The sequence below is a fragment of the Tinamus guttatus genome, unplaced genomic scaffold (assembly GCF_059628265.1).
Source record: "Tinamus guttatus ecotype Peru unplaced genomic scaffold, ASM5962826v1 Tinamus_guttatus_pri_ptg000384l, whole genome shotgun sequence".
NCBI lineage: Eukaryota > Metazoa > Chordata > Aves > Tinamiformes > Tinamidae > Tinamus > Tinamus guttatus.
Window position 1 is genome coordinate 1021797 of NW_028288918.1, and position 72089 is coordinate 1093885.

General features: G+C 37.5%; 1 protein-coding gene across 1 annotated transcript; it reads right to left on the bottom strand.

Moving 5' to 3' along the window:
• Nucleotides 1-29926: 29926 nt before the first annotated feature.
• On the bottom strand, nucleotides 29927-47901 carry CXADR (CXADR cell adhesion molecule). Its single transcript, XM_088530637.1, has 7 exons — nucleotides 47816-47901; nucleotides 34336-34505; nucleotides 33518-33722; nucleotides 32961-33116; nucleotides 31097-31219; nucleotides 30703-30841; nucleotides 29927-30330 (listed from the first exon to the last, which is right to left on the bottom strand). Exons 1-7 carry the CDS (start codon nucleotides 47859-47861, stop codon nucleotides 30063-30065), a joined length of 1107 nt encoding a protein of 368 aa, XP_088386763.1. The 5' UTR covers nucleotides 47862-47901; the 3' UTR covers nucleotides 29927-30062.
• Between the last annotated feature and the right edge of the window lie 24188 nt (nucleotides 47902-72089).

A 72089-nucleotide genomic window follows, 5' to 3' on the forward strand; every position in this document is an offset into this window, starting at 1 on the left:
GACCTGTAGTACCCCCTTTTTTTTGGAGAGTTTATTGGATGTTCACATGTGCGTGGGGTTAGTTTGTGTGGATGACTGCATTTTAGTCATGTGTTTGGCTCACTTCTAACAGAAAATATATTGCTATTGTGGCTCTTTAATATGCTGGTTGGTCTGTTTCTACCAAAAAAAAAAAAAAATGAAAAGATGTCGAGTACCTTTCATCCTTCCCAGGAGAAGTATTTAAAAAGAGAACTGAGAAAATCCTAGATCAGGCCTAACAGCACAGCTTTAATTTTTCTATGTGCCATTAGAAATATTTATTTACAGGCCTGTACTTACGTATTTCATAGCAATCCCTGGAGTTATAACATGGAAAGAAATATGCAGTGACAGCCAGTTAAGTGAAAAAAATGAAAAAAAAAATCAGAGAGAAGAGTGTGATACATTCATCCTGTTACTAAATTAACAATAACAATGTTCATATTAGGAAAAAAAAAAAAAGGCATTGCTTTCTTTGAAGTTTTCCATGCATTCCTGCATGCATTCAGCTGACCATGCTGAGGTCAGTCACCTTCATGTACTCTTTTGAGATAGAAGCTGAGGGAGGAATATTGGGTGAAAGAGGAAGGTATCTATCTCACCCATGACCACAAAGACAGGGGATCTGTTGGATCACAGCAAAGGTATGTTTTGCTCACTATCTTCTTTGCTGTAGGCCCAGAAAAGAAGCTGAGGACACTGCACACATGTTGTGACACTTCCCAGAAACAGCTTCACAACTTCTGCCAACTTGCTGTTCTTCCTGAGCCAGTTTGTATCTTTGCCACAAATGATATGAGCCATCAGGCAAAATATAGACCAAGCTCTACCAAGTAGATAAATAAAAAGCAAAGCATATAAAATTACAACCGTTTTACTGAAATTGGTTTTCTACTCAAGATATCCGAAGTGATCAAAAAGGGTATTTCAAATCTAGAAAACCGTGTACTTACTTATACTAAAAATATTTTGCAATTTTGTTATTTGCCAGTCGTTATAGTCCCAGAGCAAGTTTATCTGCACATTTTCACAGCTAAGAAGAAATGTGCAGCATATCTTCCCATTCAGGCAGTTCAAGTCTGAGTGCATTTCCATGCTTCACAGAATGCCCTTCACTCTGATAGTAATACTGGTAGACTAAATTAAAATCAAATAAAAGGGTATCAGATGGGGACCTTCCTAAATTCTAGTCGTGCAGTTAGTACTACAGTTTACCACCAATTTATGTCAATTTTTCCCATTTTATAAACTGTCCAGGTGTAACAGGATCAACTGTGTAATTAAAATAATTTATATTCATGTAGGTATACACATACACCCACTCGGCATTTATATTTCCTATCGGTGCTGTGAGTATTTGACATTTTAATTCATTATTCTCCTCCTAATGCCAGAGGAATAATCCAAAACTTATAAATAAAACTAACAACAAAATAATAAAACCTATACCAATCTTAGCACAGATTGCCATTATGACTCGTAAGAGATGAACGAAGTATCGCTTTTTGTAGACGTCTTTTTAACGCTAGCAAGACAAAAGCTCTCTCTGGTGGTAGCTTTCGGTAATTACATTTTTATTTTTTACCCTTTCCAGCAAGTTTTTCTAGCAGACTAGAATCATAACTCCAGTATGTAGCTAATCCAGAAGTGCATTAATAACAAGATGATAGGAAGTCAAACATATGACATTATCCCATCTACATAGAGCAGTATATACTTGGAGTATAAAAATGTAATGATTTGGAAAATGAAATGAATTGAAAATTAGGCATAAAACAGTATGACTTCAGAAAACACATGTATTGACCTCTATGACTGTTTCACACACGTCATCAACCTCAAAAACTTTCAGGAAGACTAAAAATGGCTTCCAGAAACTACTTAGTGTTTTAATGACTTGTTTATTATTAAAAGTACAATTTCTTATTAAAGTAAAATATATATTAGTCACATTTTTCAATCACAAGAGAAGGCTTAGAGCAGAAAACATGATTACTTTTAAATACAATTTTTATTCATCATTGCTGTGATTTTTCGGAGATCAGTTTAAATTATCAGAAAAAATGTTTGATAGTGTTATTGAATCCTGTAATGACATGTAAAACCACATCTTTTATCTTTTCATGTCATGTAATTATATATATATAACATTCTTTAAAAAAAAAAAAGCAACATCACCACCAACAAAAACTTATCTACAGGATCACAGACATCACAGACACATAATACCAAGAAAACCCCTTTTGTTTCTATGGTACTAGCTAAGCCACAGGCTGTGTTATTTCTTTGGCTACATATATAGTACTTGCTTGTTTGGCAACTATAGCTCAGCTAGGTCTAAACATCACCTGAAAATAATCGTGAGATGAAGTAGGCATGTTATGAGTTTCATTTTCAGTATCCACTGCAAGTTTGTCTTCCAGTCACAGGGAAACATTATGTTGTGTGAACAAAGGATTTTACAGAATTGCCTTATCATTTTACTGACCTGCAGGTACTTTTTGGTGTACACATCTAAGAAACCTGGGTGATGCAGGGGCAAAGTACAATCAAGTAATGTGCAAAGATTTCTGTAATTTCTAATACATTACCATATACATCAGAATTTTATTAAAGTCTTTTTTTTTTTTTTCTGTACAGACAACTGACAGCTGATCAGGAAAATCACCTGTATAATATCAGATGTGACTTCAGTAGAAATATTTATATGTATAAATTAATCCTTTGTTACATAGTGAATTATATATATACCCAGACATCTTGGAATGATTTATAGGGACAATAATAATAATAATAATAACAACACTATTTACTATTACTATATTAAATGATTGCACAAGCCAACTTCCAGATGCATGTAGCAGCTTATGATGTGTTAGAGGACTTTTTTTTTCAGAAAAGAAAATATATTTTATACAAGTTCAGTATCATTTGTCATATACACTTCTACAGGTTGGGAATCTGTTGCAAGAGGAAATCTTGATAAGTATTATTTATAGTTCTGATTTTTTTTCATAAATATTTACTAGCAATGCATTGCAAATACATCTGGACTTGCTCCTAAATCAAACAAGCACCTTGAGTCTAGTATCACAGTACTTGTTTGTGTCAGTCCTTACTAACACGTCTTCAGGGGAATAGTTCTTATATCAAAAAGATGGATTCTAATTATTTCTGAGAAAATTTTCCTGATATTTTTCGGCAGAAGCAAACTAGTGAAGCAAGAAAGAATAGGGAGTTTGCATTACACATATTAGGGAAGGAGGTTGAACCTGTCTGCCCAATGCGACAGGGCTGCCGCAGCTTCATGTCCCCAGCTCCAACCAGTATCAAGGCCAAGCAGGTCTTCGCAGTAGGCACATGCACCAACACTCGTGTACAACATGGACACCTTGCTGGCCACCCAGATCAATAGGGGTGAAAGACAATCATTTCAGCACTTCTACAAACACAAAGAGCACCCAAAGTTTTCACCCTGTTCTTCTCCCTGGTTAATCAGGAGGAAGGTCCATCACTGGGACACACACACACACACACATATATGTGTACTTTTGTGTATTGTGGATCCCTCCTGCAGCTGGTCCTGAACATGCAGCCCATCCAGGAGCCGACCCCAGTTCCTTAACACTAGAGCCACCCTCCTGCTGCAGGCATGGCAGACACACAGTCCTGTGACTCTCATCCCTCCCAGTCATCGGCACTCAAACCTCCACCCACACACACAAGAGCCTCTCACTTGGGGAAATAGTTAGAAAGGAATTTAATAAGAATATAGGAAAGACTGTGGTAGACATGTGGTAATAACACCATAGGACTGGCTCAGGGCATGACCAGACAAGTGTACTGACCAGTCCCATTTACAGGGCAACAGCCTCTTTTTATCCCCATATCCCTTATATTCTCCCATCCTTGCTCCTCCCCAAATGACCTATATCCCTCCCTTTTTCTACCTTTGGTTCACACCTATGGTTCATCCCATAGCAAATCCTGAGCAAACGCAAAAGCTCTTCCCTTGTGTCCCACCCTCGCAGCATGTGAGGAGGCCCAGCTCTGTGGACTCACCGTGCTGAGTTTCACATCTGGCCCGTGGGGCCACCATTCCTTGGACAGAGTCCCGGAGGAGCCGGGCAGGGAGTCCATTCAATCCCTCAGCAGGCAGCATGGGTTCCCGGAGCCCTCTCCTGCGATGGGTCTGTGCCTAGCTGGCCAGAGTGCTGCTCCCGCTCGCCCTCTTGCCCTTGTTTCTCTCTGTGCTTCTTGGTGTGTGCGTGGGGATGAGCTTTTTACTGCCTAAGCTAAAAATATGTATTTATACTGCCTGCCAATGACACCTTATTGTCACAGCTTCGGTGGGTAAAGAGAGTTTCAGCAACAGTTTTGAACAGGAGGAGCAGACACAGTAGCAGTGTGGCTGCTACTTAAAATAATCTCTTATTAAAAAAAAAAAAAAAAAAGACTTCTCTTGCTGATTTAATGCACTTTGTCAAACTTGACCTCATTCCATCTCAGCAATTTGGAGGTGTAAGTCTCCCTGTCTCTTTTCATATTACTTTGTCCGTTGCTGAAAATTGTATCTCACCTAGGACAGTCTGCACTAGGGAAAGAATTGCTTTGCCTGTTTCCAGAATAGCTTTAAAAGCAAGTGGGATCTTGCCTTTTTCTCATTTAGTTTCAGCCTGCTGCAGGGTCCAAAGAAAAGATCTGGGCAAATAGCATGGGGGAGGAAACCTCTGACTGTCAATATTTGGGGATTGAATAAGAAAAAACGGACGGAACTTCATCTGGACTATTTAACAAGCTTGCCGAGGCTTATTTAGGCTTGCCCTGAACACAGGAACAAGGATGCAAATTGGCTTTGAAGCAGTAGGGAAGGAGTGCAGTCACTGCTTACGGGAAGTAGTGTTTAAACTTACTTGAAACTGCTGTAAACTAAAAAAACATAGTTCAGATTACTTCCTACTGCAATTACTGCCACCCCTGAGATTCTGGCCATTCATTTTCAGTTGCTTATATGCATGTGTGTATACACACACACATATAAATACCCCATAATCTGTTTTATTGTCACAGATACAGTCAAAATGCTGTTAATTAGTGCATGAAAATCTACTTGACAAAATCATATTTAAATTAAAAAAAAGAAATCAAGCAATGAATTAGCTCTTGTTGGAGCTGTCTGCTGGATTATACAAAGTGCTTGCTTCACTAGACAACTAATCCGAAGTAATCCTCTTTTGAGATCACAGATTCACCATCTGATCTGCCCTGGGAATGTCTTCCACTGCAAATTATTTCAAAGTGGCAGATTACTTTTTTTTTTTTTTTTTTTTTTTTTTTTGCTTCATGCACTTTCATACACCTTGATCTCCAGAAACTGACAGACAGCACTACCTTTCCACCAGGGCACTGGGAAAAAAACTAAATACATAAGATCCAAATCTTTTTATAAAGTCTCTCACTGGAAATAAATTCTGGCAGTAATATCATATGTCTATATGCTTCTGTGTGTATAATTCTGACAGTTATGCCATCAAATATATATGAAAACTCCCAGCTTGAAATTCCATAATCCTGTGCTACAGTTTCCAATTTCCTCTGCTTCCAATTTCATCAATCATTTCAAGTAATACCTTGGTATAATTTCTCTTCCTATACTCAGACAGTTATAGTTCCTCAAAGAAGGCTGTGATTGAACTGCATCGAATTTTCATACTGGAAATCTGGTTTGAGGCTGTTCTGTTGCAGGATTTTTGCAACAGATCTTTGACATCTCTTTTAATCGATCTGTTGCTCAATTCCTCATTTGTAAAATAAAGAAAACAGTTTGCCCTCTCTTTCTGCTTCCATCATTTGGCAGTCTTTACTATTCACACTATAAAGACTGCATGGCAGGCCTCGTTTCTTACTGTTTGCCTGTAGCATCTAACACAGGAAGGCCACTCTATGGGTTGTGACATTTAGACTCTACTGTACCATACAGTAACTGCATAATTATTTCCTAACGTTAAGATTAGGCATGTTTAATGAATTAGCTAAATTAGTGTATCAAAGAACAGTAATTTTTTATTGGCTTAGTACATTCCTATTCCCTGCCTATATCAAAAAGGATAATATGGCAACTGTGTGTAAATGCATGGATTTTAAAACACTGTGTGTCTATATGCAAACACTACAGTACTTTTTAAAAACTTTTGATACAGGTTCCTTATTTTTTTTAATTTTGATACTTTCAAGATATTGCTCTTTAATTAAATAATTCTACAGATAAAATAGGAGAAAATAATGAATAGTGTGAGATGTTGTAAGATTGAGAGATCTAGCATTTTCTTCATATTTTATGTACCTTTTCATGATCAAGAACACTGAAATGAATCAGTAAATGAGAAAAATTAAGTATGCGGTTAGACCTTCCTCTCTTCAGTTACATAAATTACATTAAAAATAACTAAATCCATAAGATAAATGAGGATAACAAGAATAAAACAGGAGAGACAAAAGGATAGAAATATTCTCAGATTTCAGGAACTTCTTAGTTCACAGCTATATCACTGCTATAAAAGGCACATGGGCACTGGTCCCTGATTGAGTTTTGGATGGTGTACAATAATAACATTAAAAGTAATTACTAATTGGCTTAGCTTTATAAAGCCTGACAGATTTCTTACATTGCTGTATGACAGAGCTGGTAGAACTGAATTTTGGCAAGATGCTGCTAGCTGCACCTCAGTGTCTGCCAAAATATGTTGTAGATTCAATGGACATTCACTACAATAACTGACAGATAGCAACAGCGTCAAAATGCATAGAAACAAAGAAAGATCAACTTCAAATTTCAAGTTCTACTTCTCCTTCAGTGAAACTGATGTTTTCCACAATGCACTCTAATTGGATCTTAGAATTTGATCAACACAGTATTCCACAGGCACCTACAGTACATCTATTGCATGTTTTTTAATGAAGTCACAGTTTTTATTCTTAGCAACATCTTGTTGCCTAAGCAACAGTGATTTAGATTTGCTTTTGTTATTCAATTCCTCTTGATCAAACTAAATGAAAAACAAAAATCAGTATTGAGTTCAGACAAGAATTCTGTGCCTTTCTATTCCCATCTCTCTTTGATTCTAGATCTACTCTATCCATAGCTGTGCCCTGATAGACTTATAAAAGAAATAAAATGGGTACTTGATACAAAAAATTGGCTGTTAAGACAGGTTTACAGGCACATTTCCATTTGCATGGTCTGTAGTTTATGAGAAGGATTCTAACAGTGAAAGCTAAGGAAGATAAAAAAGATAGGATGAGAGAGGCAAGTGGTAAGGCAAAGAGGGGGCAGGATTTCACTCCCGGATAGCTGTTTTCCAGGAGAACCTGCCGTGATAAGAAGTATGCGGGTACAAGGCTGCAGGCCCAACAATAGTCGCACAATAAAGTATGAAATAGGGGCAGGAAGGCCCCGTAAAACACTTGCTCTGTTAAAAGGTTACAGAGTTGCAAATCTGCTAAAGCTTTGAGCAGCAATTTCTACAAGTTGGCTTTCGGTAAATCTTGACCAGTTACTGTCTGTATTAAGTAGCACCAGAATCTGAATATTTATGTGGCTAACAAGTGGTCCTAATTAAGACCACTTTCCATCTGTGACAAATCTAGAGCCATTTGTCATTAATGACATTTGTGTGACCTTCATTTCATAACGAAGTCACATACCTGAAAGGTCACTACACAAGCAAGCACCTGTGCTCTTTATTTAACACCTTCTGCCTGTGAGATGAGCCGGTAGCATAAAAACAGACACCACTCTATATGGTTGCCCATGCATCATATTGCAGGGACAAAATAAGTAAATAAATAAACAAAGGTAGAAACATGGCAAATTTTCAGTAGAGTAGAGCCAAGGCTGAGAAGAGTCATAAATACATTTCACCAAAATTTTCAAGCAGTTTTCGATTGACATTAGCTCTTTTCTGTTATCAGCTTAGACAGGAGTCACACTGACAAACTAGATACAACTGTAGTGGTATCCTCTGAGACACACCATGCTTTGACTTCTTTCTTATTTGTGGTTTTGCTTTGAAAATCTTACTCTTTGGGACTCATATACCAGAACCATGTTGTCATGCCTGCATTGACATGAGAGCTGAAATCCAAATAGAATAACTATTTCAGGAAACATTTTATTTTCAATTGTGTTAGCTCCATGTTTATTTATTGCTATTTTTTAATGAGGAGGGACTTCACATGCAAACTTTCAGAAAGTGTTCATTTAAGTTTAACACAGTGTCCTGTTCACAAATTAGGTACATGTAGTCAAATGAATTATTTTTTCAGAGATTTTCTACTGAGAAATGCTGTAAGACTGATGTTTCATTTCACTTCGATATAGATTAGGTATACACAAAAAGAAAATCAGTCATTCCAAATGCAGAATTTGTTATACATTATGAATTTATACTGAACTTCTAAAAGATATAACAAGTTAAAAAATATATATGCATATATATATATATATATGCATTTCCTATTGTTCTCATTGCATGCTGAAATTAATGGCAATTGTTAGGTTGTGTTAACATTTCTGGGAAGGCATGAATAATACAAAACTTGGGAAAGTCTTTTATTTTGTTAAATATTATACAATATTGAACATTTGCAGATAAAGAAAATACTAATTTGACATCCGGTAGATGCTCTATCAATTTTAAATGTCCAGCTCCACTCTGACATTACGCATCCTTTAAATTATACTAATGCAGCATTATGCGATAAAAATGGAAGAGCACCGCAGTGAGTATGTATTTGTTTTTATATTTGTGTTTTCATAGAAATATGTATTTTAATATATACCCATTTTACATGAAATCAATGAACTGTATATTTGCAGCTAACATTAAAAAAAAATTAAGAACAGCAACTTCAATGAAAATTCTCAGACAAGCCGTCAGAATTGCTAGAGACTTAACTTGATGAAAAGTCCTTAGTTTAATTGCTTTTTATTAACTACATATCTTCTTTGCTCATCCAGCAATTTATTCTCGATTTCTATCATAAGCTTCTCCTTGCTAATTTACTCTTGAAATCCAGCTCTTTTGAATATGCACATTCTCTGTATATGAATCATCTCACAGTGGGACACATCTAATCTAATCCTTACTCTTCTGCATGAAAGAGCAATGCCAAGCAATACATTCAGAACACACAAAGCAAACGCAGCCATCACCAATATCAGTGTACAGGATATAGCTTTTGTTCTTCCATATATTTTTTTGCTCCAGGCAATCCACTGACATACCAAAAGTTTGGTGTTTTAGTGTAATATAGTAAGACACTGATTTGCTTGGGTAAAATGATTTTTATGAATAATAATAGCATTATTCTAGGTCAAATAGCAGTTTTTCTTACTCTTCAACTAAATAAACCAGTGGAGCTCATCCTAAAAATACAGAAAAAAGTGTCTCTGAAAGTTTGTTCTTTCTGTTCAGTATCTTGGTGCTCCATATTGTGTGAGCCACTGGCTACTGAAATGAATAAATAAATAAATGCAAAACAATATGCGAGTTTTCCATTCACCATGCTAGGAACTTTCTGGTGGCTCAATCTACCACCAGAGAGGATTGAAAACCTTCCAGACCAGTCACAGCACCCCTGCTCCACAGACTTGCAATACAGGGAACTCTCTGTACTGCCTTTCCGCCATTTCTGGCACTTCTGCAAGGCTCAAGATCAACAGGCTGGAAGGAAACTGAGATTGTCAGGTCCCAGGGTATGCAAGCATTGCTAAGGAAAAGAGGGCAAAGTCCAAATCCTGGCAGAGGTGTAGGGCCTGTCCACTTTGATTCCATTTTTCCATAGTAAAATTATGTTAGAGAGATCAACCAGAGCATCCAAAATAGCATGCAGGAACTGAACTCCCAAATGACAATCCCCCCCAAAAATCAGCAGTCATGTTCAATTCTTTTTTACTTAGAAGTTTATATATTCTTCAGAGACCATAGTAAAGGCCTTTCACCCTTCCTTCTAATCTCACATTGATTCCATGTGGATGACCACTTTGCCTCGAGTTTATTATTCTTTTGACAAATAATAATAATAATAATAATAATAATTTGATGTAGAGGTGGGCTTTTTACGTGACATCTCTCTGACAGTCAAACACTAGTCATTGAAATACAACCCTGGGAGTTGATAAAATACTATTTTTGCTTTCAGAAAAGAAAAAAAAAATAGTCTTGCAAGAAAAGAATAAAATGCTGAGCAGTAATATAAGGCACCTACTATGTCCTAGGAAAGGAGGAGCCTTGCCAGTGTCCCCCAGCTCCAAGCAGCCTATAACCTAGCTGAAAAGGCCAAGGGCTAGGAACTTCCTAGAAACAAAAAGAACAAGATTTTGATTGGGAAGGAAGTAGGGGAGGAGGAAGTCACCCAGTTCTGTATAAGAGCTCTTAAACCTTATTATTTTGGCCACCGTGACTAAAACCACCAAGGACCAGAGCCATTAGTGCTGCAGTGATTGCATACACTTAGTTTCCATGATAGAGCAATGTGTGCAAATTAAGATTTATTAGGTTTTCCACCTACTTTTCTCTTAGCCTCGTAAGTAGGACTACAGAACCTTTGCAAAGGTTCTGCTTTGAAAAAGGTTCAAAGGTGAGAAAGACAAATGTGAAAGGAACAGTGATGTTTCTGCATGGGCAACACATTCTTGCCTCAGCCTCAAGGATGAAGAGAAATAGCACTGGCAAGCTGGACAATCAAAAGTGGTAAAATGCAACATGATATTGTGTTACCACAGAAGGCAGAGTAATTTCTTTATTTTTCTTTAATCAGCCAAAGCTTCACAGATCCCTTTTAATAATTCTAATTAATGTAATTTACTCTGTTACTGGAGATTCATTTGCAATGAACACAGCACACACAGTGTTTTACAAGCATTTCTACATCTTCAGTGTCACCTGAACGGTCATGTAACCTGTATTATGTTCAAAATAAATTACTGTAAGTTCCTAACATATTACATTTTCCTAGAAACAATAAAAGAGATCTGAGACAATATAAATAAAATGGAACGAAGAACACTAAAAACTCAGATGAAGAACACTAAACACTAGAACACTAAAAAATCTAGCGAGCTGTGCCTGGGTATGTGAATTTAAACAAGCAGCCTTGTTTAACATACTACCACAAGGAAGTAAAAGATACTGTTCTAAATTAATGACTTCCCCTTTTATCTTCGATACATTTCTAGGGTTTGGAGTAAGTAATTCCTCTTTTTCACTTGTATCCATTTATATCTTGGAAATAAAACAGAGAAACACACTGCCAGTATCACATCTACACTGTCTTTGAAGCTAAGGATGATTTGCCTACAAGGATCTGTTTTACAAGATGCCTTGGGGAGAGATTTTAACTTGGAATTACTTCAGTCACTTAAAATAGCTGCATACATCTTTGCAAGCTCATAGTTTCAAACATCAGATTATCAACTGCCACCTCCTTTGAGCATAAAAGTGGCAGCTACTGCCAATGTATTTTGTTCACATTAACTGGAGCAGCATATCCTGAGAACATACATACACTTGCAATGCTTCAAACATGTGGAAGCAGCATAAGCTGCGCATCTTACTGAGACTCAAGGGGCTCTGAGAAGGGTAGGAGGAGGGCTTAATGCTTCCTGAAAACAGCGGGGTCAAAAACTGAGGTGCCTGTAGTTTTCCAGCATTTTCAAATTTGCATGGTAGCTGAGAGAGAATTTGTGCACATGTACATTTTTCTTTAATCACAGAACAGTTGAGGTTGGAAGGCACCTCTCGCCCCTTGTCCAGTCCAAGCCTCTCTTGCAAAAGGCAGAGTCAGTTACAGCAAATTGCCTAAAATCACATCCCATCAGCTTTCAAGTATCTCCAAGGATGGAGATAGACAATCTCTCTGGGCAGCCAGCTCCAGTGTTCAATAAGCCTCTTCCTCCTTCAAAAAAAGAGTCACTTAAGTTGGATTTTCTGTGCTTCTATTTGTGTTCATTTGCCCCTTGTCCTTGGAGACTGAATATCTCTAAGAAGAGTCCACCACTCTTTTTTTTTTCTTTTTAAACTCATCCTCCAGTCAGGTATTTATATATATTGATGAGATTCCCCTCTTCTCCAGGCTAAAGGGTCCCAAGGTCTATTTTCCCACCTCCCCACCACACACTTTTTGATACGGGGCAGCATAGATCTGGCTATACAACTCCAGCTGAGGTCTCACCAAGGAAGAGAAGAACACAGAGTGGGAGGTGAACATGAAGTGGTCCTATTTAGCCCTGTTGTACCTTATTAGCTGTGATTGTCATAACAAATTGACCTGAGTAGGTGCAGTTTGGTACTGTGCTGTACTGTCACTGGAGTTTCAGGACCTTACTGTGCTGCACCTTTCATTTGACATAGCATGAACTTAGCCAGCTGACCATAACGGAAGCCTGGAGGTGGTGCCCACTTGCCATCAGCAATGGCTCCAGCAGCATGTCCTTCTCTCCCAGCATCAGAGGGGACATACACTTTATAATATGCCATGAGGGGTTTTTTGCTTGTCTGTTTGTTTTAAGATATTAATGCAATAATTGTCTCTCTTGAGACAGTTTGTGTCTTTCTTATGGGATTCCTAATGATGTCTGGGACACTGCTGATTCTCTTTGCATCAAGAGTGCATTGCTGGCAAATTGATGTCCCAGAGTCTTTGCCAAAAAACTGCTTTCCAGACAGTACAGGTACGTAAAATTATTCCTCTCCAGATACAGCACTTGGCATTTCCCTTTAGTTGGAGAAGTGGGCCAACAGGAACCTTGTAAAGTTCAACATTTGCCAAATTAATGTTGATTTTCTCTGAGTATCACTCTTTTGTTGTATGCTGGAGTTACACATGAATGTTTTATTCCATTTTATTAATGCTAAGATCTACTTTTCCTAAGAAAACTATAGGCTACCTCCAGTACAAGGCATCCATGCCAACCAACTGACCAAATAGCATTAGAAGGAATATTACAAAGTAGTCGTGTGTGAACTACGAGAGAGAATGGAGACACAATAAAGAAATATCTAGAAATCAAGAAAAATCTGTCACAAGAAAAGCAATGGTTTATATGTTTATCATTTTTTTAGTATTATTTTTATTTTTGTTTTCTATCCATATTTGCATAACAAAGACTGTTAGTCTTAAAGGAATTTAAAAAGAGGCAGAACCACATAAACCAACTTAATTCACTGATTCATTAGAGTAGCACTAAAAATCTTTCATTACACTGCACAAAATGAAATAAGAATAACTTTCAAAAACAAGAATATAATCCAAACCAAATCACAGATTACTGAGCACTAGGTGGAACTTCAATGTTGTGGAAGGGAACAGGGCAGTATTTTCTGAAGTACAACTACTGTTGATTTTGTGCTACAGTATTTTCCAGTAGTTAAAAAGGAAGAGGATTCATCTCAGTCTTAGCAAGGTGAATACCTTAATCCAACCTTGCAATCTAGGCTTCTTCATACCCATAGGAGAGAATTTAAGGCAGAAGTCTATATGAGATGAACTACGCTTTAAATTGGTCACAAGAGTCATGTCTTGCATAAGTCACTGTTTCTTCACTGACTACTGAGAGACACTAATCAACAAGCCTAGATGTTGACATATGCATTGTAGATACTAGAGAAAGATGAAATGGAGTTACGGTTAAGAGCTTGAATTAAGCCTTAAGCTTTTCTTAACACTAAGCAGTGAAATTAACCCAACTGACCAGTACAGTTTTATAACACTTTAAATCAACACAAGAAAAACACGCTTGCACTGTAGTGCCTTGAGCATTTTTAGCACTGATGTTGAAAGAAGTTGTCTTGACTTTCCCTTGTACTTTGATCCTGGTTCCCACTTTCACAATGCCTCCTTCCCCATTCGCCAGCACAAATATTGGTGGCAACTGCCTGGAGACTGAAACGATGAACAGATTAAAACTAAACCCTAAACTATACATAAGTAATTTAAAACTAAATCATGTCTCTGTGTGGCTCACGGCAGCCACACCAAAGCTTGTGCTGACAAAGGACAGGAGGTAGGCCAAGAGGACAGGAATGAAAAGCCAAGATGAAGAAAGTGTGCAGTGTGCTGAACTTCTGCTACTTCAAATGCACATTCAAACATAACCAGGATTAGAGGGGTTTTTTATGTTATGCAAATAAATATGATATAAATTTAGGCATAGTTATGGTTGTAGCCACGTGAAATAGCCATACACTAGCATAACTTATTTCAATTTTGAGCCATTTGCAGCTATATTGTCTTTAGGGTGAAGTTCGAAGCTGAATCAGCCCTAGACCATGGTTAACTATTTGGCTCCTTCCAAATCCAAGACAGTGTGTGAGCCAACATCTAGGCAGTTTGGACTCATGTTAGGAACTTTGGTAACAGACTGCAACCCACCTTTTCCAAAGTGTACATGAAACCTAAAAGTTTACATGACTAGAAAGCTTGGTAAGCACACAGATGACAGCAAATGCAAGAAGAGATAAGCAGAATGCTATTTTCCAGATTTCTAATAGTTTTTGGAAAAACAAAACAGAAGGGTGTGGACAAAAGCACAGTTACCAAGTAAGCACCCGCTTGCACTTTACTGTAAAAAGCAAGTCTTGACAAGAACTTAAGGTATGTGAAATGCACCACTGCTTCTCTTAAATTAGTAATGTTGGCAGGAAAGCCAGGGTATTTTCTCCACCTACTGGCCACACAAGCCACTCCGCATCTAAAATAAAGGGCTGAATATTTCACCCATATCAAAGTAAAAATGACTACTGGTATCTAAAATAAGTAATAGACAGCCACCTCGTCACAATAATCTGATGGCATGATCTCCAAGCATCATTATTGCATCTTCTGAGCATGAACACGATGACAGAAAGCAGAAGATGGAGTTAGACAGAGATTTTGATCTTTTTGTTTTACATCAGACAAATTTCAAACCTTTCTGCTCTTGTTCTCCCACTGTAATATAAAATTAACAACATTACTTGATTATCTCACTGGGACAGATGGACAGATTTATAGATGACTAAATGGTCAATATTCGTTACCTTGTGAAACACTCAGTATTGGTATCTGAAAAGCAGGTAAGAACAGCTGCCCCGTGATCTGAGCTAGCCAAGCAGCTCATGAGACTAGTTTCAACCAGTTGAAACTAGTAGTTACTAGCTTCCTTGAAGAAAAAAGAAATGCAAATTTTCATTTCAAAACTCACGCACACTTACCTTCATTGACAGCAGTTGTTATATACTTGTTCTTAACTTAAAGTATAAACGCATCAAAAGCTAAAATTTTTGTTAATGCATGTCTCTAAGAATACAATTTGGTAAGTCAATCATTGTGCATATTTCCTGAGTTCTTTTACAAAAGTCAGTTTTTAAAAAACACTATAATCCCACATAGTAACTCCAAGTTTCACCTTCTTCCCAAAACATTAGTAATCAAGCACAGAGATGATGGTGTTCACTGTGTGGAAGGGAAGGTAGGGGAACATATTCATCTTAGGCAGTGAACATTGCAACAAGAAAGAAGTTCTGTCTATAAAACAGAAAAGTTTAAAGAACATACACTAAACAGGCAGCTGCTGCTTTTTGACCTGGTAACTTTCATGCTAATCCCAGTGGAATTCTTCCGTGATTAATTTCTTGCCAGTTTTGTTCATAGACAAGTTTAGGCAGCACGAATAAAAGAGAGAGAATGAGGAATGCAGTGTTTGGTTATAAAACAGAGTATTTCTTAAAGGCAAAGTATCTTTTCCGAAATTATGATATTGAAATTAAATTAGATTTGGTATGATTTTAATAGACTTTAGCAACTTAATCCTGTGATGGTTCAAAATTCTCCCTCTTTCCTTTGTCCTTCGAAGACATTTTTGTTTTCCTTAAATAGTCTTATGTACTTCCTTCATGTGCAGTCACAGAACTATGTTAATAGTTATCTAGCTAAAAGGGATCTTTTGGTCAAAAATCCTCCAATTGTCAGTTTATTCTAGAATTAGAATGTGTGCCTCAAAACTAGAAGTAAAAATAATCCAATAAGCAATACAGCTTTTCAACATTCAAGGCAGCAGCTTCATCAATAAATTATAGGGCAGCCTTGTATAGCAGAGCAGGGATTAAGTTTTAAATTAGTGTTTACATATAATGGAAGGAAAAACAAAACCAAACAAAAATGCAGCATACACCCAATGCAGCTCATACACCCAATGTTTCTTAAGAGCACAGCAATGTATATATTTGATAAAAGATTTAAGTTTGCATATCCTTGCCATTAGCTCTTAAAAGCTGGAACATCCATTAGACTACTCTTATGTGGACTGTGATACACAACAATGAACTATCTAAAATGCCTGAGTATCATTAGGATATTAGATTTCCACTGCTTTTCCCTTAGCCATGACTTATATGATAAAGTGATATACTTAGCTCCCATCCAAAAGACTAGCCTATAGTGATCTCAACTCTGCACAGTTGCAGAGATTCATATTTTCATTATGAAATCAATCAAGTCCTCATGGTATAAAGACAATAAAGACCAGTAATGTATAACTGCTCTTCTTTAAAAAAAATGCACTCTTCTTTCCCCAAATCCTGTTAGGGAAGTTCAGAAACAGAAACAATGAGGCTGTGGACAGACACAAATTACTGCAACACCTGTATTAATAGAGTATGCTAAAGCAGTTAAGTGTAAAGTTCAATTAATTTTTATTAAGTGTTATAAAATATATACAGTCTTTAAAACACAGTGCATTTCATCGCAGGTTGTAAGACTTCATTTCCTTCAGGCACATTATTAAAAGCACTACAGCCCTAAATAGAAAACACACTTTCTGCTAAATCAGTTGAACCAAAAATTAGTCATAAAAAACCTGCTCTCTATTTAAGATGACAATCTCTTCAATGTCCCTCTGCTTGAAGCTGTATTTGTATAACCTGAGTTTTGAGTTTGTGTCACTGGGATGGAGGGGATGAGGAGGAGAGCAGGTGATGGTATGTGCTTTTCAAAATAGAGAACTAGTAAGAAAAGTGTTGGTAGTCACATTGTAATTTTTGCATTAAAAATATTCAGAAGAAAAAAATCTGTACTTACTAAACTGAATAGTCTACTTTAGAATCTTCAGTCTAAAGTGAAGTTAAATATAAAAAAGCACTTCATTTCATATGAACTTCAGTTTCACCACACTTGAAATTCATGCAAAAAAATCATGCCTGTTTCTTCATGTTTATACCACTGTTATGTCACCAATCTTGTGTGCGAAGTCATGCTATAAAAAAAAGAGAATATCATTAATCTATATTAACAAGGGGCTACATATTATAACATATGGTAATTAAATTTATGATTCAGATAATCATCCAAATTATGCTCAGATTAGTGTTTATATGAGTGCCTTACATAAAACCCATGAAGTGCTGTGGTAAATAAATTCCACTAATAAATGGAGATAGACATAGATGATTGATAAATCATTTAGAATATGCTTTAATTCCAGCAGAAGTCAACATAGCAGGCTGCTGCTAACAAGTTTAATTTCTAGATGTCTAGTAACAAATAGAAGTTTAAATAGATAGCAAGTTTCCTAGGATTTTCAATCAGGTTATCTTAAAAATCTTGCAGATTTCCCAACATTTATCTACCACCCAGATCTTTCTTTCATCAGTTTCATGCCAGTAACCTATAAAAGCACCCATTTTTTTGTTTACTGCTAAAACACTCAAAGCTTTTGCAAATTTGCAAAGTGGCCCATCTAGATCTGCATAACCTGTTGTTTCACTGTTTCTTGAAAAGTCAGTTCTTCCAGCTTCTTGATTATTTTTGTTGACTTTCTGTGGCTACTAACTTTCTGTTCCAAGATGATGATGATAATAATAATAATCTCCTTATTCCTTATTATTAGAATTTAGGATTCTAATCCTGGCATTCTAAGACAAATTATAACTAAGGTAATTGCTACCATATCATACTGCAAAATATCTTTTTTATGTGCTGTCTGCACTGCAATTTTGATGCCGTCAATATTTATTTTCAAAATATGATATTCTATACAAACAGCTTATTGCAATAAGCCACAAATGTATATGGATATATTGCATTTACTGGAAACATCTAATTTTCTTACTCTTAAGGACTTTAAGTCCTCACAGACCAAAATAGTTATGTAAGTACCAAACATACACATGAACATACATAGTTACTTTGTAAAGACTATTATGGAAAAAACAAACAACCAACAACAACAAAAAACTGATTCAGGCCTCTCATGCAACATCTCACTTTCTCCTACATACTTCTTCATTAAGTGCCACTTTTTTGATTAAAATTGACTTTGTATGAAATCATCCAGTTGCACATGACAGTAAGAGTAATTGAGTACTTTCACAACACCTCATTGCAAACACAATTCAAAGCAGTGCCAAATATTGCTTGGCACTAATCACCACATTTTCCTTTTCTCTATTTACAACAACCAATCTAGCATGAAAAACTGTTATACAGTCTTCTGCTTATTGCTTATGTACTTTGTCTTCATAAATTATTCTTTTAGCAGAATAACTACATTTGGCAGTGCTGCAGTCATATATGATCAAATGGACTGATACTCTGGAAAGAGTTTGGTTAGATTGTACATTAAGGCAAGAAGAGTCCTTTCTGTTTGTATTCCTGTCTTTGCACAGCTAAAAGAGCACAAGTATTTGTGTATTCTTACATCAAACAGATAACTGGTTAATAACTGGATGACATATGTCTTCTAAAAAGAGGAACAGCTTCCATCCCACACAGTTCATTCTAGCCAACTCTATTGGAAAAGTCTGCAGAAACTGACATGCCAAAAATTTATTAATCTATTTTTCCCAAGAATAAGGCAGGCAGGTAAGTACTTCAATCAAAGCTTTCCATCAGCCATGTCCTGTTCACTCCCTTGCAGGAAAAAGCCTGGAGGCAGCATATCCTAGTTATGGGAGGGAAAAAAAAAAAAAAAAAAGTCTGCTATATGGCATATAGGAACCTAGGAACCAACTGGAAAGGGATTATAGATTTTAACCTCCTAGTTGTTTGGGAAAGCAGAAGTTAAACTTAAGAGCTACCAAAGAGGATAGATCATGCTATATCATTTTTTCTTTTTCCAGCTGTCCTGACAGCTTCATATTTTCTTCTATTTCTTCTTCCTTTTTTTTTTCCTCCTCTTCTGCTCTCTCATCGAAGAGAATGTCTTCCTCTCCCACTCCCCGCAACAAACAAATACCAATACTACCATCATACACTGGTTTGTCAAACGAAAATCAGGAGTAAAAATGGGGATTGAAATCTAGCAAATGAAAAAAAATGCTAGTTGCAACTTATAAGTAAGATGCAGTAATTCTTCTCACATAGCAAATATCAATTAATTTCCAAATGAGAAATTCTTCTCTACAGTCAAACAGATACCTGCAGTTAAAACTTTATGCTAGTCTGCATGAACAGACAGCCATCTCAACAAAACACAGTATTTTAAAGTGGCCAATATCTAAACATGAAAGAAATTAATAAAATTGGTTCTCTCCTTACCTATCTCAACCTGGCAATGTAAGTATATACAGCTAAACCTACAATATCAGTCATGATCACAGGAGAAAAGATAAGTGCTCAGCAAATCTTGATTCTGCATTTGAAATTATATAGGATGATTTACCTTGACTTTATCTCAACAATACTTTCCAATAAACTAAGAAGCAAGCAGAAAGGAAAAATGGTGAGAATGGAGCACCAAGTGACCCAGCTGATTAATGGGGAACACTTCAGCTACATTAACTTTTCCTCTTACACACATACATGGAAAAGAGAAGCTGCCTTCCTTGAAGCTGATTCCAAGCAGGAATCTTAGTTGGGTTCTGTGACAAGGCCTCCACAGAAGGGTCTCCCCTTGCACTGACAGTGGGTTTGGGAAGAACTGTCACTCACAGAGATTCTAATGAGATCTGTATTACTATTATTATTAACTTGTCTTGAAATATCCAGGTTGTTCTAGAAGGCTAGAAGAATCAATATTAAGAGGACAGAATTCCAAAAGAGCAGACAGTAGGCAACAGAGACAACCACAAATGGTCTGACCAAGCTAGCTACCATGAGACAGCCAACACTAGTCACTCATCAAAAACAAGTCTTTTCAAAGAGCTAACATCAATACAAGTCTGTATGAGAGAGCTTTACTAAGCAATGCAGATCACACTGGTATCTATGTTAAAAATAACTATGAAAAAAATAATTTCAGGAAAGTGCTATATAGCGATTTAAGCAGGGGAAAACAAAAAAATCCAGTGAAAAGTTCCAATGAAAATTTGGCACACATTAACAATGAGGATATCTAATCCCTAGAAGAAACTATAAAGCAGAAGAGTGGAATCTTCTCTAGCACCTTCAAATTAAGAATAGAAAAGCTTCCACACTACTTATACCAATGATTTTAGGTTTAGGTCTTTAAAGTAGATAAAAGTCAACTTCTACTCTCCCTCAAAATCATTTCTGGTTAGTTTTATGTGCAGATATTTAAAAAGTTGTCTGTGGTACAGAAAGACAAATAAACCTTGTACGGCCAGCTGATAAAAAAAATAGCCAATGACAGATTTAAGAAAGCATGGAAAATACTATTTCCATAAACCCCTAAAAGTCAGCAGAACTATCACATTTATCAGATGTGGAGACATACATTTAAGCAGAAGACGCCAATGGTCCAATACATAAATAAATAAGATCACATGGTTAAATCATGACAGACCTAGGACTTCAATCCTAATCCACTAAATCCTAATCCACCATTTTACTAGCCAGCCTTCCTGTCTTTTAAGAACACTCTGTGTATTGCTTTTGAAATCTTTTATTATTCCTATGCATACATGAACTTCTATTAGCCGGGTAGAACATCTAGAGCCTCCGGGATGTCCTAAGGTCCTTGCATTTTCAGCAGTTTTCCCTCCCACATACAAGCCATAAAGGCAACAGTAAGGTAACTAGTTAATATGGTTAACACACACAGGATGCTGCCAGAGTAAAATTCATGTGTTTAATATAATGACCTAATTTTGATTGTCAGTTGGATACCCCATTCAGAATACTGATTAAAATCCTAGCTCACCCAGGTATAACCAGGGGCAGGGAAATTATGCTAATTCAAGCAACAAATAGGACTGTGAAGCATAAAGGCTTTAACGCTCCTTTCAGTTCTTTTAGCCAGGAATAAAGTATTTCAGCATGTTGCCTGAAATTCCTGAGTGCCGCCCAATTGACGTTCTAAAAAAAATTCATACTGACACCCATTTCTTCTTTAAATAATGCAAGAAAAACAGTTCACATATCAGCAAAATCTTTTAAAAATGCAGTTAATATTTATAACTTGAATGCCTTTCAAGTGTACAAGATCATCAGACCTGTTCATTATTTGTACATATAGGAACAAGAACCTTTCTTGCCTCTAAAAGGATCAGCAGAGACAATTAAGATGTGCTCACAGTTCCTTCAGGGGAGGAAAAGAAAAATCTCAAATGAAAAAGAGTAAGAAACACTGTTAGTGACATAATTCCAGTCTGAGAGAGTCTACTATTTCAGTGACTAAGTTCCAGTTCATATTAGCCAGTAAGATTTGATTTTTTTTTGGTTTGCTTTTTTAAAGAATGTATAAGCTTATACTCACATCAGTGGCTTCACTAAAATTATACTGCTGAATATTTCATGTAGCAGTAGGCTTTGTTAAGGTAATATAGTATTTCTCATCACAAATGCTAAAACCTGTTGAAAAGGATTACATTTATACTTTTGCTGGGCATTTCCTTTACTTACCTCTGTACATTTGATAGCTTTTTGTCAGATGTTATACAGAAAAATAAAATGTTTTAGCTATACAGATTATAATTACAATTAAAAACCGAAATTATTTTATGAATAAGCAATAAGTCACATTTCTCTGGCTTTTGAGATTACTGTTCTTCTTATGTAGAAAACATAAGTTATCGGTAAATCACTGCAAGCATGAATAAAAATAGATGCAATAACCTACTTACAGTGAGAAAAAGATTGAGGCCAAGTGTCAGCCACAAGAGGGCAGTCAGCATTCTCCAGGGAAAAATGTTAATTTATTGTTTTAAATTAAAGCACTTACATTAGCAATAAAATCATTTTTATGGGAGCTGGAGACAGTATGAGGGATAACAGAACTTTTGAAGTGCATTGTTTTACACACGCTGATTTTTCCCCATCCTAAACTGGGACAACAGGGTACGTAGAGATTACACAGGTTACATAAAGGGTCACCCAATACAATAATCAATAAAGTTGAAAGCAAGAGGAAAAAAAGACTCTGAAACTCTTTAGCAATTATATTACATTACAGAATACAAAGATGAAATAAGAAGGCAGTACGCAGTTCATTTGAAGCTGTATCCACTTAACACAATAATTTTCCTTCTATAAGAATATGAAACAGGGAAGAACACATTTAGTTACACAATTTTGTATTTTACAGCTTAGATGAACTGTTTCTGCTGTTGACAGCTATATGATTAGAAGCGACATGAAAGGGCATTCTGTTTATTGTGATAAAAAGTACAGTGCTAGCAGCCACAACATAAGCTTTTTGACATGTTCCACAAACAACCAGCTGTGCCCCAGAGTGGTCATCTTGGTCAAAAGTTAGAAGCAATTCAGGACTTATATTTATATCATCAGCCATATTTTACTTCTGGCATAAGGATATCAGTGTCTCACTTCAGCGACTATACTGGTAAATGGAAAACTTAAGTACTAATTCTGTTGTAATCTCCCACAGTATAATCGGGCATAGTGCAGGGGCTTTGACTTTGGCAGACTAGCAGTTTGTTTGAAACGCCATTCAACTCATGTGACACAACCATTAAGAAAAATTAGACCTGAACACTGAGACTGCAGAAATTAAAGTAGGCAGAAGAACGCCCAGGGTATTACTGCTGCTTTACAAATAAAATACTACCAAGTGATAAGAATTAATGAGATTAAGATTCCTGGATGCGAAAATAGTTTCACCTATAAATTATAGAACAAATCAAATCATTAGCTATTAAAAGATTTTACTTCTCTTGTTTATTTGTAACAGGCCACAATAGACAGGGAGACAGGATCTCAGCTTCTTTTCTATTCCCACAGAATTTAATATGGCATGATTAGAAGCTATTAGAGCAGTGGCATTAGACAATATAACTTCTGCAGTGCTTTCCAACCAAATTTAGTATTCATTTAAGGCACACTGACTAAGTTACTACATAATCCAAATGATCATGCCACCTCTAGACATGTTTGGGTCTAGGACACCGAGGATCTCATGCCAACACAGCTAACCATACAGGGTTTTCTGGAGACTTTACTCTCTTGCAATTCTTACAGTTTCAGACTCTTTACACAGTAGTGTTAGCAATAATATAAACAGAAACATTTTATGTGGAAAATGCTTATTATGTATACTGGTAAGAAATCACCACAAACATTAATGAAAGCCAGAGTTTGAAATAGTTCGATTTCTTGAAGTCAAGCCTTTCTTCTGTTTCTAGAATTCAAGTCCCTCCTCTAAAACAGGCCACAAAAATCTATGTTCCTTTCTACTATTTTTCTCTTCTTATTTTGCAATCTGGTAAAGAATTCCTGCAAAAAGAAGTTCAACATCCTTCAGCTACAACACTAAACTTTTATCCTGCCTGTCTGAAACTTGTAAGAGTCCAGGCTTCTCAAAAGTGGGACAACTGTCAGTGCATTGCAAAGTATTCCGAGCTTCCCAGTGGACATACTGCCTCAAGAGGTTTTTTTCCCTGAAGATAAAATGAAATTACTGAAGGTAAAATGATGTGCTTTCAGATGTTAACATCTATTCCAATATTGCTCTGTTAAAATTATTACATAATCAAGTTGTGTAATCATTTATTATTATTATTATTATTTTGTTACCCCTCTCCCTACAATAATCTAATAACCCTGACAGTACACAAAGCTAATGGGCAACTTAGAAAACTTTTTAAATGTTTTCTGCATAATATGCTAGAAGTGTCCTTTATCTGGTCTATAGTATGAAAAAACAAAACAAAACAAACAAAAAAACAAAACAAAAAAAAATTTATGCCTATGCTGATTAACTAAAAAGACTGATCCAGTTAATAGTTGCTGCTACTGAATTCTATTTACTTTCCTGCTCAGAAAAAACCTAGTCAGTCATAGACAGCTGAAGACTTAAGTCTTCAAAACTCCACACAAGAAAGTCTCACTAAAATTGACTCTCAACAATATGGAAATAAAATCCTGAAGATCCTCGTTTTCAGGAACTTCAAGCTGCAGTCAGACACAGAAGCAAAGTAAGCCTCCTGGCCAATTCTTTGCCACCATGGTTATTTTACAGAAGCAAAAGCTCCCTGAGCAGGCACCATTCTGCAAAAGCAGCTACAGGTATGCAGTCCCTCATGACCTGAACAATCATCTGTAGTCATCCCAGAGCTGCAAGGCAATTTTAAAACAGGCTCAGACTTGAAAATGTAAGCATCATTCACAGGCTGCATCATTCAATTCTTGCTCCTTAATCAGCTGTTTTCTTCACAATTCCTTTTGGTTTCACTCTATGGACTTCTCAGATGAGAAAGCCTCAATGGCTGGCAGTGTTTCCTAGTAATTAGCTAGGAGCGTTACCACAGAGCTTGAATGAACCAAAGCCTCTCCTTGTGACGCAAACATGAACAATAATCTCAAAGCACACAGTAGGTCCAAGATGTTGAAAAGAGAGAGAGAGGGGAGAGAAAGAAAAAACAAAACAAACAGACAAAAATACACACACAGATTTTTAAACATCTTTTAAAACAGACTTATCCAACACATTGCCTAATACATACATAAGGACTAACAAGATTTTGTAGAACTACCTCATGGAAGCATCCTGGAAGAGGGCGTTCTCAACACATGGGAGTGCTGGCTGATGTGCTGCAATTCCCAGAGTGCAGCTGGTGCAAGTTCTGCACCCAGCCCTGCCAACAGATGCACATGGGCTCCCCAGCTTCTCCCCTCCATAGGCATCACCTAAATATCTCCTCTAAACAACAGAGCTGGGGCAGTTGAGACATGAACATTCTATCTGGGGAAACGTTGCCAGCTGAGAAAGGCAAAGACATCTTGAATTTCACATAAAAGGGGTGTGAAAAGGCTTCTCAGAGCCCCACAAATAAGATTACAATCTGAACCTATCTGAACCTTTATTTTTAATAAGTTGCCTTTTGTATTTAGACCCAAATCTGAATTTTAACTTGGAAAAAAAAAAGTTTTTCACTAGCATTCTTGTTTTTTAAGCAGTAAATTTAAATGCTTGTGTGCACACGTATTAAACACAGATTTCCCAAGCATACATGAAGTAATGACTGAAACATCTGACATAGCACAGGTATGCATTACCATATGAAGACATGCATATATTAATCAATCTAAGCTACTTAGATCTCCAACAGCTTAAATATAAATACCTGGCACTAATACCAGCACAGCCTATACCTGGCACTAACAGATTTGTTTTATAAAATTGAGCAACTTTCAAGATGACAATGGAGACATTGAGTTCAGCTTAGAAAAAACTACAAGGACAGTTGGTTTACAACGCCAAGAGGCATAGAATATCCCAAAAGTCAACTTAATATGAACCAAAAAAAGATCAGTCTACAGCATAAACAAGACATTTTAATCCACATGCTTGTTAATACTGCAGATATTGTTATTTTGTTTTTGTTTTAGGCAAAGTCGAGATTCTTGGCCCTGATAAACAATTTTTCTGTTAAAATTCAAATAATCTGAACTTCCTTTCCCGACCTATGTTTAAGGATTTTTAATGCGATTGCCAAGATTCGATTTTAAAGTTGATCAATACCTTTGTGTATCTATAATTAGAAATTTAACAGTAAGTGTCTAAATATGGACTTGAAACACTCAAAGTTTTATTCTCTTTTTCTTCTTAGAAAATAATATAAAAAGCAAGAAATAAAGTGATTAATGCCAGTGTGGTATACACAGCTATGTTTATTAATAAACTTTCAATTACAGAAGGAAGAAACTGAAGCCATACATAAATGCTGCTTTAGAATAAAGACAGACTACTGCTTTCTCTAACATCTTTATTTCAAAAAGTACACAGGTCTGTCACAGAACTACAGCATCGTGAAATTTTGGATATTTTTTCTTTCAAATCCACTCCTATAAACTGTAATAGTTGTATTTGAAAATCCACCCCTCTCCCCACAAAATAAAAAAAGTGAATATAAAATCTCATACTGATTTTCAAACCAATATTTAAGTCCATGCTTTGTGCATGGAAAGTACAACATAGCATTTTGGATTATGGGGAATATTATTGCTGCAATTTGAGTTTGGGTTGTGCCTCAGTGCTAGAGGACTAAAGCCTAAGAGGGTCCCATAAAAGCACCTATGAAACATAGAGAACAATATTTATAGTTTTACGGTGACTCCAGGCTGGAACAGAGATCTACGTGCTCCAGAATACACACATGCTTAAAAAGCCTCTTATTGAAACCAGTAATACACAGCTTTATTAAAAAAAAAGAAAAAAAAACTTTAATGATATTAAAAAGTCTCACTAATGCTGCTATTATGCACTTAGGAAACATACATCTAATATGAATGTAAACTATCACAGTGGATAAAGATGTAGGCATTGTACATTTCTTAATTTTTTAACCCTCTCCAACAAGGCATTTCTGTGCACTACATACTTTAATAAGAAGTATTCATTTTTAGTTAGGGAGGGTTCACATCAACACCTTTAATTATCCATTTCAAAAACTTTATTAAGAGGCTTGTAATGTGTGAACAAATGTTACTTCACCTCTACAATATTACAAGACTAACACTTTATTCACACCATGCTAAAATTAAGGGTTTTCTTCTAAACACAGGAGTCCTCAACAGGCAAGTTTACACTCATAACATTAACTAGTGGTTTCCTCAGTTCATTTGGAATATTTACATAATAGTATCACTTCCCTCCCTTATTTATTTTATAAAATAAGACATTTTAAATGCCACCTTCTAACTGGTATATCAGCTGCCATTACTTCCTAGAAAAAGGTCTCTTAGCAAGGTTATCTAAGACCTGACACTTCAGGCATTGACCCATTTTATCACCTACATAGCTAGGAATCATTTCTAAACTACAGAATCTGCTTTAAGAATCATAATCCAGTGCATAATTTAACATGCTACTCACTAAAGAAATTGCTTCCAAGAGTAGTATTATGGTTTTCATGTTATGGTTTTTCAGTTTTATCCATTCAAAAAGGCATGATGTTAGGAACTTGAGGCAAAGTTGATCCCAAGTCAGAGGTTCTTTATTTCAGATTAGGACTGTGCCAGTTCCTATTTCCTTATTTTCCACGCAATTACATAAATAGACAGACACTGTCAAGGCTGCTAAGCCTAAGAGGGAGGCTCTGAGGGCACATCATGCTGTCCTTCCATTCTGTCCACTTATTTTTGTGCAAGCTGACAGAGCATTAAATGTGTAAACCCTGCTCTGCCTCTGTGATAAGTTTCCATTTTCAAGCACCTTAGCAGTTACCTGGCTGAAAGTAGAGCATCTCAGGCCAAACCAAAAAGCTCATTTCACATGTGGCCACAGATGGATAAAGATCAACCTCAGTAAGTTTGTTACCTGGCTGCTTAGGTCTATAGCTATCTCTTAGTCTGCGATTCAGTTCTAGTTTTGTATATAACCTGCCTTTACGATCTAAATAACCACACTCTTTCAATTAAGGTCTTAGTTTCAAAGTAACAATCAATTCGTATATATTAAACATCAGAAAGCTATCATAACAATTGTATGCAAGAAGATGTCTCCTCATCTACTGTTCTTCATAAACATGTTTGGCACAGTTACTAGACTCTATTAATTACCACACAAGTCAGTCATCCATCTTACTCACAAGTGAACAGTTTTCAGGAATATAAATGCTTAGATCCTATTTAGGAATTGAAGGAGTAACTGACATTTGGAAGTACAGAACAACACAGAGAGCCACTGAGTAACATCCAAAAATTGGCATGAAGTATAAACAGTACATAAGAATAAAGAACTCAGCTCACAGTGTCATGTTTTAAAAACTTGTATCATCATCCAAGCACCTGTCCAGACAGCAAATTTAGGCACCATTAATTTCATAAAATGTGGAGTTACAATCAGGCAAAGTTTATTGAAAGGCACACATGAAAGATAAAAAATATCTGAACTCTTAACAGTATCAGTTTACAATCTAAAAAAGTCCCAAATCGGAAAAGTTTTAAGTCTAGAATACTTAGTAGCCATTCAGGTTTCCAAATTCAGTATGAAAAGTATGATCCCTACATTTGTAGGGCCAGCTAAAAATCGTGCACCTAACTACAGTTAGAAAAACATTTAATAATATGCCAAAGATTTTGTCACAGATCTAAGTAGCTACAAGAAAGCAGACATTGAGTCTAGAAGTTCAGGGCAGTTTTTTCATCTCATACTGTTGGTACATACAAACAAACCTAACATCTTTCAATAGGCTATTCAGACATCTCCTTCATCGACATCAGTGCCACACACTATATTCCTTTAGAGTTTTCAAAATATTTTAAAAGCTATAGCTGAAATAAGTTGAAGGGGCTATTTATCTTTCCACAGGACAGGATACAGAAGCGAGTAGAAAATAAGGAAGGAGAAAGGAAGGAAGAACGGAGGAAGGAAGGAAAAAAATATTTTCAAAATATATAAAAAAACACACACAAAAAAACTACCCTGCATGAAATTTTGAATACACCTTCCTCATGTATATAATATCAGTCATCACAAGATATCTGAAGTTCCCAAGAAAGGTATGAAACCAAGATAATATTCTATTCCTCCTGTAACACCTTCAAGTCTTTGAAAATCAGGAAGAGCTTTTTTGTTGTTGCTGAAGCCATGAAACATGAAGTTCACATCAACAATTCTGGACAACTACTTTTTCTGAAAATCTGGTTGCATGAAACCAATATTAAAGTGAAAGTATCTGTTAATATTTGAAGAGGCAAGGAGAGGCAAGCCTCTAACTTCTTTCAAGTTGAAATGAAGAATGTGTTAGTGTCTTAAGAAAAGGCTAAATACTGCTTGTGTGAATGTGGAAAGATTTCTGAAGTGATGTTAGAGGACATATATCAAATACCGTTAATTCAGCACGTCATTAAAACCCTCATGGAACTTTTATATAATTATCTTTGATTTTAGGACCTGTATTCTTAATGCAATAATTAAATAGAGACTTTAAGTCTTGGATACCATTAGTAACAACTGAACAGGGCTTCTTACACCAGATAACTTAATACTACATTATCTGACATTACTAGAACTAGTTGCTATTACACTAAAATTGAGGTTTCAAAGAGCAACCTCTCCTATCGCACTTCTGTTCACGGAAATTTTCAATTTAGATTCATTAAAGTTAATTGAACCGGTCAAATAAAAAAAGAACTAAGAGTTCAAGTGCGCCAAAGATTATCAAGTTAGAGAACTGCATAAGTATTCAAACTGAATAGGACTCCAAGTCATTCTACGTATTTCAAACAGTTGCAACTTCATCAGAAAATGCCGAAGTTAAAATATATCTGTTTTTCCGATATTGAAGATAAAGCTTCAGGGATTCTGAGGGACTTTAGGACCTACATATGAAATGCTTTTGTTCTTTCTCAAGTGTGTCCGATTGTTTCATATTCCGAACTGCACATTAGCTGATCTTCTCTTCCGCCACCTACCTGTATCCAAATACCTTCAATGTCCAATGTAGGAACCTCAGTGATTTGGATGAATAGTTTGACTGCTATATACTAGTTTGAAAGTAAAAGTGGGAGTTACCGGCTTTTCAAACCAACTTTCTTCAAGGAAAATTGCATGCCGTTTTAAGTGAGGGATGGAACAAGGTAGTTTTTTTTCTTAACACTTATAATGAACATTTAAAAACAGGGCTTAAATTAATAACATCTTATACTATGGACCCATCTTTGCTTTGTGCTGGAATCATCACCGGGACAGCGCCCATTCTACTTAAATTAGGTGCAGCTACCTTTGAAGGTGCAAAGTTTGGATTTTGACCAGGAGCGCGTTCAAAGTCTTCACTTGGGACTTGGCTATATGGAGTTTTGGTATATCCGTCCATATTGGAGGGCGACATTGAACCCAGAGAAGAACGATTACTGCCTATGTAGCTGCGGGCTGTTGAACTGCGACTTTTTGGAGGTGGGACGTCTTCTCTGGAAGAGGGAAAAAAAATAAAAATGTTGGAGAACAACTATATTTCACTCGGTATTACTGTTTGGGTACTTAGCAAAAAAACACCACTTTGTTTCTCCTTATTCTAATACAGTAGCCAGAAAAAAAAGCTCATTCATTATTCTAAATATATTTTTAAAAAATTTAAACAGCTTCAAAAATTTGACTGGAATATTAGATAAACATGACTGACTATAATATTTTAAACAAAAAAGTTCTCAGATCAGCTACTAGTATGTTAACAGACTTTCCAAATTCCCAGAGTCCTCAACCATGAGGTATCTTACTAAAAAGACACACTTAAAAGCTAATTTTCAAACAATACTACTCAGAAACTAAGGATATGTCATTACCTAATATCATGATGTACTTCTTTCTCATATTTCTTCTCTCTGTGTTTCTTACAGCAACAGAAGATGAGAAAAGCCAGTAAAAAGAGACCCAGCAGAGTTCCTATAATAGCTCCAGCAATTATACCAGCTGTATTTATAGCTAGAATAGATAAATTACAATATTGATTGTTAAAAGCAAGCTTGGTACAAATAGCTAATTCTTTACTCTTAACTTCAAAAGCAGCACATTTCCAGGCTAAGGGTAACAGAATCGTAGAGGGATCCCCTCCGCCCGCCATTTGGGGAGTTGAGACAAAGCAGAAACTATCAGAGTTATTCTTTTAGGAGACTAGAGATGTAAAATTTAGTTCTTTAAGATACAAAAGAAAATGACTGTTACATAGCAAACACTTACGAGGGGTGACATTCAGCTCAACAGAACATTCATCCGTGCCAACTCTGTTTGTGGCAACACAACTGTATATACCAGAATAGTCTTGAGAGGCATTTTTCAAGAGAAGCTCCCCTGTATTCTTATCTACAAATAACAAAAAAACAAAGGTTTACCATTTTCCAAAGATAATCTCATGCTTAATATAACATAATTATTAATCTAGCACAAAATCTTAATCAAAAAGCCTATTAAAAGCAATATCCAAATGAAAATACAAGTCTATCATCTTGCAAAATACTATTTTTTGTAAAAGTCTCTTTCATTATTAAAAGCTTGTTCTATGGCATTTGACTTAACATTGAGCTTACATGCAAGTTGCACTATTGGTAAAAAGAAATGAATACTTCAAAGGATACTTCAAATTCTCTCACCCTAACATAATTCTAAAATACAAAATATTAATTGCTCCCTCACAGAAGCTTCCCTTCTATTCACTGTGTCTAAACAGATTCTACACAACCAGCTCAGGTGTAGATACATGAAAAAATCATGCCCGAAATTACAAATGGATCCAATTTAAACACCACATACTGTGCCCAATTAAGTCTAGTCTAACTGACGGTCTAGATGTGAATTAGTGACAGGAAAAAAAAAAATTACTAGAGCTTCTAAAGCCATTTGCAGCTGCCTAGGTAAGGTTTTACTATGTGAATTTCAAATGGTTCACAAACAAATTGCCAGTAACATTGCCATCAGCACTTGAAGGTCAAAGATGTAAGATACTATACTTTCTTCTGCTGGAGAAGCAGGTACTTATTTAATGTGCAAGAGTGACTGTACCAGGTTATACAGCACACGCATGCTGCCTCACTCGCTCTTGTCCAGCATTAATTTAGTCAATGGGTTCTATTTTATCACAAGACAAGCTTAGAAAAGAAAACTATGGAAGAATAGGAGAACACTGTGAGAAAGCACCACCAAAGTCTTATTCTTTCCTGTAGACATCCACTTTGGCTACTCTTAGAGGCACCATACTAGAGTTCTACGTGGCGCTAATGCTGTGCACAACCTAAGTTAAGCATTTATAAGCAGATTTTTAAACTGCTTGACCTGCAAGACATCTCAAGCGTTAGGATTTTCATAACTACAAAGATCCAAAAGACCTGGCACTAAGTACCACCATGCCAGAAGAAAAACAAACAAAAAACTTTTAGAAACTTTTAGAAAACCTAAGCTCACAAATTAAGCTTCTGAAAAGTTCTCACAAGACAATCCAGTACAACCACCACCACAGTTTGGAACCCATTACTCAATTTGTAACATAGACCCATTTTCTGGAATAGCTTAATGAGTAGCAGGGTAAATTCTCTCTCTTCTTTTACCTGTGACAACTTGGGTACAACTCTCTCTGGAGCTCATCTTAAGAACCAACCTCAGTCATCTGCCTCAGAGGTAAAGACATCAGTTCAATCTCTCCTTTAGCTAGTAAAGGCTCAAGTTTTCAATATTCCCTTCCTGAAGGTAGCTCTAACTGGGCTAGAATCTATTCTGACTTTTCCTCCCCACTGTTTGACATGACAGAAAAAGAAAAGCCAGAGATCAGCAAGCAAGGAAGCTGCAATATTCATGCAGGAATGAGCATGATTCCTAACCCTAATGGTAGATTAAAACTTTACGTATTTCTTGTAGTGAATTACTTTTAAGACAAAAACAACAAAATTTTGTATTAAATGTCAGTTATATTACTCAGTGAAAAGGGAGCAGAAATGAAACACATCTTGACTGTTCCATGCTAAACCTAAGCATGAGTCACTCAAGTCACAATGAGCAAAAAATACAAATACAGTCTGAAGCATTTTGAATAGTAAATAAAGTTTGACAATACTCAGCATAGAAGTGACAGGCAGTTCCTGTGCGCCAGCTGCTCTTCTCCAGTTGTAAGATAGAAGAGGGGATCCTTCTTGTGATGCACATTTCAAGATAATGTCATTTCCAATCTCCTGTGATCCTTCAATGGAACATTTAGTCCTTGCTGGCTTTACTAACAAACAAAGTGTTTAATGGATAAGAGTCACAATCAAAATATTTACTGCTCCAACTGGTAAATCTATACAGCTAAAGATGAATTCAAACTTGTGCACCTAACTCTACGTATAGAAAAAGTTTAGTATAGGTCTGGCTTGCATTTCAGAAAGGAAAAACAAACAAACAAAACCACAACAACCACCTCACTTCATTATTTTATTATTCCTTTAATTCTCACCCTTCTCTCCCTTCCCGCTAAAAAGGAATTTCCTCTCCAAGTGACTCAAAAATGGAGCATCACCATGCATTTATAATATATGTCACTGACCAACTGAAATTTTATTTTTATATATCACATCCAGGATGACATGAGTATATAAAAATGACACTAAAAATTTAAGAACACCATTGTCTTACCAAGTACAGTCAATTGTATTTTTTGACTTTGAACACCAGGAGCCTTCTTCACTTTACACTGGTATGTGCCGGTGTCTGATGATTTTAAATTCAGGATATCCAATGAACCATCACCAGATCTGGGATCAGGATTAGTAAATTGCATCCGTCCAGTTGAAGCAGCATAATAATGATTATAAATCCTGTCTACAGCATACATAATTATCTATAAAAACAGAAATATGATTAAAACAAAACCTATCTGGAACGCAAATACTTGAAACAACAATCCTGTTTCTTCACACTCTTGACAGTTTAATCAAAGCATGACATAATCATGTATCTCATTCTACAAAACATCACCACAAACTGCAGTAACGTGCATTCTGAGCAAGCACAGGCCCAAACAGATCAGTACATCAGCATTAATTTCTGACAAAGAAAACTATTCAAAATTGTTTATCAATTTATTGATGAGATTTCCAGAGAAAGAAAAGAAGTTATGTTTAAAAACAAGTCTGTATGAATCAGCTTTCTGTCAGGAAAACAATATGGATACTACAGCACAACTTGTTTTCTATAACTGAAATATTTTTAATTTGAAGGCTCTTCCATAAAGAGGTTAATAGTTGAGAGATTTCTTGACATTTCACACCTAGTGTGTTACTCCAAAGCTTCCACTGTACTTCACATAACTGGTACTTCAAAGCAATTTAAGATCATAAACATTCCATCTTGAAAAGGTGAAAGTAAAAAAAGGCAGAGATCAGTAACAGAGTTCTTGCATTGATCTATTCTAACAGCTGAATTTAAAACATCTCCAAGAATGTTTTACTTACTATTTGTTCCTTCTTTTGATTATCTGCTGGTATCAAGACCCACTCGATATCTAGCGGGCCTTCATCATTTTCCGAGAGTACAAAAGTGCATGGCAGTGTAACCTTCTCTCCTTGAGCTCTCTCAAACATGGATTGGTCAGCTGAAGTTATACTTAAGCTTCTGGTTAAACCTACAAAAACATTCATGTTTTAAAACACTTGACAAGCAACTTTCACAGTAAGTGTTCTATTGTATATCAGTATGTTCTTTGCCAGCCTCCCTGAGACAGTAATTGAATGGGTTAGCCAAAGCCGCAGGTACTTAGAAGCTCTTGACTATTACAGGCACAACAAAAAGCTCAACCTTTTTGAACTTCAGATGTCCACTTAGAAAACCAAGTTTATACTTTTCAAATCTATTACATAAACTTCCTCTACAGAAGTTGCATCTATTTTATCAACACACAAAAAATCCTATACAGTACTATGCTCCTAACACAATGCAAAGTCAATTACTGTTCATTTCCAATCAATCATATCCAACAGGCAGTTGCACCTTTCAAACCATAACATACGTTTTTTGCGATCCAATTCCCACAGAAAGTATGCACACGCATATACATGTGTACATGAATGTAAGTATATACATACACACACATACAGCAGCAACTTATCATCCCTTCCTCCTTGGAAAAATGAGGGCATGAAGCATTTATTAGGTCAGCCAGGGTTGATAGAACTACTGTGAAGTCTTGGGTTATATCCAGTTAAATTAATCTTTCTTGAAGCATATGGACTCTTGTCTACAAGGAGTGGACAGATGAGTCTTTTCCAAAAAAGAGCTTTTAGATTTGGCAGCCCTTTCTGCTTGAACTCCTCTTCCAAAAATTTCTGTCATCCCTCTGAACAGTATATCATGCATATTCAAACAGCTATCCAAACAGTTTATCCAAAGCTTCCAAACAACTGATTTTGCTCAATTCAATTCTTAAAAAAAAAAAAAAAAAAAGCTGTATAGTAAACCAATATAATTTGCAGATTGGCTTAAAAGGTATGAAGAAAAATTTTCCTGTATTTTACAAGCCACACAAGGTTCCCTCCTCAAGTGTATAGACCCAAAGACCATGATCAAGAAATGGAAAGCGGAATATTCCTTTGCTTAGCATCTCTTTCTTAATGGAAATAAAAGTTTGGTATTTGTACATTCACTGTTTTTTTTCCCACCTTGCCGCATGACAGCCTGAGATTTTTCCACAGTCAATGTACATGTGTATGCAAATCCCCATTACAGCTACACAGTCACACAGACATTAGTGCAGATGCCAGGTCACAAGCAGAGCGGCCAATGAGAAAACAGGAAATCTTTTTGGGCATCTGCACAAGCAGTTTCAGATGTGAGGAAATTAAAAATTCATTACAAATAGCACACTTATCTAACTTGCACTTCTGCACCAGTTACTATTTAGATTGTACTTTGTCCCAGTTCTACTGCACTTCTGCAGTAGCTCACACTGCAAAATCGCTCATTTTGCTTAGACTTTTCTCTGCATCAAGTATTTGGGATTTTTCCCAGTGACCTTGAAAGAAAAAGCACCTTTAAAAAGTACTTTTAAAATTCCTTTGAAAAAGAGAGGATTCATGTCACATACTAAATTCCAGACAGAAACCTCTAAGAACATATGAAATTACTACTTAGATATGATTATTTCACTTCCTACTATTCCTGGCATTACTTTTTAAAGCCTCAAATTCTTTCCAGAAAAGGGGCTAGGGGGGAAACACACACTCTCAATCTGAGGTAGATTTTTATACAGCATTTCTTACCAACCCATGCCCATCTTTTAAACATATGTATTATACACATCATACATTGATGTGTATCAAACTGTTCTGAGCATTGCTAAAACAGCTGAGCAACTGATTTACCCGCTATTGTGTTTAATTATTACTACTTCCTGTCTGCAATACTGTGTGACTTGATGTGGCTGATGTTCCCTTCTAAAATGGATTCCTTCATATTTCCAATAATAAATCAGCCATTCTCTACCTCCTAAAAGGTCAAAATTTGAAATATATTACAGTGTAATACTTTGTTTATATGAACAAAACTAATGATTATTCTTAGCCATCAACTCTCTTCCATTAGAGGGTGTTTCATCAGAGGACAGTAACACAAGGTTTAAGTTCATCACTAAATTATATTTTGATTTTCCTAGATGAAGACAATGAGATGTCAAATGCAGTTCACAGATTGAAGATGAAGTAAGTTAAAGCATTGCTTTCATATAAGCTTCAAGTCCATAGGCTGAGAAATCAAAAAATTTAGTTCTGAAGTGACAATTAAGTACTGCAGTGACTGAATCTGTATTTCTACTCTGTAACAGCATCTAATAACAGTTACTTTGGCTTTTAAAGTTCTAAAACAGATGACTACAGAATATACACATACCCAAAAACAGCAACAATTTCAACCAAAAACAAAACAGAGAAATAAGGGCCTGGACAGTTGTTTGTTCTGTCAAAGCTGAAACGTATCAAGATTATTTGATCGTCTCTTGCCTCTTAGATTGATCAACTTGCATGGCAATTAAATGTGATTTCAGAGCAGACTTTATACACACAGTTTTCAAATCCATGTGGCAGAACAGTAAGAAAGCGAGCATTTTGGAGACACAGACCTAGGAAAACAAGCTCTTATAATTCTGCCAATCACAGGGCCATCTGTTTGAAAGGATTTAAAAGTCACATAGGAAGTAACTCAGATTGAAGTTTACAGGGCTCATTGTTTCATATTCTTCAGAGGGAAGAAACATAGTGACCAACAGCTACATACAAAAAAGCAGAATCCAGATAAAGTCAGCATAATAGTCTTAAATGACTTGCCACAAGTTCATTCTATGCAGAAGATTCAGTTACAAAACTTGAAACTCTTGAAACATGAGTAGCACATGTAACTGCATATAAAACATTAGTGCAAAGTGAGAATTGTCCTGAGGTTTGTATGCTTCACCTATCATTTCCATACGCCAAGCTAACAGCACATTATCTGCTGAGAAAGGTACACAAAGGCTGTCCTGAGTCTTCCAACTCGCAGATTTAAGTCTCTACCTTCTCCTTACTGCATGCTTCCCAATAGTTGATTCTTATTATACTGGCATTTTACTTTCTTTCCTACACAAATACATGCACATAGAGCCATTGTCCACTTTGTTTCTTTCCCTCCACAAAACAAACAACAACACAAAAGTAGAAGGTAAGCCACAGTGTCAACATTTAAAGAAAAATACTATCTGAATGACAGGCAGACATCATTAGCACCTGGGCTAAGTGAGGTTGTCAGAGGCAGCTGTGCCTGAGCCAAGCATGAGCACCAGGAGGGAGGGCAGGTAATGGTGGCTGGAGACATCTTCCTGCTGGCGCAGGGCTGCTGCCAAAGCAGATCTGGCCACATGAGGCACGCAGGAAAGGCTGCCAAGCTCCTCTAGCCTTGGACTATTCCCCCTCGTTGCTTGCTCATACACACAACAATACTATTGCCAAGGGAGACACGGAGCAAATCAAGAGCAGCTATAAAACAGAGACAAAACGGAGAAATATGAGACCCCAGAGGGGTTCTTCCATGTCCTACTTGTGACAGGCTTCCATAAAGACATCTTGTAGCCAAACCTGGTGACAGGATTGGTGCTGCCAAGCCTCTCCAGAAGAGCAGGACTGGTAAGCAAGACATGGGATTTACTTGACAAAACAGGCTATGAACCACTTTGTCAACAGGCTTGCCAATTTGGTGACAGGAGAATTAAATGGGGTATACCAGGGGATGGTGGTAGAAATTCTGGATTATCATCATCATAAATTTAAGTCCTTGCATTAAACTTGACAGAAATATTTCTGTCCATTAGGCAGAGCCAGGTTGCAGAAGAGTTTTGTGTTATAAAACACAATCTCTCCTGCTTACTACTGTAATACCACAGGCAAACAATCAGCTGGAAAAACAGAACATATAACAGCAGAAATACACTGGAAGGACAGGAGTGGGGAGATGCACTGTGAAGCCAAGACTGGCTCCAGACTCAGATCAATATCTGAAATGGCAAGCACCGGGGAACACAATTTAGAAAGAAATGTTTCTATAAGGTGTAAGTTGGCTTCAATGTGGTGTGCTTTTTTTTTCCTCTCCCCTCTGTATTTAATGCCATCTTTGATCTTTATGCTACACAATCTTTATTTGCACAAGATTTCAGGCTCTCCAAAACGTATATTGGTGACCAATACCTGTCCATAAAACAAGAAAGGGTAGTATATAAAAGGTTTTCTTCACATAATGAGGCCTTAAGAAGTAAACAGGAACAGAAAGAAGAGATTAAAAATGTCACTTGTAAGAGACCATTTGGCTTAGACTTTCTTTCTAAATATAGCTTCTAGATGTTTGCACAACTGTAATAAAGTTTCTTCTGCTTAACAGACTTCCATCTCAAAAGCCAACTACCCAGCATCAGCACTTTACCTATAAATGTGATGTCAGGAGGAACAAGCTGTACCCATTTCGCTCCAAAATTACCCCAGACAAGTCTTTAACTGGAAAATTTAAACCACTTTTCAGTTATATGAAAGCCTTTCTAGAACTTAGGAAAAAAAAAAACTTGCCTTTATTCATAACTTAACTAAATAAATTCAAAATTCCCATTTCAGGGACTCCAAAATTTTCAGTAACCCTCTCTGTAGTTGCAAAATACCAGGTTTGTCTATAGAATAGTAGTTTTTGCAGCAACAGATCCTGTTAGTTATTAACTACAGACAAGCAGCAGTTTCTGTAAGCACCTACTTTTTTTCAGATAACTGTAATGGCATTATAAAACAAAACTCCCAAATCCTCCTTTCCCACATCCACTCAGATAGAAGATCTATGTCTTGTTTCAAAATTACATTTCTCAAATGAAACACTGGGGGACCCAGACAGTCAACTCGAAATAACAGGCTTGTCAATGAGCAGTTGTACTGAGGAGTCTCTGGGGGTTAAGGTGGGTAAGAGCACACACTGGTTTCTCCTGTCACCTGGCAAGGTCTAAAATAAACTTCACCATTCTTCCATGGACATGGAACAACACACAGATTATTTGACTCCAAAGAGTCTTTGACATAGTGAACATTATGGAAATAATGGCAAGAAAAAGAATGGCAAAGAAAAACCCAAGTTTAATGGAAAGACACAAAGCGGTAGCTATCTTCCTTTTAGGATGCAAATTCATTCAGAGATTTGGAGATTTTTGACACGAGAATGAAATTCTCCAAAATTCTACTTCATCTCCATGGTATTTAGGGATATCTGTGATGCATTTCAGAACAGACTCAAAAAGTTAGGGCAATACACATTCTAGGAACTTTTTAATTCAGATATCGATTAGTAAAGAGCATGAAGTGAGCAAAAAGCAAGAAACTGCCAGAAGCTAAACAACAATACAGCAATAAATACAACAAGCAAAGAAGTGGCATACCATTATAGCATCTTATAGATGTCCTTATAGAGGATGCAAATCTAAAGAGCATGTTTGTTTGGAATATACAATAATTTTAGAATTCTGCAGATAATTCAGATTTTAATAACACGTCCAAAAAAGGCAAACTGCAAAGCTTTTCTAACAAAATAGTCTTGTTAGTTACAGTAATGTCCAATTGTTTCATAACCTGTACTTTTCCCCTGTAGTAGACAGTCTTCAATTGTGGTTATCATACATTATATAACAAATTACATAAATGAAGCAGTTCCTGGTAAAGAAAAAAAAAATCTACTGCACCTATCCACTAAATTTAATCAATTATTCAAGCAAAGAACTAAAGATGCGGGGCTATCCAGAGAAGCAACTAGGTACTTAAAACAAATGCAAACTTACAAATTCTTTACATTACTATACATAAACTGCTTTGAGAAAGAAGTGCACTTTAAAAGACAAGCCATAAGTGTTATTCGACCACAGTAACCTCTCAGTCAGAAAAAGCATTTTGCACTGAAATTCAGGAATGAGATAGAGAATGGAGTAAAACATTTAATTTTTACTTCGGAAGTTCGTCACACACCTGGAATTTTTGCTTTATGTTTGTAGAGCCTTAACCTTAGTAGGGAGAAGTGTCAAAACTCTTCCTAACACTTCTATTCCTATTGACATTAATGAATGATGCACCCCTCCACTTAAAACCCCAAAAGGGCCCAATGCAAAAAGGGATCCTTGGATAAACCTGACAAATACTGACAGCCATGATTTCAGGATCAGACAGCAGTGACAGCTACTGTCATTCAGGACTTTGAGAAGCACCTTCTGAGGCACATTTACTCCAAAGACTCCCTGCTGCTTCTAACTCTCAAAGCATCTAAGGTTTTTCTTCTGTCATTATAGACCGCTTGGCTAAATAATGGATTTATTTTCCACCCCCTATCTATTTCACAATTTTTTTCCCCCCCGCCACGATTAGATTAGACTCCACCATTAAAAAGTAAGTCTTCTATTCCTTTCAGTCTGATCCCTGCAATTCTGAAGGTAAAGAAACAGAAAAACAAACCAAATACACAAAGAAATCAGTCTTTAAGCAACACAGAAACTGAAATTTGACCAATCGCCCCCCGCCAAAAAATGTTTTTGCTGTTCTCCAAGATGACAATTTCTGCAGAACAGATCAGGAAGACCCAGTCCACACTAGACTACTACAACCACTGTTCCCACTGTTCCATTTTGAATGGAAGCCAAAGTTGAAGCAAATCTGCACTGGTATAGTATGAGAAATATGATAAAACACACCAAAAACAACCATAAAGTTACTGGATTTGTACCAGAGTTCGCCTATGGTTTATAAGCTGAATCCAGAAATTACCTTCTGAAAAACCCTACAAGGGAAGGAGAGGGGAGGGGAGGGGGAAAAAAAAAAAAAAAAAAAGAAGTCATTACCAACAAACCACAGGAAACACATGGGCTGGGCTAAGCAGACTTTTGCAAAACTGTGCTCCTCCAGCCTAGCTGCTCCTTGTAATAGGAAACTTCTTAGGCAGAAACCAGATAAATTTTAACTTGCTTGTATTCATTATAAGTTACATGCTCCAATCCCAGACAAATAAAATGGATTACACAAATAAGTTAAAAGTCATTCCCCCTCCCAAATTTCACAATGGTAGGATTTCTACAAATAATGAAGCTCTTAATGCTGCAAGTATATAGCATGAGTTTATTTTTACTACGAATTAAACTCAGTAAGATTAGGTATGCAAAGCGGGGTAAAGCCTTGCTGACCTTTGATTTATTTAGACAAATTTCACTTCTTCCCTTGACATTCCCTTCTGCTTTCAGATTCTGTCCAACACTGCTCTCTTCTTACAACTACTCCTGGGCTCCCAACTCATTCAGCACATTCTTCAAGTTTTTGTTGCTGAACCCAAAGTCACTAGATAAGTATCCTAGCAACTACAGCAGTTGATGCCCTTACTCCACAGGAACAGGCTTATCAAGCTGAGAGAGGGAGCGCTTCTAACTCATTAGTGAAAAAAAACACAGGCTTACTTGGGGGTGAAAGACTGGAAAAAATAAATAAATAAATAACACAAAAACTTGTAAGATGTCCGGCTAGTCAGTATGTCCATGCTTCAACTACAGAAGATCACTACTAATTTTGAGTTTTAGTGTTTAGTCATGTCCAGCATGACCCAGCTCAGCCTGCAGTATTCAGGGAGAGACAGTTAAACTGGAGCTGAGTTCCTGAATTCTCATCCTCAGTTTTCATCCTGAGTTATCCCTTATGCCAATACAACACTGGGCAGAAATGCAAGAAGAGTCAGAGCAAAGAGCAAAGACTTAACCTCACTAAAAATTAACACGGCATGGGAGCGTTTGTTTTGTTTCCAGATGGAGTGCTTTGAACCAGATAGCCAGCCAAGCACACAACTAGGCGCAGAAAAGCTGTCACGCTGTGGGATCCTTGATAAAGCTTTGCTCACCCTGCCGCAGAATCCCACCCAGAGAGCAGCCTCGTGTAACACCTACCCAGCCAGGCTGCTGCCCGCTCCCAGAGAAAGCGGCACTTTCCAGCCCCTGGCTGCAGGGCCACATGGTGATTTTGAATCAACTGATCCAATAGGAGAAAAAAATTCCACATCGAGAAAGTTTTCTAGTGTTTCAGCTGACAAAATTCTTTCAGTAGTTCCACAACACCGGCTCTGACACGGGAAGGGAATAAGGAACCTGAAACTATCACTGGTATTGGGAATAGCAAGTTACAGATGTAACGTGATATCATCTGGTATAAAGAGACTAGGCATAACACGGCGGTTTAGTGCTGTCTGAAGGTACAGTGTCATTAAGAAATTACCTAGAAATAGAATTAGCAGAGCAAAATGAATGGGGTCCAACCATTACAAAATTTTTCCCAGTCAACTAAGCCATGCAAACATAGCCCAAATCCTGACACTACTCACATATTGGTGAAAAAGTCTGCCTTTCCCCTACTGCACCTCAATCAACAGCAAGAGCTGTTTTTTTTTTCCTCCTCTCAGTCCCGCAAGACACATTTTCTAATTACAATCTGATATCCAAAGGCACATGCAGTCACTAAGCAAATGAAGTCACATGGTTCAATCTCCCCTCCTCCCCAGTAATTCCAAGACATTTACAAGGCAACTGAATGAAGCAGCCCTGTGAACACTGTGCTCATGTTGGGCATATCTGTCAGGCAATGCACCAGGGAGTTAAATTACAGCCAAGCACTTAACTGAGCAGCCGTATTATTTTCACTTGAGTAAAGTGGTTTGGGCTCTCCTGAACTACTAGGAACATACTAGGAAAATATTCCCAGTATGTGCAACTTTCGCAGCAATACTGAAGAAAAGTGTATTCAGTAGTACGTGTTGTAGGAGGCTTTTTTTTTTTTTTTTTTAATTTTGCTTTCCAAAACAAAAAAGAGAGATGAGCAAAGAAAAGGTTATAGAGATAAGGCCAAGGTTAGACAGATATGTCTCTCGCACTGGGAAATACTGATCAAGCAAAACTGGCTTTTCCCTTAACCTTCCTTTGCCATCTTCCTGTTGCTTATTTCTTGCCCGGTGCCAGAACAAGTTGTTTACACAATTTTTCTTGTACCAGATCATGGAATCTAGTTTAAAAATTAATGAAAAAAAGTTCTAAACAGTCCCAGCTCAGATCCGTTCACTGTAACTCCCACAACCAACGCAGTTGTGCAATAAAGGAAGTGACCAGCAGCAAGGCTGCACTGACTACTTGTGTCCAAGCTGCCATTGACACTAGTCTCCACATAATTACAGCCTCCCTGACACTCGACTCTCACGGCAATAGGGTGAAGTGGCTTTTCTTATAACCATTCCTTGACAGATGCAAGCTAGTTAGGAAGAGGAATTCCATAAAATGAAAGAAAAAAAAAAAAAAAACAGCATAAACTAACTGCACATATGGTTACCAGTGACTAAAACATTGATGCAATGGGCTAGGTTATGCCATTCTGATAAGCCACTGAGTCACACAACTGGTAAAAGCTCTCCTTACTTAATACTTGTTTCAGGAAGCATCTAAAAGCTCCATGAAATGAACCAGAAGTTGTAACAAGAGCAAAAATAGAATCCTGGCCATTAAAAGCTTACGAGCCCACACAAGCAACCACTGACAGCCAAATTAATTAGTATTTACTTAATACTAAAACAATGGCCCAAAAAATGAGTTCCTGGTACACTGAGACCTCTGTGGACACTGTGGCAAATCAGCTTTAAAATCCACCTCTGAGTTTTAAGATGTTTACAGGAATTTGATGCATGAATGGACACAAAGACAGGGCATGTGCTCACACAGAAACACACTTTTAAAAACAGAGTGATGGAAGCTAAAGCAGCCATTTGGGAGTGGTAGTTTTGTCTCTAAAGCAAACAGAAGCAGCTTTGGAAGAGGCTGTGACAGGCACTGTAAGGTTGATGCAACACAGCAGGGGAAGCTTGGAAGGGGATCAGACCATTCAAATGGACCAGCTAGAATAATCTTTACAGCAGCATTCTGACTGAATAAAAGATTTCCTGATAAATGCAAGATTAGCAAGGGCAAAGTGACTGTAATTCAGTCTCTAGATTGATGTTATAGGGGTAACTAGTTTAACATAGCAGTTCAAGTTATGTCTGGTTAAAGGTTTTCATGCTTCTCAAAATATCAGGATTTAGGAAACCTATGGAAGGATTCCTGAATACTAGATGTCTTAATGTCAAATGATATTTCAGAACTTGAGAATTTCCCCCACATCAAATTCAAGCAGCTGAACCCTGCAAATTGTTACAATTGCTCCTCAACAGGCATACACCATGGTTAGAAACTGCCAGACTGGGGTGAGAATGATCATTTAACTCACATGGTAGTCAAATTCCTCATAGTTTAAGGCTTTGTAAAATACTGTTATTGAAAGCAAACAACAAAAACACATTAACAGGCTTATTTCTTGCACAAATTTGAAAAAGTCACCATCAAATGCTCACTTATCAGTTTCTGCATTAGATTTTGATGCTGCATGCATGTTGCTAAAAATGTTTTTTTTTCAGTTTTATGAACACCATGTAATGCTACTGCAATAAATCCTCAAAACCTATCCAAACTTTAATATTTTGATTTTATATTAATAAAGCTTCACACATTGCAGAATATCTACATAGTACATAAGTACTTATTATTATTACTACGAAGAGTAATAGTCAAACAGTTATCTCAAATTATTCTTCTTGTGGTATCAGTTAGGGAAATTCCTGCTAACGAGTTGTGTTATTTATCTTGAGACTATATTTCGGTTCTTATCCTTAATTTGAGGATGAATGTACAAAACACCAGCAACCCGATATGCCTTCTGAAGCCTATACTGATCGCCACTGGTGCAATCATCACTGCTAATCTGGGTATTCTAACATTTCACAGCAACTGCAAATTTGTGCTCTACCATTTCGTGCTCTCATCCATTTTTAAGAATTCAGAATTGGTCACTTTTTTAAAAAAAAAAAAAAAAAAAAACAACCAGCATTAGGCATCTGTTTTTATTCTCACTCCTCTGAAGGTGCACATGAGCTTAAATTTGCTACAAGTGAAATGAATTTTTTCTTCAGCAGTGTCTAACCACAAGAATCTTATAAGCACAGATGCACAGCCACCCTAAACTTCAAGCAAACATGCTCAGTGCCACTGGCACTCTAACAATATATTAGCTCTTGAGACTGAGATTAGCTCTTTACCAAACATTCTGGAAATCTTAAGGTTAACCACACACACAATAATTTGCAGATAAGACCTACAAGATGATCTGCTAGTACTTACATTACCACCAAGCTTTCCACTTCAAAGTAGAATTCTGCATTTCTCTTTGAAAAACAGTTTTTAAAAATAAAATGTCTAAGCAAAATACTTTGAGATCTGAACAGGTATATCGTTTCTACTACCTTATTCCAAGATTTTTCAGTAACAACTACTCAGTATCCATTTACATTAAACTTAAATGGAACTTGCACACTTTGAGAATATCCATCTACTTAAAACGATTTATGATACTTGTCTGCGATACATACAACCAGTACTGGTCTTTCAAATACCCGGTGAATTCTCAGTGAATTCCTTGGAGAACATTCTTTGACAGAGAATAATTAGAACAATCGGTTTAAGAAGAAACAGTCACCGAGACGTGACTATTTCACGTCTACAAGAGTGGAAGACTCCACTACACCAACCTGTTCTGTGGTCACTTTTCATGGGCCTCAGTGCAAACAGAAACTGACACAAGTTATCAGCTGCACAGCGACATAATACAACACAAGCAGTCACCAGAACTAATTCATAACCAGTTAGTATAGGAGAAAAGGACTATTCTCCCTCTCATATCTCTTAAATGCTCAAGGATGGACTTTTTCCTTGCCGAAAGGAAAAAGGAAGCAATCAATTTTGTTGCATATGGCTGAGAAATTGACCTTAGCAGAGACCAAGCCCCTGAGAAAAGTTTAGGGATGGCATAAATCCAGATACCTCCCCATTTCAACAAATGAAGATACACCCTCAGCAGGCAACTGACTAAGAACACAACACATTCTCAGTACATACTCTGAGAAAGTCAAGCTTTGTTTGCATCAGCAGCTACAATAAGTGTTTCAACATGATCTTTATCATTGGTCCAATCTCTAAATACTAGTAATTAATAGTTTTAACACAGTAACTAATAGTTTTGTTATTAACTCTGTTTAGGAAAAAAAAAAAAGGCAGAGAAGTACTGCTGATATTATTTCAGGCATGACATTAGTGTTTGCCATTCTGTTATATGGAATTTTGATCTCATGAGTAATTTCCCAAAACAACAGTTTCAACAGTGACAGCATTAACACTTCAACAGGAAACAAAAACTGTCCTCCTGACACTGACGGGATTTACTGCAAACATTAACCTCCTCTGGTGTTCTGTCATCTCTCTTGATTTCATACAACCTTGAACAAGCTTTGATTAAAGCAGTGGGGCTTTTTAAAGTTTTTTAAAGGAATATTAATAAGTCACCCCAACTAGGTTCGTTACAAGAACTTATCAACACTAAATGCTTGAAATGGGAAAAAAAAATGCTTTTTAGCATGCCAGGCATATTTTTTTCCAGTTTGATATTACCTATTCTTTTGCTTTCCCTTGGGTGAAGGAAAAAAAAAAAAAAAGGCAATATTCGCGCACTTGATTCAACTGCTTCCTCTCCTACTTCCCTCACTTTTTCCTCCACAGATGTCAGTGGTGCTCAGCGAGTCCAGGACAGAGCAGTTGAACAGCAAGTGTTCTCTGGACGACACCTGGTCCAGACGGCCCTCTCAAAACGGCACCACCTTTGAGGTCCCATGCCATTATTAAGCAGATGCCAAACATATATATAATATATGCAAAATAAATAAATGAATAATTTATTCCTTCCCCCCGCCCCCTGCCCCCGAACTTCCGCCCGCGGCGGGTGCCGAACCCGAACGCGGCAGCGCCGGTGCGCGGGGCGCCCCCGCGGGCACTGGGCGCCCCACGGCGCTGCCGGAGCGCTCCCCGCCGCGCGCCCCGCACAAAAGCCCTCCGCGGCAAGGGCCGATGCCCAGGCGCGAGAGCGGAGCCGCTTCCCCGGGCGGGGAGAAACGCGAAGCCCCCGCAGCACCGAGGGACAGAGGGGGCGGGTGGGCGGCGGCGACGGGAGGCGACCGCGGCGCGAACAAAGCGCGGGGCTGCCCGCAGCGCCCGCCCGGGCGCCGCCGTCGCCGCTTTGTCCGCGCAGCCCGCGCGGCGCCGCCCCGCGCGCCCCCGCTGCCCACCCGCGCCCCGCTGCCCGCCAGGGGCCCGGCGGCCGCCGCAGGAGCCACCTCCTCCCACCGCCGCCCTCAGCCCTGCGGAGCCGCCGCCGCCGCCTCCCGCTTCCCTCCACCTGCGCCCCGAGGGAGCCCCGCTCCGTCCCGCGGACTCCGTGCGGGTGCCCCCCGCGCCGCGTCGCGTCCCACCTGCGCAGCAGAGCAGCACGAGGGCGAGCAGTGGCGGCGGCTCCATGGTGCGGGCGGCGGCAGCAGCACCCGCAGCTCTGCCTCGCCGCGGCGCCCTCAGCCTGCCCCGCCCCGCCCCGCGCGCACCGCCCAGCAGGTGAGGCGGCCGTCACTTCCGGCCGCCAACGGCCCCCAACGGCCGAGCCCACGCGGCCCCAAGCCCCAACGGTCACAACGGCCACCGTGCGACCCGACCCGAGCCGGACAGCGCAAGGGCTCCCGCGCGCGGCCGCTCACACAAAGCGCCGGGGCAGGGGGTGCCCGACAGCCCCTCAGCACGTCCCTGTTCACGCAGGGGGCTCGCGGGGTGCAGGGCAGTCCACGACGGACAGTCCCAGCGCACGGGCGCTTAGTGGGGTTTCCTGGCGGCTCCTCGCCGCAGCCTCAGCGCTTGTGGCCGGGGTAGATTGTGCGCAGCAACTGGTGCGCTCGGACTGGGCAAACGGCGCTGGCTCTGCCCGGTTTGTCCCTCAGGAGTAGAAAATGTGTGATGCATTACCCAAAAATGTTGTAAAATAAGGGTGAGTAAGGTTAAATGGTGTCTGCACTAGAAGAAAAAAAAGAAATCAGTTAAAAAGATGTGGTGTGGGCCAGTCATGGTCACAGTTAGAAAAAAAAAATCGAGGCTTCTTTTTGCTATTGATGATTTTTGCCTTTTGCTGTTAGAGAGCACACACAGCACAAAAAAAGCCTATCTTAATCAGTCCCCATGGCAACGCTGTTGTAATGTATTACACTCCCTCCACACGGAGCATACGTGTTTTGACGGTGAATTATTTGAATTAAAACCAGAAAACGTGACAAAAGGAAGATGAAGGGGTTTGTGGAAGGAGATTATAATTGGAGTTGCTTCCATGGTAGGATGCAGCTGCCTGGCACCCAAAATGGCGGTCCCAGATGATTGCAGGAAAGCGTGGTTTGTACTCCTTTTGCAGCAAAAACATCAGTTACGCCGATGACACGATGCAGCACTCTTCATGAGCCTTATTCTCAAGATAATTCAAGGTGCTCTATGCATTTTTTGCTATGCTTCTTACACAGTGATTATATATAGTGCAATAGCAAAGCTGATAACTGACATAAATAGTGCCAGTTTCTATCACGGTGGTTTATTCTGGTACAGAAAGAGACAAGTTATCTAGGTAGGATGTACTTTATGATGTCCGCAGCTCTGTCTGTATTAAGAAAGCATTCCCCAAAGCAACCCCACAAATGCGAAATCTGTGTCGTCCAGATCTTGTATTTGAATTTTGACAGGAATAGCATTACTTACGTATTTTTCTTTGGCGTTCAAATGCTTAAAGTGCAAATGTATTTTTCTTTCATGTGATTATATTCTATGTGTATGGATCAGATGAGAGCTTAAAAGCAGAGTCCCTTCTGCCTTCATTAAAAATATTGGATCAAATTGGCAACTATTCAAAAGAGTATTTTCTCAAACACCTGGCCCAAAAAGAGGTGTTAGTCTTTTCATTTTGTAAAGGACTCCGTAGTGATGAAATCAGTAGTGTCTCCGTTTCTGCTGGAATAATGAGTATATGAATGTGCACTGACATCTCTTGAAATAGTTGGTTACTGTAAATAAAGCTACAGCTTTTACCTGCCAACTCAGAATTGCTATTTTCTTGATAAGGTTACAGGGTGTAGGGTAAATGTGTTGTCATTTTAGATGAAGGTACAGCTGAGTACTGCTTGCGTTTGTAAAGACATAACAATTCACAGTGCCTGTTAGATTTCCTTTCAATAGCAAAGCTACCCAATAAGATACTAGATATTATGTACAAAGCACAGGATTTAAAATTGGGAGTTTGCAAGCATTTTTTTCAATGACATGGAACAGTACTGTCTATCCTATGAAAGAAAGTAAATATCATTAATGTAATAATAAGCTAAAGGCAACCCTGCACCACGTACTCTAGGTGCTCCTGCTTGAACATGGGGGTTGGACTAGGTAATCTCTAGAGGTCCCTTCCAACCTCAACCATTCTGTGATTCTGTGAACCCAGACCTTGCAGTGGGAAAATTCAGGTTTTGCTTTCATTTGCTGTTTTATATGTGTTGCAGACGTGTGCTTTAAAGGATAATCGGACTTGAGCATCTTGGACTGACTGGATGAGTGAGGTTTTCTGCTGTCTAACCACTTGCGTCAACACAGAAATTACACACCAGGCAAAGTATAATGAAGCAATCATTGCAGAAAGAGAAAATTATGCATCATTAGAGTGGAGATCCTCACCCTTCTGTGAAATTCTAGGTAGTAATTAAATACTGTACTACCTTTAGGAAATACAAAGTCCATACTTTGTCTAGTCTGTACAGACCTATTCCTGCTCTCATTTAAATCAATAGCATCACTGGTGCAGTAACATTCGTGTTCCTGAAAACTGTGCTGCATTAGAAAATGAAGAGCAAGTTAAATACAATATTTTCATTTTTTAAAAAGTGTCCTGTTTCCCCACTAAAAACGTAGTGCAGTCTAGTAAGACATAAAGCTAACACATTTATTAGAGGATATGACATTATGCAGTTTCTGAGCTGCCTAAACTTCCTGGAAGCTCACATATGGCTGAAATGAGTGGAAAAAAATATCAAAATGGCCAAAGCCATTCCATTTACAAAGAATAAGGTCAGGTTCAAACTTTTTAAAGAGGCAGGCATCTGCAATTCCAGCATTTGGGATCAAGTCTGAAAAAGAATGCAGGCAGGAAGCAGTATCCAGACAGAAGAAGGAAGAGATAACCCCCATAACAGAGACCTACAATTTGGACCCACGTTTTCCAAATGTGTAGTTGCTTAGCATTTTTTACAATAGAGAATACCATGTCATGCTCAGAAAACTAAGATTTGTGTTAAATATAAAAATTCAATTTTATATCTTTAAAATCAGTAAGAATTTTAGCATGAGAGCCCATAAAGGAGGTAAATTTACAGATAGCTTGAAACAGAACAATTATTAGTATCAGTGAAAGCTTTTTTTTAATACATTTCTATGCAGAATAGGCAAATCAGAGGCAACTTTAAAACATGTTTAGAAAATTCTGAAGTGGAACAGGTCAGTATATCTAAAACAAAACTTTCATTTTGAAGAAGCTGAATAAAAAAATCCTGCATATTTCTACAGCTTCCTTCTACTTTTTCTGATAGAAAATCATTGCAACCAATTTCAACCTGAGCTCATGAATATTTTTTTCCTGTAACACTTTATTATCGTCTTGACCTTCCTATGTAAAATAATTACTATTAGTTTGTGTTTTGATGCTTACATCAAAGGAGGACAATCACTAGACATAGACTTGACCCACAAAAGCCCAGAAATAGAAATTCCCCATCCTTGTATTACAGAGTTTTAGAAAGCACACATATGCTTCTCTTGGTGTTGGGAAAGAAAATGGCAGGTTGTATTTCAATAGATTTTATTTACTGTTTCCATCCTGCACCCTAGCAGACGTGCTATGGCCAGCCACCCAAATTCCTGAAAGAAACTTCTCTGTAGGGCTATATATTTCCTAACGTGGATAACAACATGTCTTAAAAAGGGAAGAGAAAATGCACAGGGGCAAAAATAAAGAGAAGGAAGAAATAGTACTCTTGGACCTTTCGGAGTGGATTTCTGCTTGCAGCAGCGAGTCTTTGGGCTTTCTTTTTGTTTTGTTTGTTTGTTCTTTCCAGGGCGCGTTTTCTTGTGGACCAGCCGACTGTATCATTTTTCCCCACATTCAGACCAAGGGAGGGGACTTACGGCCGGGAGAGGGGTAGGAGGGAAAGGACTTTTTCCTTTCCCCAGCTTCAGGTGGCGGCGGCTGCATGTGAATCCTCCCAGAGGATGTCAGGTTGAACTGGAGGTGCCACAGCACCGCTTGTGCCCCAGCCCCACTGCTCCCACACCTGCTCTTTGCTCGCGATGGCCATCGGGACACCAGCTGATCAGCTAGTCCAGGAAGCCAGGCTGGCCAGAGATGAATCCCTTTTGTTTTCAGTCCGCTCAGCTCCCTGGACTGTTTTCCTGCTTATTTGCCTGAGTGCCAGCTGGCAAAAAAAAAAAAAAAAAAAAAAAAAAAAAAAAAAAAAAAAGTGTTGGGTGAAAGGCAGGGCTGTAAATAACCCAGTTGAGATCAGTTTCAGCTGCTGGGGAATCACATCCCAAGCTGTTACACAACTGTTTACTTTCCAAAGGAATCTTCAGCGATGCCTGTACAGGTTTATGTGCCCTGATGCAAAGAACAGGCACTTTTGTACAGCTAAGCTTTTTGGCTATAGCTGTCCTTACCAGCATTAGTTAAACCAGCCAAGGGCAAATCAGGCTGATATGCTGAAAATAGCTGCTGGGGTCAGGAGACAGTCTATGCAAAGGTCTCCTCAGCATGGGGAAGTTGCAGCAAAAGATGTGCAAGGCAGAAACTACAGACCGTTACTTCATAACAGTGCTTTGAGCGCCCACTCCAGCGTTACATCCCCATGGACAGAGCCAGGAGCACTGATGAGTTCCCAAGGGTGGAGTGAGCCCAGCGTGGCAGCTTCCCCCGTGGGAGTGATTTAGCCCAGTGTGTATTAACTCCTCCTTTCCTTGCTGTAGCTTCCACCTGCACCAGGAGGACCAAAGTAATGTTTTGGATGGGTTGTGGACTTGGATGCTTGGGGGAGCAGATGATTAGGTTCTGCCTTTTTGAAAACTGAGCTGTTTCCAATTAAGCCCAAATCAGATTGCTACTTTTTAAATATATATTTAATGATAACAAAATGCAATCCATTGCTGGGGTTAAGTAAAAAGAAGCAAAGAAAGAGCATAGCCAAAAATATCTGGGTTTTAATTACCCTTAGTCCGGGAAATATTTTTCATAGACAGTCTTCTTCAGAGTTAAAAAAACAACTTTCAAATTTAACACCTCAATGAAGCGACAGTTGCTCTCGGGGTGTAATTCACACCTTGCTACACTCCTGTTCATGCAAGACAATTTTTAGCAAAGATGTTTTAAGAGGGCAACAATTTACACCTTGGTGTCTCTGTGATACTGAAGTTTAGAAATATAGTTTGCCCTAAATATGTATTTTTTTCACTTAGAGATCTCTTAAAACTTCTATGTCATTTAGAACGTTTAACTAGTAGAAAGAAGTAAGAAGGAAGCAGTAATGGAGCACTAATGTTCTGATAGCGTTTAGAATTTGGACAGATTTAAGGTTATATACTTACACTATAAAAGGGAAGGAAAATACGCATAATAGAAAATAGATGTCATTTGTTTAAAGTCCAGAAGCGGAGCACATTGTATGGTTTGTTAGCACTACATATAATTAATATTTATCAATTATATATTGAAGGGTAACTTGAATGCAAGTTTTGTCGTATGTGCACATGTTGGTAAATGAGTATCATGCAACAGCTATTAGTTGAAACATGAATACAATGGACAGCACAGATCTGCCCTGGGACAAAACATTTTTTTCTGAGTTAATATTTACCACAGATATGCCTTGATTGAGGAAAACTTCCTTTACACAGGAGAAAAGTAGATTAGTGATCACTAGATTAATGATTTCTTGAAGTGAAGAGGAACTGCTTCTTTAGCAACTGATCTGATCTGAAAATTGCTGTCTCCAAAAGAAGAGGTCACATTCACATTCTTCTTTCTCCTCTCTCTCTCTCTGACTCTCTCTTTGCATTGAATTTCAGCTGTGAAATTTTCTGATGCCCACATTACCTAGCATTAAAATTTCACAATCCATTTCACATGATCCTGTACCCATCTGTTTTCACTTTTGCAGACTTTCCCTTATGCCAGTTTTCATAGTCTTCTGACAATTTAGTGAATTAATTTAGCTCACAAAAATTACCAGAAAATTCTTCTCTCTTTCCACCTTTTTATCTGATTTACCTGCAGATTAGTTTTTACTTGCAGAATAGTGCAGATAAAGGTAGTCATAGAAGTAGCACAAGCATATAGGAAGAGAGTAAGGTGTGAGAAGGGAACAGGAGGACGGGCCCATCCTTGCTGGCTCTTGCAAGTAACTAGATATGCTCAGCTGCCTCATTATTTTTTTTGTTCCTTCAGGGTGGAGTTAGCCTTATAATGGGGCAGTTCTGTTGAAGCAAGCACAACTGCACAGGTGAGGAAATGCTGTTGTCCCATCCATGATTAGAATTAGCTCCTAGTGGAAGGATCTCAGCTTTCACATCTGGCTGACTGTATGCCTCGTGTGCCTCCTCTCAGGGTTACTATAGGTTATACTGGATTTGGATTGCATGTGCCAGCTGGAGGTGCTCAGAGCTGGGATGAAGTTTTCCATGATCAGGCATTTCACACCTAATTTTGATACCCCAGAACTACTAGCTGATGGCTGCTTGGGCTGTATCATGAACTTCAGATTATTTGGTTTGGGCAAGGCATTTTATGAATAGCGCCTTTAGTATTTGCTAGCTTCTTTGGTATCTGTATCTGCCGCTAGCAGTGTTTGCCACTAGTAGTATCTACGACTAGTGACATTTTTGAAACTGCTACTCAGCTGTCAGCGTCCTGCTATGTAGCACAGTTTCTTCTGGTTGACATTGCTTAAAACCCTTACTAGCTTAAAAACCTTCCCTGAAATGATATCTTAGAAGCTCAGAAACCACATCTTTTGTAATCAGTAGAAATTACCTTTTTATACTAAGCTTGCGTTAAGTGGTATGCCCAAGGCCTGCTGTGTAGTATGTTTTGTGTGTGATACAACCATCAGCTAGAGGAAAAAGTAGGCAGGTACATAAAACAGGAGCCAACTGAATATTTCTCACTTAATTTCACATTCATTTGCTTTTTCTACCAGTGGGACGAGATCCCACGGGCATGCTCAGGTCGCTCCCAACATCTGTGGTCTGCAAGCTCACATGCCAGAAGGTCTATTGGCACAAGCCAACTGTGGGTGGAAGAACAGGATGTTGGTATGAAAGGTAGTGGGAGGAATAAAGAAATAGGACAGAAGTCAGGGAGTACAAGTACAGGATGGGAAAACAAACCAGTAGTAACTAACTGGTCTTTAACGCAGATATGAGGAGGGTGTTCACAGCTTAAGACCTCAAGAACAGACAGGTGTCATTTCAGATCCATCAGCCAGGTATACTGTGTCACTTGGGTAGGTGTCTAACATCTTCACTCATTGCCCCACACTTTACCTTTCACTCTTTATTAGTGTGAGATACCCTGTGCTTATCTGGCTGCTTCCTGAAATTGTTCTTGTGTTGGTGTCTCATATTCCTCTTTGCTGTAGAGAAGTCTGATTTCTTAGCTCACGGCTATAAAATCTACTTGTCATAAGATTTTCAGGTGTTTCAGGGTAACTGGAGTAGTACTTAGCCCAGCTCCTTAAGGTCATTGTTATGTACCACTGATTCCAACTAAATCATTAAATGAAATTGAGGATCTGTATGTTGTGGGTGACAGTTAATAGAGATTTTTGCATTATCTACCTTCTAATACCTACCGTCCATATAAGGGATATCATTAAAGAATGGCAATTATCTCCAATTTGTTTGAAGTCCTGTGCTATTTGATATTTTCCTTTCAAGGCATCATCTTCCATAATCTTGAAAAGTGTTGATTTTTCATTAAAAAAAGAAAAAATATGAAAAATCATTTACAGCTGGTAGTCTGTGAAGAAGAACTATAGAAATCTTAAAAAATAGAAGGCAACTAAAAATAATCCTAAATTTATCTTTTTGTGAAGATCCACAATTTTCGATGCAATCTCAAGATGCAAGGATGTGGGGAGAAGAAACTTTCTTATAAGTTTCTGTTTGATAGTACATCTAACAGCTTTTCCTAGCCCTTTTTGAGATGGATACTACCTGTGTCTTATCATCATCACCACTTCCACACACTCCTACCTCCTCTGTCTATCCCTCAGCTTTGAGTCTTCAGGCTCCCTTTCTTAAATCGCTTATTTTAATACCTCCTTTTCTTAGGCAGACATGTAGCCATGCTACATTTAACTATGGCATGCCTAATAGCATGAAATTTGTGAAGTAATTCCTAGGAGTTTGAGAATGCTGAAAATTGCTGCTTTGAGAACTCTGTTATTTTAGGGAACCCTGTTCTAAATTACATTGTGTATCAAAGACGTTCTGATTTCACTGACTGAGTAGCAAGCTGCCACCAGAATGGTAGTTTTAGTGTCGGTACCATATTTCTCCCATTTCTCTTCCATTATCTTCTAAGACTCTTATGTTATCTAGTGATCACATAACCTCAGAGGATGTTCAGCTAGCTAACGTATTATCAAGTTCATCCTTCAAAGGAAAATAAGTTCTTTCTTCCTGGCAGAGCAATACAAAACCACATGATCACTAGATGTGTCAATAGAAACCGGTAGTATATGAGTCCTGGGCTTGGAGAAAGGGTTCCTCCTCTTTCAGCAGACGTTTTCCCTTAGATCAGCCTAGGCATGAGGCACAACCAGACCTACCAACCAGTGAGCAACATACCAAGTACTCAGCCTGCCCATGTGCTGAGGCTGCCAGCTGCACAGAAGAAAAACACAAATCACCTTTGCCCTAGACTGCTTCCCTCATTGCAGCCACACCTGCTGGCTACAGCAGACTTTGGCCCAGGGAACCTGCCTTTCCTCCTAGAGGAACATTTCTAATTATCCAAGCTAGAAGTTCTAGAAGAGCCTTCTCACATGAAGGCCAAACAGAAAAGACCTAACAACTTCTAATACAGAACTTAAATTTCTGAATGACGGTGTATGATGTGGCTGCTTCTGATAGCATTGGATGTTGTTGACTCAAAAGAGTCTTTTCTAATCTGTAGTCGTTTTTGGTTGTGGTTCTTTTGTTCCTTTCCTGTGTGTTTTACCTAAGTAATTTCCAATCATAAGGTAAGGTTCCACTTCTCATTCTAAGTTGACTTGGATGCATTTTTCACCTTACTGGATCAATAAAAGTCACACTTTTAAAATCTTTAAAGTCTGACTTCCAAAAAATGATATTTTATTTTGTTTTGAATAAGTAGTTATGTAATTCTCTTTCCATATTGTGTCAACAGGTTGGGCCAGTTTCAATAGTACCTTGTAATTATTTTAGCTCTGGAGAAAAACTGCTGACAGTGTAAAGACTACTTATTTTTACTGATAAGAAATTTTTTAATGCCTTGCATATCTGTTTACAATGAAACCTGTTTTAAATGACCACCCACAGAGAAAGTGAAAAGTATTTGTCCAGTAGAAGTAGCCCCTAACTGGAAGTCTAGCACAGTTAGCCTAGAGTCAAACTATGATAATGTGGTTGCTTATGTAAAGTGACTCTTACTGCAGAATTGTGATGTTTTTGGATACATTCTGCAAGCAGCCTTCTACAAGAAAATTAAATTAGTTTTCAAATTCTATAACTTCTTCTTTTTTTTTTCCCGAAAGCATTTCCCCCTCCTTTCCTCCATAGTTCAAACTCATTGCCTCTTGTTAAGGCAGATTCCAGTGCTGAATGTCATCCTGAATTATATTTTAATCCTTCATCAATTACTGAAATGCTGCAGGAGGAGGAGAAAAATGAATTCAGGAGTTCAAAACCAAATGGCATGACATGGAGAGGAGAGTGGGAGGCAATAAAGTCAGATTCTTTGATTTCCTGTTTGTTGAAATCTCTGGGCAATTTGCTTCGTTTGTCTTTTTCTTGGTTGTTTCATCTGAATTGCTCTATACTAAAATATTTGCTTACCAGAAAAGTGAAAGATCTTTATGTGAAAAGATAAAGTCAGTAATTTATATTTGATTAAATAATGTGTCCTCCCTCCTCATATAGGAAATGTTGCAAATGTAAGCAATGTTAGAGGTGTGATAATGACAGCATTTCATATCATGTTTTGATGTTAAGTGCTCCCCCCCCCCCCCCCCCAAGCTTGCACTAAAAATTCAGGAATCTGTTTACATTAGAGTGGCCTAATGCTTGCCCTGTGGTGACATCAAAAGCAGGAGTTCTGGCTCTTCCCTTCCCCCATCTGCTCCTGTGCTACTCCTTTGTGCTTGTGAATGTGTTCATTGCAATGACCGAGCAGAAAGGATCAGGCAAATCAAACCTCACAGCTCACATAGGAAAGCATGAAGCCGGAATATGCAAGACTGGGGATCCGGCTTTGAGACTTGCAGCAGCAGCAAGCGTTTAGATCAGCTCAACCGTCTTGGAAAATTTCTCCTTTAGATGGCACAAATTAATGAAAGCTATTTCTGTTGCACCCAAGTAAAGGCTGCAAGTGAAATTCTGGCACCACTGGATTGAACAGCGATTTCCCACTGAATTCAGAGGTCAGTATCTCCCTTTGCAAGGCGTGGCTTCCTAAGAGCATAGAAGACTGGAAAGGCGTAATATATTGCCAGCACAACTCTTCTTGTGACAGTTCCTGAATCATCAGGGGTTACGGATGTGCATATTAGGGTCAAAATACACATTTATGTGGCATCATCATTATTAAATGTAGTCTTCTTACTTGTGCAGGATAATCCCTTTTACTGAAAGGTAAGGATGGCAAGGGGTTGGGATAATCACTTCAGCTAAAATGTCTGTCATTTCAGTTGGATCTGCTTTTCAAACACTGTCAAAACTGTGCTTACTATTGGCTTTTTGGGTTACAGCAGTACCTAAAGCACCTGTTATGAATTAGGCCTCTATTTTGCTAATTACTCTGAATATGCAAAACAAAAGGTTGATCCTTAAACTAAATAATGTCTACTCTGTTCTTTGAATCTAGACTTTGTTTCTTTTTATTGCTTCTACCTATATGCAATTACATTGCAGTAATGAACCCAGCTGTTTCAAGGTATGTTCTCAGTGAAGATAAAACACTTAATAATTTTACTTTGTGGTAAAATTTCTGACGATGATTGACCAGGCAGTGTAACCTCATATGAAAACATGCTTGATTTTCAGTGTGACTTTACTTCATAATACTTGTGTCTGTAGCCTCCTGGCATATTTTTCTGCATCGATTTGTAGTGTTACTATACCAAATATTTGTCTTGTCTCTTTGTCAGAGATTACTACTCCAGTAGCAGAAGCAGCAAAACAGTGGGTGTAGCTACACCTCAGTTTCTCCAGTTTACTGTTAGGACGTCCATTGCATCAAAGACCTTAAGTTAATATATTGAAGATGAACTGAAGGGAACAGAAAAAAAAAGGAAATGAATGAGAATGCTTTTGTTGCCTTAACTATTTTCTGACAGAGTGTGTGGTGGTGTCTTAGGGGACGGAATGGGTCTGTATACATTATGAAATATCCCGTTCAATTCTTTTAGGAGATGCAGTTGGTCTGCAGCTAAATATGTAATACCTACTACCCTAAGCAGTGTGAATAAATCACAAGCTAAAAACAAATACTTGTTTTCTTGACCGAAACTATAGGGAGTAAACTTCCCACTACAAATATACTTAATATTATATGTTACTTGATCATCTTTGTAAATAAAAATAGAGACACAGACTTTTAATTTAGGCAGTATATGCAAAAGCGCTAAAAGAAATTTAGTGAGGAAAGATGCCAAATGCCTGTCTTCTAAGTATGAAATGTACAGAAGGAGATGATTATGATACAAGTAGTAACACCCAACTGTCCACTTATCAGGGAACTACTTATATTTCCTGGGAGAGACAGACTTTAAGTAATATGTAGATTAAAATAAACTAGCGGCCTTACATATTTTTATGGGAGGCTTCTCTGATGCCATTGAGAATCAAAAGAGAAAGCACAAAGACAACATAGGCGAGAAAAGATGATGCCACCTGACAAAGCAGAGGTGAAAGAGATGCATAGATTGACAGGACATAGGAAACTACAGATAGAGTTTATGTAAACAAACAAAGGACTAAAATTAGTAGTATTTATGATGTGATGGAAAGAGGAAAGGAAAGAGACCAAGAGGCAGAGGTGGCATGATCAAAGTGATAAGCCTGGAAGAAAGATGTGTTTATACTAGAATTTAGAAAGCAAGATTGTATCTGCTGAATTGGAGAAGCAGCAGCAATTGCAGCACCTAAGCTTATCTACATGACTGTGCTATAATAGGAGGCAAACACTTAGTAATTTAAGAACAGCTTTCCATGAAGTTACACAACAGTTACTTAAAATGCAGATAAAATTCGCCGCTGTTTGAAGACAGAGGATAAACTGATCTTCAAATGTAGCTTGGGGAACAGAGAATTCCATGGCACCCTTAAGACTAGAAAAAAGGCTCTGTGTGACCTCTGCTTCATGGTTTTTTTTTTTTTTTTTTTTTTTCCACATGCTTTAAGTTTTGTTCTGTTAAAATCTATTGCCTTCCTCTGCAGGTGTGTGACTTTCAGAACCGGTGACTCATATCTTTTTGGGCAGTGAAAACAATTCTGTCATTTCATCAATGTACTTTTAAATTTTGCTTCGTGAACTTAAATTAAAAACCACACAGACTTCCTTTCATCAGTTAGTGTTCAGGTATCTTTGCACCTTCTGTGTTCTGTTTTTTCCTTGCTGGCATACTAATATGAACCAAGTGGGCTATGACAAATGTTACAGTATCTGTATTTCCTAGCAGGCAGCAGCTACTGTCCTCGTACTTCCTTAGCTCCACTACCATTGACAGCAATCTGTTACTTGCACAGGGATCTATTACCTTTATGCAAAAGAAACATTTTTCTCAGGACCTAGATCAAGACTCAGTCTTCAAGAAATATTTCAAGTCTCACCATGTTAGCACAAGTATAACCTGATTTTTTTCAATTCTTTTCTTTTTCAGTATCACAGAATAGATTCATATTTCCATAAATATATAAAAATAATCCTGAAAATTCTGTGTATATATATTTATATTTTCTTGACAGAGAAAAGAATGATCTTGACAGTTATTGGTCTTTATGTTTCAATATGTTTGTGTGTGTTTGTGTGTATACATTTTTTTGTTGTTATAGAGTGATCATGTATCACTCTATATCACTCAGATCAGAGAAGAGCAGAGCAGAAAAATGTTACAAACATAAAAAGGCTGATGAGGTTGGAAACAGGACATTTTGACATGAGTTTTAAACATACTGAAAGCACACTGTGACCTTGTCTGATTTCCCTAGACGGAAAGAGATGTTTAAGCTTTCATCCCACTGTTTAATTCATTATCTGGGTGGTGGGAAACTCACAAATTCTGCAGACTCAGAGCAAAATTTTGTGCCTACATTTCTGAAATATCCAATGATTCTCCTATCCCCCGAGCTACAATATCATTCCCTCTCTCTGCCCATAATATGGAATGGCATAGGATTCAAAGGGACATTTTGGAGGAGATTGACCGCACTATCCTGAGTTTAGGCTATTGACTTTTGACAGGCAAAGATGCAGTTCAATAGTGACAACTGAACCTTCTCTGCTCCTCAGGCCTTTAACCTGCACCATGTTTCCCTTGTCTCCAACTCCAGCCATTTCAGGGAATTCCAATACAGAAGAGAAAAAAAAATGCATCAGCACAACTGCATGTTGAACTTCAAGGACAGGGTGAGGAACAAACAGGTAAGAAGGATGAGAGACTTTTTAAATGGGCTAGGTTAGTGAATATAATGAAATGTTCAGTTGCACTGGCACAGAGTATGCTGGCCTGAGCACAGGGCTAATTACAATGAGGACAGCAGTAAATACTCTCTGAACTGTCTGAGTTCATCCATGTTTAAGAAAGTGTCAGTGACATCTTAATAGATGCTGAAGTAAGGTATGCAATTCTCTCTTCTATTTGAAAATGTTAACTGCAGGCAATACAAATGAAAGATATATTAATAGGAGCAAATAAAGCTAGAATGTATTTGACATTTCCCTACATCCTCTGCTCAGCTAACTGGGTACTTTTCTATATTCAGCTAGCTTATTGTTAGGGATACATAGGGAACAATCAAAGCAAAAAATGCTGCAGGTAAAATAGGATGATAAAGGCAAACTGGACTGAGTTCAACAATTTAAGTGCACTTTAAACACTAATAAATTCATAAGCACTGGTGAAGGCATAATCTCTTAACATAGCGAGGCAAGTAAACAAATATAAGAGCTAGGTTTGGAATTACCCTACAGGGAAAAAATAAGAAACAAACCAATGAATAAAATAAATAACTCTTTGAGTTAAAGAGCCTGCAGGGACCATTTAAATTCAAGCCAACACAGATGCCAGCTTCAGTTTTTAAAGACTAGGAGGGATATTTAGATATGCAAACTTTTTTAAAGAAACATGTAAATATTCAAATTAATTCACTTAAAGACCTCATTTTCTTGAAGCTCTTGATTCTAGTTCTAATGTAATTGAAGGTATTTAATGGTGAAATAGAATACAGAAACAGAAAAAAAAAAGAGGTAGTATGTAAAAAGACAGTAAACAAAAAGAGAAGCTTTTTAAAAAGCTATAAGAAGCCCAACTTTTAAAAAAAAAGAAAAAAAAAAGCTCACATAAATATTTCACTGCAGGCAAAGTAAAATAGTTCTCTGATATATGACTCAAATTGCAGTGAAGCTCAAGTGTCAATGTGACTTTTAAATCAAAGGGATAGTCTAATGAATTTTTGCTGTTACTACAATCATTAACATGACCAGAAAAGTCTGGTTTTTTTTTTTGTGTGTGTGTGTGTGTTTGTGTGTGTGTGTGATTGTTTTGTGTGTGTGATTGTTTCCTTGGAATAGAAATACACTGTCTACAGAAAAGGCTCTTTAGATTTTCAGTTATACTTTTGGAGTTCACAGCAAATACAGTTTTCAAGACTGATGTTTCTAAGAACTACTTATCGTTTAAAATGTCATTCTACTTTAGCTGCACTATTTTGCACCCCCATAACTTCATTCATGTAAAAGGCTGCATTGACAAATGTTCCTCCTCTATTGCCTGTGTTAAAAAAAATTACCCTCCATATAAGGCAATTGGACTGTTACAGAAAGGACTAGAGATGGGGAAAAAATGAACGTTTAAAAGATACATTTAAAAATTTAAGCCTTAGCATCATAAAAGAAACAAAAATAATAATTACAATACATTTAACAACCTGGAGTACTTTTAAGTTTCTGAAATTGCTCAAAACAACGTTGCCAGTGTGAGCTAGTTCTGTCTCGAACCACAGCAAGGAGTGAAAGGTGAAAGTTACAGCTATCTTTCAGTGTAACTTTTTAAAAAATATATATTTCTATAACTTTCAGAGACCTGATGTTTTAGACCTCCACTAAAAACTGAAGTCAAGCATTAGAATCATTGTGAAGTAAATCGAAGGTAAAAAAATAACAACTGGGCAGCTACAAAAACAAGTTAAAATAATACAATAGGTGAAAAATGTGAATTAAGCATGGAAAATATCTTTGGCTAAATTAAATTTTTTATTTTCTTCCTATTTTTTTTTCTCTGTGAATTGAATTTAGTCTAAGTATTCTATCTATTCTACCATCCAAAATCAAACACAAAGAAGAATGCAGGCGAGACAGGAATGTAGCACTTTCACAATGAAACCCGATACCACCAAGCTAGATGTATGCCCTGTAAAGCCCTTTTTGGTCAAAGGAGGAATGATTAGCAAAATGAAACCTCAGTCACATTTCATTATGCGCAGTTCAGACAAAAAACAGCAGACTGCAAAGGCTACAAGCAGCTTGGTGGAGAACAGAAGGAAAATAAAATATTTAAGAGATATCACTGGAATGGCATGTTGATTATTTGAAGTTACTGAGTTATTTCCCATTTTTTTCCCTAGACTTCTTTTGCACGTAAAAAAGCCCAGCTACTCAGCAAGTGAGAAGTCAACATACAGTAGATGTGCAGAGCTCTATATCCAGAGATAAAGCTGACCAGACAAAAACTGCAACAGCCTGCCAAAACACTATCATCTTCTAGGAAAACAAATGACACAGCCTGAAACCAAAGAACTCCAGACAAATCCTTCCCCTACCCCCTCCCCTTGCTCACCCAGACGCAGCCTGATGCTTCCAATTCAGCCATTGAAAAGGTGCAATCCATAGAATAACAAGGCTGCTGTTTTGCTTTGCTGATGATAATGAAATAGAGTGCTTTCTGGGATTTTAGTGTTTTCCAGTCAAGGAAAACAATGATACTCCTACATCAACAGCTGATCATTAAGGACAATGATCATCTCTGGCTGTATGGGCTTTTGTAAATCTTCACGGACTAAAAGTAAAGTAATTTGTCGCAAACACATAGTATAAATACCCCGATATGTGTTACAGGAAAATGCACGAGAATATCTACCTTAGTGGTAACTAAGGCATCTAGTTAGATTATATACAGCTCTCTGTTCTTCCTTCAGACAACGAAGAAAAATGAGGTCAGTGGTGTAACTTGAAGGTTAACAAATGCAGCCTCTGCCTGCCGTCAAGGGCAACATGTGGCTACTTGCCGTGCATTATTTACCACATATTAACTATGATAACCATGTTTACAGACTGTCATTAAAGGTTTGTCTGTACAAGCAAATTTTGGCCTCTTACTGTCAGTGGGAGCAGCTTTATTTGGCTTTGCCAATCAGGTATAGTATTTTGCGATTCAGCTATAATAAGCAACAGCAGAGGAGCTGCCTCTCCTATCAGCCTGTTCCACTCAGCAGTGCAGGGCTGTTTGCAACAACAGGAACTCGAGGCATTTGCTCTTTACAGCATCATTAGCACCAGATACCAGGAGCAGAGCCAAAGATTTCTTTTTCTAGCACATTGCCCAGAACATCAGCTGAACAAAAGAGTAGAAATAAGTGAAATGTGGAGAAATAAAGAGAAAACAGTAAACAAAATGCATAGGAAGAAATTGGAAAAGGGAGAGAGAGGAGGAGGGTGTCCTAAGTGAGAAAAAATAAAAACAAAACAAAACAAAAAAGCACCAAAAAACACCAAAAAAACCCAAAATCAAAAAGTTCCAAAACTCTCCTTCTCCCCTTTTCTTCCTATTTTATGAGCTCTTTCTCTCAGCTTAAAAGATGCGAATGCACCTATGCATCCATGTCCCCCAGTGTTTGGTAAATTGCTAGAGTAGAAAATATTTCTTTATTTTTTCAAGTAAAATGCGAAATGTACTTGTTAGATAGATTTATATGTCATGGTGTTATAAGTCCATTTAACAATTTTGGTTGATACGTAAGTGCTGAAAGTAACCCAAGACTGGGTGTATGCCTTCATTTCATTCAACTGGTTCATCCTATGTTACTGCTTGTTTACTGCCTTCGTCAGAGTCTCATGGGTGGAGTTCTATGAGAACTGGTTCTTTCACTAGCTCCCCTGCTCTGTTGCTTGTGAAACTAGCTAACTCACCTTACATAAGCATTTACTTTCTAAATATACCTCTTAACTCTTTGTTATTCATCCTAACCCAGCAAGAACTTCCTTGATTTGTAAGACTGATAATAAGGTCATTATGTTTAGTGGAGATTTTTCATGTTTACAGACTTTCCCAGACAATCTTTATGAGTCATAAACTGGGGATGAAAAATAGCTGAACAGCATTCTACTCTATTACTCACGTTCACCCTACAAGCCCAACACAGTAATTGCAACAAAGAAATTAGAAAACATAAAGCAAATTAAGAGGAATATGGACATTTCTGCATATTGTCCACATCCTCAGGATGTCTATTAAGAGAGAAAATGTTTTTTGAATGAACAAGTAGTTCTAGATAAATGGACTTTATTTTATAAATACGTAAACATATAAATATGTGAACTCCTTGAAGTGTATATTTGTAACTAGTGGAAAATGCAAAGGAAACAAAGGGAAAAATGTGGGAACTCCAATACTTAGTCAGTAAGAATGAGAACAGAAGTTAGGAAGAACAGAAAAAGTTATGCCTTATGGGAGGCAAGCACAGAGTCTCTTTAGGGCATAAAATCTCAAGGAGTAAAACAGGAAAATTTCCACGAGTAAAAGGTGCAGCAAGTTAGCATTCTGGGCACTGCCTTTCTGTTTCCTGTCCTGTATGCAGGATTTAGGGTTGACCATTCCCTCCAAGACTTTTCCATATATCATACTGCTGACCATGTTGAAGAGCAGTATTCAGAGACTGACAGTTGCTTCTCTACAAGTGCTTGTTCTGTCTTGCTTCCAACATGATCTCCTGCCTATGGGCGCATAGGCTTGGCTTCTAAATGTTTTACATGTAGAGGTTGGAGAGTTAGGCAGCTCCTGCTTCAGCTGGAGGCTCCTGAAGTCTCCAATTATTGCCTTAGCTGAGCAGTGTTATTGGGTTATGATTTTACATGAGTAGATACATGCCACCATTTAACACATGCAGATTTTACGCTCTAAGTTTTATGTACATTGAGACAAATACTGCAAAGGTGATATTATGACACATAAGGTTACATGTTATTTTTCTTAGCACTACAAAATAGTCTTTTAATGTTGGAAGAGAATGCTGAAGGGCAGATTGCTACTGGTGATGTTTCAAAGTTCTTTTTTTTTTGTGGTTTTATTTGGCTATGTGATCAATAAGGAAGCTTACTCTTTACTCTGTGTAATTAACCTCAATTGCAAAAGGACTTGCTATAGCAAAATGGTGTTCGTTCAGAGATTGTCAAAGAGCCAGTTGCTACACACCAACTAAAATCATCTTTGTTCAAAGACAAAGGAGTTTCAGAATCCAAATAATTCCCATTCATCAAATGGCTAACACTTCGGCTGTATTAGAAAAAGGTACGAGATTCCTGAGTGACATACCCAGTAGAGCTTCTGCACCATGCCATAAAAATTGATAAAAATGTGGAAGTAATTTGCAATTGAAATTCACCCTGGATTTCTCAAGATTTGACCAATTCAGCATTTGTCAGAAATCTGACAATTTTTGTCCCAAATATTGTTAATTTGCTCCTTATTCTGACTAGGATCTTTCACTACTGAACACCCTGACTTGTATTTGCTGGTGAAATAAGATTTCAATATATGTGCCCACATCCATTTAAAGACATGTATGCTTTCAAGATAGCTCATTTCTTGCATCAGCTATATTAAGACCTTTCAGGAGAGTTCAGCAGTAGGCCATAATTTGCTACAAGAATAAAGTCTGGGGTCAGAAAGTTACATATGTGCAAAGCCCAAAACTTGACATTTTCAAAGCTGGGCACCAAATGGCAAAGCTAGGGAAGGAGACCAATGACAGATTTGAAATCTAATGTATTGTGAAACACGAGGAGCGCAAATAAACATTTTGTATCACCAGAGACCATACCTTCCTAGACAGTTTCCTCTGGCTTTTATGGTTCAGAAGCTATCTGATATTATGTTTTCCTGATTTGTCATCTTTTCTTCTGCTTCCCCATTTACATTTTATATATTTTAGTACATAGATTCTTTAGAAGGGCTGATCTGAGGTGGCAGTTCTTTGCAACAGTTACATCTCTGGCTAGGGCATAAATTCTCAGTGTGGATGGTTAAATGAGGAAAAGAGGATTAAATTAGTCATGCAGCAAAATGCATAACACTGCAGAAGTCAATAGAGGCACTTTGCATGTACACCAGTGCTGCTGAGAGCAGAACTCACACCATTATTTATAAATGATGTGGAAGATTTCCCTCCAGCAGCATATTGATTTAACAGCATATGAACACACACAATGGAATATCTTCTGTTGTTCCTAGTCCACAATGCGAGCAAGTTCAAGGACATAAACCCAAAATATTATCAGCTAGATTAGTCAAGTGAATTTACACTTCACCTGTTACAAGCCTTTTTATAGTCAGTTTTATGCAAGGATAAAGTAACACTCAGAGAAGTTTAGGATGCAATGACATAGAAAAGAAGTGTCATAACCGAGTTTATAGTCCTAGAAATGTAAGCATTGGCGGTAATGTCCAAACAACAGCTAAACAAAGGCTGATCACAAAATGCAGTGTTTAATCCTGTTTGATAGAGACTAGCCTTTAGGAAGTGAAGAGTTGAGTGTCCACCTACAAGTCATTCAGAAAACCACCAGAACTAGGGAAACCTGATATCCTGCATGTTTGTGTCATGTGTGTTTGACTTTGCTCCTTTTCCTGCTGTTGTAAGGTCCTGCTCTTTGTCTTTCTTCTTCTCACATTTCCCAGGTAAATTCAGGTGTGTTCTGACTCATGCAACACTTTTAGAAGGTAATTATTGGAGTTTATGTTCTAATGATACTCTAAGGAAATTTAATAAGTTTTAAGGCTCTACGTATACCTGTGAAGTTAAACCAGCCACAGCCAGCATGTCCTGAGGACGAGGAAAACACCTAAATAGAGATACATACAGACTGAAAGTATGATCACCAAAAGCTTATTTCTGTAACAACAACAACAACAAACACAAATAAAAGGGAAACTTGAGTCAGTAAATCTCTGTATCTGTATCTTTTTAAGGTTAAAAAGAATCAAATTTCACAAGATATTCAGTGTACATGTTAGTAGGGTCAAATGGAAGAAATTATGTTTTGGCAACTTGGGAACTTCCCATAGCATTGATAAAATGGCAAACAAATCTTCATCCTTAAATTATGCAAGAATAACTTGATCAAAATGAGGAAAAACTGAAAAAAATACAATTACATGTGAAAAATTTTCAATTTCATACACACACACATACACACATGCACACGCATGCACATATAGAGATATATGAGCTGAGATTTTGTTCTTACGTGATTCAGTTTTTCAAGAATTAATTCATCTGAGCTTGCAGACTGGTTACATGCTATCAAGTTAAAAGCATTGTAAATACAAAATATCATTCATTTAATGTATCAAATACATTTTCAAAATACTTTAAATCAAATTTGTTTTCTCTGGTTAGGCCTATTTATTTTGCTAAAATAATGTTTCTTATCTTTATTTTCTACAAGAATGGTTTTAAAGGATAAGATGAGGCTACTCTATCTGTTATTATTAAAATTTTAGAATCTGTCTACTTTTAAAGCTACATTTTTATTAAAGAAATTTAGAAAAAGGAATTAGAAAAAAAAGAGCTTTCCATAAGTAGATTAAGTTTGATAATCTAGTCTATAAACTCTTGAGGTAGTGACAGTAGAAAATTAAATGACAAATGTAAGTGCAATCCAAAAACCCCAGAAATTTGTTGTCCAACTGTTTACTTGTTTTTAAAAGAAAATGTAAAAGTATGTTTTTAAATACCTCTCTTTAACTTTCCCAGCAAGGTGTTAGACAAGCAGGAAGATGATATATTACAAATGTTCCTAGGAAGTCAGTCTCCTAAGGAGATGCAGACTAAGCAAGTACAGTAACAATGCTGTATTTACTGTGCTGTGTCACAGGTAACACAGCATTACTCAGAACAGACTGGATTTTGTAAAACAAGCTTTGTGGGTTCCATCACAGAGGCAGCAAGGATGAATACCTGAGATCAGAGGAGCCAAAATTAATTTACATAGGTTACAAAAACAATAAAAAATATTTTGTATTTCCAACACATATATGCACATATATGAGTCATTAAAAAAGGGAAAACAACTTATTTTATTCCTCCTGTCTAGAGCCTCTAACCCCTTTATTTGATCTTTCAAAGCAACTTAGAGTCTGTGCTGTTGGAGGTCTATATACCTCCCCATACATAAATAGACTGTCAGCCATACGCTCTATGTAAAGATGGCTCAGACTGCCCGTGAGGCAACCATCTTTCTTGCCCAAGCTGTGCCACTGCACAGGGGGAGTTCAAGACTATTGGTAAAGTGCAAAAGATTTTTTAACCAGAAACTCATTGTGTGGCTCTTACTGAATTGTGTAGAAGGTTGTGGTCTAGCGAGTGCATAATGTGGTTTTGGAGCTTAACTACAGATTGCCAGAAAGTTATAAAGTATGAAACAGGAGACACTTCTCCACTGTTTCCTAAGAGGACAAGGCTTTGTGGTGTGTTTGGCATCAGGCTAACTTGTACCTTTTGTAAAGAACTGGGTGCCTTGCTGAGAGGTAGCACTTCAGTTTCTTAGGAACTACACTTAGCCCAGGACAGCAATGGTCTCCTGGCCAGCAATAGCTGAATGAGATTTCTGGATAGAGGGTTTGAGTAGCTCAATTTCAGATTTAGGTGTCTAGCTTCTACTATTTTAGAGTCTTGTGTCAGTTATGTTGTTCAGGAGGCTAATACTTATGCACAGATCAATTCTCACTTTAATATAAAAATGTCAGTGTTTACACATGGATTTTGGCAAAGCTAAAATGAATTCTGTACAATTCTGCTGCTGTCAGTATAGCTTTGTCTAGATCAGTATCCTTAAACCTTAGGCTGAATAGCTTTTGACACGTTTTTCACAGATTTCTTACAAAAGATTATTTAATGCAATTAATAAGACCCTGCTAGCAAATCTTTTCAGCTGTAAAATATTGGAAAAGATTTCAGTTTTCTTACTAAATGGTGCAATTGTAATTTGATAATTGTGAATCATATACCCAGCTGGGAATTCAAAAGCATATGTTCCATTTACTTTTTCACTATATTCTTTTGTTGTCCATAGTGAGAACTGGTACATTGCTAAAGGCAAATAACAGATGGTAAAACTCCATTGGCATATAACTATACTATTATGCAATTCCTCTGCATATCTAATCTAATAAATTCAGTGTAATTGACTATAAATGTTCACCCTGCATTTGAACACATCCTAGTACATTATAGCTTTAGTAAGAGGAATAAGCAGTCTCTTGGAGTTCATAGTGCATTTCCCATGTCTACTTAAACAGTTCAAAGTAGGTTAGCTAATTTATATGTGAAGTTCAATAGAAAAGGGTCTAAGTTTCTTAGAGTACTTGCAGAACTGCACTTCCATCAGCACTTCCAATCCAAAATTTAATATTTTATTGGATTAATTCAACCATGGTTTATAACATTGCTCCAAACACGGTAAGTATCAGAAAGAGTAAACTAATTGCAAGATCATATTATTAAAATAAACAAACAAAACTATTTTGTATTTAATCCATATAATTCCACTGAACCAATCTTTGTCTGTACTATTCCTTTCACTTTGAAACATAAAAATCCAGACATTTTCTCCATTTCCAACACCTCAGTTTTATTATCTTTTTTTTAGTCAAATTTTGATAGCTTTCAAAAGAAGGTTATTTGTATGCTTTTTTTTCAGCCTCTAAAAAGGAAAAAAAAAAAAAGCTCATATTCAAATTCTAGTGCTTTCAGTGGAATTCACGTATGTGCTGCAATGCACTCTTCAATGACAACACTTTTCTCAATGAAAATCCCTAAAGATGCAAATGGGAGATTCACATGTGCATCAAAGAACATGAAAATGTTTCAGGGTGATCATCATCTATCTGCTAAACAGCACTTTTTCTCTATAGAGGCTTTATTTATTTGATTGTTATTTAGTGCTTATCTTTTAATATGGGCTTGCAGGCTTACTCTACATGGCTCTTTTGTTCGATCTTGTATTAATGCAAATCATATCCTTAGACAATGGCAACTATAGCATCATTTCTAGTAGTATTCTGAAACATTTTCCTTTAAGCTCAAATTCATAACTGAATTATCATGGCTTAACAAGTTACTGCGGATCTACTGAGCCATGATAACAATCCACATGAGTGCATTTAGTCCATGGTAAATCTGAAGTAATACTGCTTGACATAGCTTTTAATGCAAGACACTCCACTTGCATTTGTTGCAATCAGAGCACAGTTACTATAGCTCAGCAGACATCGTGGAATGTGAATATGAAGCTGATCTTTTTTTTCTGCTAGAAAAAATGAAAACACCTATTCTGTCAATATAATTGAAACAATACAATATTTCTAGTTAATGTATATTTAGTATGGTATTCGTTCAGTGCTTTTTCTTATAGCATGATTTAAATAGTACATGTTTTCTAGTTCAGTTTACAGTTAACATAGAAAAGCTTCATACTGGTATAGCTATTTTAGTAAAAAGACTACCTTATGTACTTCTCCCCGGGTGTGTAGCTACATTAATTCTAAAAGTTGTTCCACAGTTATCATTTCAGTGTTTAAAATCTGCAAAGGAAAAACAGGTCTAATAAAAAGCTAGGAAAAAGAATGCTGTTATGGGTAGAATGAGTCATGGTATCTTTACCATAAGGTTATTCACAAACCCCTTCTAAATTCCTGTTTTCCGTTGTTTCCGTCTTTGCCAAAAATGAGTTAATCTAGCTCCAAATTTTATTGGTTAAATGTATAATTATGGTGGGTTTAAATGCAAATTAACAGAAAAGATTTTGGCAAAAATAGCCCAGCTGTTCTGAGAATAAGATTAGAAGAAAATAAAATTTCTTTTCTGTGTAAGAATATGATTTGTTGAGAAGACCTG

Excerpts from the sequence above, each read along its gene's own strand:
- CXADR (XM_088530637.1), bottom strand. The coding sequence starts at position 47,861 with ATGGAGCCGCCGCCACTGCTCGCCCTCGTGCTGCTCTGCTGCGCAG. Across the intron at positions 33,117-33,517 it reads AATACAATTGACTGTACTTG|TAAAGCCAGCAAGGACTAAA; the intron begins GTAAGACAATGG and ends TTTGTTTGTTAG. Across the intron at positions 30,842-31,096 it reads TGAGCTGAATGTCACCCCTC|CTATAAATACAGCTGGTATA; the intron begins GTAAGTGTTTGC and ends TATCTATTCTAG.